Source organism: Ranitomeya variabilis, chromosome 2 (genome assembly GCF_051348905.1).
Source record: "Ranitomeya variabilis isolate aRanVar5 chromosome 2, aRanVar5.hap1, whole genome shotgun sequence".
Lineage (NCBI taxonomy): Eukaryota > Metazoa > Chordata > Amphibia > Anura > Dendrobatidae > Ranitomeya > Ranitomeya variabilis.
The window spans coordinates 933,764,903-933,836,991 of record NC_135233.1 but is presented as its reverse complement, the minus strand read 5'-3'; the positions used below and the strand labels follow the sequence as shown (position 1 = coordinate 933,836,991).

The following is a 72,089-nucleotide window of genomic DNA, read 5'->3' as shown; positions in this document are numbered from 1 at the left end:
GGGGGGAACCACTGTTTGGGCGCATGGCAGAGCTCGGAAGGGAAGGAGCGCCATTTGGAATGCAAACTTAGATGGATTGGTCTGCAGGCTTCACGTTGCATTTACAGAGCCCCTGATGTACCCAAACAGTAGAAACCCCCAAAAGTGACCCCATATTGGAAACTAGACCTCCCAAGGAACTTATCTAGATGTGTTGTGAGAACTTTGAACCCCCAAGTGTTTCACTACAGTTTACAACGCAGAGCCGTGAAAATAAAAAATCTTTTTTTTCCCACAAAAATGATTTTTAGCCCCCCAATTTTTTATTTTCCCAAGGATAACAAGAGAACTTCAACCCCAAAAGTTGTTGTCCAATTTGTCTTGAGTACGCTGATGCCCCATATGTTGGGGTAAACCCCTGTTTGGGCGCACGGGAGAGCTCGGAAGGGAAGGAGCACTGTTTTACTTTTTCAATGCAGAATTGGCTGGAATTGAGATCGGACACCATGTCGCGTTTGGAGCGCCCCTGATGTGCCTAAACAGTGGAAACACCCCAATTCTAACTGAACCCCTAACCCTGACACACCCCTAACTCTAATCCCAACCCTAATCCCAACCGTAAATGTAATCCAAACCCTAACCCTAACTTTAGCCCCAACCCTAACCCTATCTTTAGCCCCAACCCTAACCCTAGCCCTAACCCTAGCCCTAACCCTAGCCCTAACCCTAGCCCTAACCCTAACCCTAGCCCTAACCCTAACCCTAACCCTAGCCCTAACCCTAGCCCTAGTCCCAAACCTAACCCTAGCCCTAAGCTAACCCTAGCCCTAACCCTAGCCCTAGTCCCAACCCTAACCCTAGCCCTAACCCTAACCCTAGCCCTAACCCTAACCCTAGCCCTAACCCTAACCCTAGCCCTAACCCTAGCCCTAACCCTAACCCTAACGGGAAAATGGAAATAAATACATTTTTTTTAATTTTATTATTTTTCCCTAACTAAGGGGGTGATGAAGGGGGGTTTGATTTACTTTTATAGCATTTTTTATAGCAGATTTTTATGATTGGCAGCCGTCACACACTAAAAGACGCTTTTTATAGCAAAAAAGTTTTTGCATCTTCACATTTTGAGACCTATAATTTTTCCATATTTTGGTCCACAGAGTCATGTGAGGTCTTGATTTTTGCAGGACGAGTTGACGTTTTTAATGGTAACATTTTCGGACATGTGACAGTTTTTGATCGCTTTTTATTCCAATTTTTGTGAGGCAGAATGACAAAAAAACAGCTATTCATGAATTTCTTTTGGGGGAGGCTTTTATACCGTTCCACGTTTGGTAAAATTGATAAAGCAGTTTTATTCTTCGGTTCAGTACGATTACAGCGATACCTCATTTATATAATTTTTTTAATGTTTTGGCGCTTTTATACGATAAAAACTATTTTATAGAATAAATAATTATATTGGCATCGCTTTATTCTGAGGACTATACATTTTTATTTTTTCGCTGATGATGCTGTATGGCAGCAGCTCGTTTTTTGCGGGACAAGATGACGTTTTCAGTGGTACCATGGTTATTTATATCCGTCTTTTTGATCGCGTGTTATTCCACTTTTTGTTCGGCGGTATGATGATAAAGCGTTGTTTTTTGCCCCTTTTTTTTTTTTTTCCCCTACGGTGTTCACTGAAGGGGATAACTAGTGATATAGTTTTATAGGTGGGGTCGTTACGGACGCGGCGATACAAAATATGTGTACTTTTATTGTTTGTTTTTTTTATTTAGATAAAGAAATGTATTTATGGGAATAATATATATATATATATATATTTATTTAGGAATTTTTTTTCATTATTTTTTTTTACACAGGTGGAAATTTTTTTTTTACTCTTTTACTTTGTCCCAGGGGGGGACATCACAGATCGGTGATCTGACAGTTTGCGAAGCACTCTGTCAGATCACCGATCTGACTTAGAGCACTGCAGGCTTACCAGCGCCTGCTCTCGGTAAGCCACCTCCCTCCCTGCAGGACCCAGATGCCGCGGCCATCTTGGATCCGGGACCTGCAGCGAGGAAGGAGGTAGGAGACCCTCGGAGCAACGCGATCACATCGCGTTGCTCCGGGGGTCTCAGGGAAGCACGCAGGGAGCCCCCTCCCTGCGCGATGCTTCCCTGTACCGCCGGCACACCGTGATCATGTTTGATCGCGGTGTGCCAGGGGTTAATGTGCCAGGGGCGGTCCGTGACCGCTCCTGGCACATAGTGCCGGATGTCAGCTGCGATAGTCAGCTGACACCCGGCCGAGATCGGCCGCGCTCCCCCCGTGAGCGCCGCCGATCGCGCTGGACGTACTATCCCGTCGGTGGTCATACGGGCCCACCCCACCTCGACGTGATAGTACGTCCATTGTCAGAAAGGGGTTAATGATGGCAGAAACACAGGTGCAACAATACAGATGAAACAACCACTTTCAATCCAGTGTTGGCTGTTTGGTATATTAGTGCACAAAAGATAAAAGATAATAATCTGTATGCGGCGTTATTCACACAGGCAATGCAGAGCATCTGGTTTACAGCCTATTAATAATGCACACTCAGGCAGGCCGCCCAGTGCTACAAAATGCACACTGTGTGAACAGAGGCCACAGTTTACAGAGCCATCTTGGTTCAACGGCACCCTGTAAGATAAAGTGCAAAAAAAATATCAATATATGTAAGCTATTAGTTAATATTGGGGCCACAATAAGCTGACAACCCGCATCAAGGGTCCTTACATTTGCCAGTCCTAACGCTAAACATTAAAACAGAGCTCACCGACACAAATAAAGCATTGAAAATCCTCCAAAAATTTGAAAAAAAAATTAACAAAATCACAGAAAAAAAAGCAAAGATGATTACCTGCTCAGGCCTCCAAACAAATGCACTAACAGGGCCCAGTGGACCCAATTAATGATGGCTAAAACACATTGGAAAAATTCACAGAAAAAGATTATTGCACCTGTGTTTCTGCCATATATTGATATGTTTTTTTGCACTTTATCTTACAGGGTGCAGTTGGACCAAGATGGCTCTATAAACTGTGGCCACTGTTCACACAGTGTGCATTTTGTAGCCCACCTGAGTGTGCGTTATTAATAGGCTGTCATCGGTATTGTTGCACCTGTGTTTCTGCCATCATTAATCGGGTCCTCTGCGCCCTGTTAGTGCATTTGTTTGGAGAACTGAGCAGGTAATCTTCTCTGCTTTTTTTCTGTGATTTCTTTTCAAATTATTGGAGGATTTTCAAGTCCTCTTTTTGGGTCGGTGATAACTATTAACCCTCCTAAAGTCAGGACTTTGTAGAACCTTCTTTTGCAGCAATTACAGCTGCAAGTCAATTTGGATAAGTCTCTATGAATTTTTCACATCTGGCCATTTGGACATTTGCCCATTCTTCAAGGCAAAACTGCTCCAGCTCCTTCAAGTTAGATGATTTCCTCTGGTGAACAGCAATCTTCAAGTCTGACCACAGATTCTCAATTGGACTAAGGCCTGGGCTTTGACTAGGCCACTCCAAAACATGTACACATTTCTCCTTAAACTACTTGAGTTTGCTTTAGCAGTTTGCTTTGGGTCATTATCTTGTTGGAAGGTGAACCTTCATCCCAGTCTCAAATCACTACTGACAGACTCAAACAGATTTTGTTCAAGAACATCCCTGTATTTCGTACCATTCAGCTTCCCCTAAACTAAGACCATTTTCCCTGTCCCTGAAGCTGAAAAACATCCTCACAGCATGATGCTGCCACCACCATGTTTCACTGTGAGGATGGTGTTCTTGGGGTGATGAGCTGTGTTGGTTTGGCACCAGACATAGCATTTACCTTGGTGGCCAAAAAGTAAAATTTTGGTCTCTTCTCACCACAGCACCTTCCTGCATATATTTGTGTAGTCTCCCACATGTATTTTGGCAAACTCAAAATAAGTCTTACAATTTTTGTGTGTAAGTAAAGGCTTTTTCTGCCCAGTCTTCCATAAAGGTCACCTCTATGGAGTGTATGGTTTATTGTGGTTGTATGGACAGATAATCCACTCTCTGCTTGGGAACTCTGCAGCTCCTTTAGGGTTACCTTTGGTCTTTGTGCTGCCTCTCTAATTAATGCCCTCCTTGCCTATGCCTATGCAGCATCTATAGTAAAAGATAGAATGTTTAAAAATAATAAAAAAAAATAAAAAAAATGGTTATACTCACCTGCAGGCGTCCGTTCCTATAGATGCCGGTGTGGTTCAGGACCTTCCATGACGTCGCGGTCACGTGAGCGGTCACGTGACTGGTCTCGATCACAAGACAGTGACGTCATCGCAGGTCCTTCACCGCACACCAGCTATAGAAACCGAAGCGGCAGCATGCAGCGGAGAGGCGGGAAGACATCGAAGGTGAGTATAGGACTATTTTTTATTTTAATTCTTTTTTTTTGACCAATTATATGGTGCCCAGTCCGTGGAGGAGAGTCTCCTCTCCTCCACCCTGGGTACCAACCGCACAAAATCTGCTTACTTCCCGCATGGTGTGCACAGCCCCGTGCGGGAAGTAAGCAGATCAATGGGCTCCTAGGTGTGCGGAATCCCCTGCAATTCCGCATTTTAATGAACATGTTGCTTTTTTTTCCGCGATGCGATTTTTTCGCAGAAAAAAAGGCTACATTTGCACAAAAAATGCGGAATACACTGAAAATAATGGGAGGCATATGTTAGCGTTTTTTTCGCGTTTTTATCACGTTTTTATAGCGAAAAAATGCAAAAAAAACTGAACGTGTGCACATGGCCTTAGAGTGCACACAGGTGGACTTCCTTTCACTAGACATGTGACTTATGAAGGTCATTGTTTGCACTAAAAAAATGTAGGGGCTAATGAAGCAAATGAGCAAAACATTTGCTTTGTATGTTGGCCATTATTTTTCTGATGATGATAAGAAAGGTCGTAGGTCTTTTGATCAATTAATAAAGAAATACAGCTCAAAGCCATATAATAAAACGCGAAATAATGTGGCTAGTAACGGAAAATAATGACAAAATGTAAATATAATTTCAATGAAATGAAAATATTCATAACATAACTAAACTAGCAGACAAGACATTACATATAGCTGTAAGCAAGGACTGAGACAGAGGAAAATTATGTAGATGGATCATGGAGAGGAACCTTTAGGGTATGTGCACACGTAGTTTGGAGTTCTGCGTTTTTTTCCGCAGCATGGGCATTGCGGATTGCGTTTTCCATCATAGGTTTACATTATACTGTAAACGCATGGAAAGCTGCTGCGGACCCGCAGCTGCAGATCCGCTGCGGATCCGCAGCAAAATCTGCAACGTGTGCACATAGCCTGAGGGTATGTGCAGACATTCAGTATTAGGGCTCCGTTCCACTTGCGATAAATACGTCCATGTCTCGCATGTGGAAACCAAGCTCTGGCGCCGCCACTTGGGAGCGGAGCGTGCGGCTGCATAGCAACACATGGAGCCGCACGCTCCTCTCCCAAGTGCCGGCGCCAGAGCTTGGTTTCCACATGCGAGACACGGACGTATTTCTCGCAAGTGGAAAGGAGCCCTTAGGCAGCGCTTTGGAGCAGCACATGTCTGTTGTGTCCAAAGAGCTGCTGGCTATTGAACACAGGTCAATCTGCATGTGTTTATTGAACCGTTCGGAATCACCGCATCCAATACATTGTATGGGTGAAATATATCTTGTGGAGGCGTCTCCGCAAGATAAATAGACATGCTGCAGTCTGGAAAGACGCACCACATGTCCGTCTCCGCGGGTGATCCGTGGGCGTCTGTACACGCCTAGTGGGCATAGGATTTCTTGAAATCCGATCCACTATGTTGCAACATCTGGGCGCTGTGGGTTGAATGCTGCGGATGTATGCAGTGTCCAACTCGCAGCGTTTACTGTTCATGTACACCTACCCTTAGGCAACTTCATATCATACCTTCCCCATCCCTGATCCAGTCATGGTTATATTACATACATTATATTTTTCAGTACTTAATCATAACTTATAATTCCACTGCAGATTTCAGTGATAAGTGCAATCTATCCTTTGATAGAAAAAATTGAAAAATACAGTATCTAGATAAATGGTATAGTCATGCCACATACAGTAAGTCTCTACTGCTCCTAAATATGAGTCACTTGTAAACTATCATGGACTAAACAGCCATTGGCCTTACTTTTGCTCTGCAACAGTGTAAACAAGGTCTTGACTCATACCTGAAATCAGAAGGAAAGGTTAACATACTTGTTTTACAAAGCGAGTCTCTTTATTTAGACTAATACTTTCTGTCTCGTGATTAACAGGTCACAAATCACAGTATTTATAAAAATGTGTTTTTTTACTAAAATGTTATTATTAATATTTCTCCGTATTGTGTATAAGGGTAAGTGATTTTATGAACCTAGTCGCCATTGACATGTACTGTACATCTTTCATGACCCTTGAACTATATCATCTCTTGACGGATTGGCTGTTATTGGCTCAATCCTGCACATTCTGAGTACTAAATAAACAGCGTTAGTATTTATTATTATTATTTATTATTATAGCACCATGTATTCCATGGCGCTTTACATGTGAGGAGGGTACATAATAAAATACAAGTACAATAATCTTAATCAATTCAAGTCACGACTGGTACATAAGGAAAGAGAACCTTGTCCGTGAGGGCTGACAATCTACAAGGGAAGGGTGAGAATACAGTAGGCGAGGGTAGAGCTGGTCATGCAGCGGTTTGGCGGATCAGTGGTTACTTCATGTTGTAGGCTTGTCGGAAGAGGTAAGTCTTCAGGTTCTTTTTGAAGGTTTCCACGGTAGGCGAGAGTCTGATGTGTTAGGGTAGAGCGTTCCAGAGTATGGGGGATGCGCGGGAGAAATCTTGTATGTGATTGTGGGAAGAGGAGATAAGAGGGAAGTATAAAAGGAGATCTTGTGAGGATCGGAGGTTGCGTGCAGGTAAGTACCGGGAGACGAGGTCACAGATGTATGGGGGAGACAGGTTGTGGATGGCTTTGTATGCCATGGTTAGGGGTTTGAACTGGAGTCGTTGGGTAATGGGTAGCCAGTGCAGGGATTGACAGAGAGGAGAGGCTGGGGAATAGCGGGGGACAGATGGATTAGTCGGGCAGCAGAGTTTAGAATAGATTGGAGGGGTGCGAGAGTGTTAGAGGGGAGGCCACAGAGGAGGAGGTTACAGTAGTCAAGGCGGGAGATGATGAGGGCATGGACTAGGGTTTTTGCAGATTCTTGGTTGAGGAATGTACGGATTCGTGAAATATTTTTGAGTTGAAGTCGGCAGGAAGTGGAAAGGGCTTGGATATGTGGTTTGAAGGAGAGATCAGCATCAAGGATTACCCCGAGGCAGCGAGCTTGTGGGACTGGAGAGAGTGGGCAGCCATTTACTGTAATGGATATGTTCGTTGGGGGGGTCGGTGAGATGGGGGAAAGATGATGAATTCTGTTTTGTCCATGTTAAGTTTCAGAAATCTAGCGGAGAAGAAGGATGAAATAGTGGACAGGCATTGAGGGATTCTGGTTAGTAGGGAGGTGATATCTGGTCCAGAGATGTAGATCTGTGTGTCATCAGCATAGAGGTGATACTGAAAGCCATGAGATTCTATGAGCTGTCCCAGGCCAAAGGTGTAAATGGAGAAGAGCAGGGGCACTAGGACTGAACCTTGTGGGACTCTGACAGATAGGGGGCGAGGTGAGGAGGTGGTGTGTGAGTGGGAGACGCTGAGTTAGTCAGTTAGGTATGACGAGATCCAGGATAGGGCCAAGTCTGTGATGCAAAGGGATGAGAGGGTCCGTAATAATAGGGAATGGTCCACTGTATCAAAGGCAGCTGACAGGTCGAGGAGAAGGAGGACAGAGTAGTGTCGCTTGCTCTTGGCGGTTAAGAGGTCATTGGTGACCTTAGTTAGGGCAGTTTCAGTGGAATGGTGTGACCAGAAGCCAGATTGTAAGCGGTCAAAGAGGGAGCAAGGAGAGAGATGGGAGGACAGTTCAAGGTAGACGTGTTGTTCCAGTAGTTTGGAGGCATAGGGGAGAAGTGATATAGGGTGATAGCTAGATACAGAGGATGGGTCAAGAGAGGGCTTTTTGAGGATAGGTGTGATGGAGGCATGTTTAAAGCTTGAGGGGAAAACACCAGTTGTTAGTGATAAGTTAAGGTTTGGGATGAAGTGGGATGGGAGCGGGTCAAGTGCACAGGTGATGAGATGCGATCTTGAGAGTAGAGTGGAGAGTTGATCTTCTGTAATGGTAGAGAAGTTGGTTTTGGAGGTGGAGGGCTAGGAAGTCGGGAGGAAGGGCTCTGGGGGTTGTTGACCAAAACTGTCTCTGATGTTCTCAATCTTCTGCTTGAAAATTGAGGCAAAGTCTTCAGCTGAGATGAGTGGGGAGGGAGGAGGTGCTGGAGGACGGAGGAGAGAGTAGAAGGTGTTGAATAACTGTTTAGGGTTGTGAGACAGGGAGGATATTAGAGATGAGAAGTAGGTTTGTTTAGCTGTGGCGAGTGTGGTCTTGAAAGTAGTGAGGGACTGTTTGAATGCGATGAAGTGCTCGTTGGAGTGGGATCTTTTCCATCTGCGCTCAGCAGCCCTGGAAGCTCGCCTCAGTTCTTTGGTCAGGCTGGTGTGCCAGGGCTGTCTGTTGATTTTGCGAGCTTTGGTATGTGTAAGTGGGGCAGCAGATTCCAAAGCTACAGCTATTGTGGTGTTATATAGAGTGGCAGCGTCATCCACATTATGTAAAGAACTTATATCTGTGAGAGGGAGGAGGGATTCAGAGAATGAATGTAGGTCAAGATGTTTTAGATTTCTGCGAGGGTGTGAAAGTTTGTGGGGTGGGGATTGTAGACATGGAGTGGAGAGGGAAGAGAATGTGAGTAGGTTGTGGTCAGAAAGAGGGAGAGGTGAGTTAAAGAGGCTAGATAGGGAGCAGAGGCGGGTGAAGATGAGGTCCAATGTGTGGCCATCTTTGTGAGTGGCTGCAGAAGACCATTGAGTGAGGCCAAAGGAGGAAGTGAGAGATAGAAGTTTAGTAGCAGCTGAGAGGGAAGTGTCAGTGGGGATGTTGAAGTCACCCAAGATGATAGTGGGGATGTCCATGGAAAGGAAATGAAGTAGCCAGGTGGTGAAGTGGTCAAAGAAGGTGGAGGCTAGCCCGGGGGGGGGGGGGGGGGGGGGTAAATGACAGCCAGTTGGAGGTTGGAGGGGTAATAGATGCGCCTCAAAGGAAGGGAGGGTAATAGAGGGTGGCAGTGGGATTGGAATGAAGGAGCAGTTATCTGACAGGAGAAGACCAACTCCTCCACCATGCTTGCTGCTGGGGCGGGGGTGTGTGGGAAAGGTGGAAGCCACCGTATGAAAGTTCAGCGGGAGAGGCTGTCTCAGAGGGGTGAGCCAGGTTTCAGTGATGGTGAAGCGATGGCCGGGGGACCACCACGGTGCAGGAAGACTACTGTACACAAGATGTGGTGCAAACAACAAAGGGTAGATTTATTGGAAGGCAAGGAATGAAGTGGATGAGGAAGATGCAAACAGGGGTATGCAATGGCAAAAGATAATTTATAAGAGTTATATTCTTTAGCTTGTCAGTAAAATAGCACAGGGCTCCAACTGTTACAGACTCAATATATGTCACACAAGTAAATGCAAACAATAAACAAAGAATGATGGTACTCTACGTATAACCTCCCTGGCCTTTACTAAGCAGGCCTCACGGCTGCCGTGTTCTGACTATAGAAGCCTACACTAGGCCCTGACATGTGCACAAAACAGGAACAAACTCGCGGTGATGTTGGGGACTCAGACCCACGCACGGCTTTCTGCCAGCTCCGTGAAACGTGGTCTTCTCCTTGCTTCGGGGTCCTGGAGGTGCTCCTGGAAACTGTAAATCCCTTTCTCGGTATCTTCGTGACTCCTCGAACTAACACAGGACAGCCACCCTCGCTGCAGCCGGAAAAGTCTGTGAATCCAGGAGGTTTGGCAGAATAAATAAACCGAGTGTGAAGTCAGTTAAGGTCAAAACAGAGGGAATGTCAAGTGGTTAATTCAAAAGGATGGTAGCGGAGAAAGCTGGGTCAGAGCAGAGTATCCAGGGACCCTGAGCAACCCCAGAACCCTGCTGATCAGTTCTCCTAGTTAAACATTTAAACAGACCTTGTGATTGGTCGGGAGCAGCACCAGTAATTCTAGACAGGTGACCAAACACATTCTGAATGCACACCATGCGCACCATAGCATCTCTGCCAGCACTGTTTGTTGGAGAGGATCTTGCTAGAGTTTTGACAGGTAATCTTATTATATATTTCTGGCAAACAAAGCGGTGTGCTCTGTAAATAAACTTACATATATGAATATCCTACACTAATTCCCTTTGCTACTACATCCCCAAAACCAAACGGAAAATCTGCAACTTTTGAACAAGTGCTAAAGACATTTATTTCTCTTTCTGATTTGAGATTAAAATGTATGGCACAGTATGTGCTTTTTTTTTAATAGTGGAAGTTGATATGTTGTGAGGCAGCCCACATGACGTAGACTCTAAAGACTACATTTGACTACTACTATTCAATGAACTGTAGCTAAAAATGACTTTTCCTTGGTAAACACTGCCACCACAAGGCCTTTTCCTCCATCGCAGTGTCACAGTTCTATCACTGGTAGAATTGCAGTACAATGTGCAGGCGCCTGTTGTGCCACTGAAACTCTGCAAGACCTCTGAATGTGCATCATCTGGCAGCAGGACATTAGTAGCATATTCTTTAAGGGAAAATTGTCACCACTTTGGTCAGTTCTAGCGCAACTTTTCAGAAAGTCTGTGCTGCTCTTTCTTCCGCTACACACTATGACACTCATAAAATATGCTATGTGAAAACAGTGCTGCCAGAGCAGGACAGTGTAGAAAGCATTCGACACAGAACAGTAACACCCAGCAGGCAACTCATAAATACTCAAAAAAGAATCCAAGGAACAGCGCAACAAAAAGTTATGGAAAAAGATGCTCCTAAACTATTGGAAAATGCTAGTATTTACTTCATCGGATGTGGCATGAGTGGTGACCAGGTGCATAACTAACGCGGTCGCAGAGGTTGCGACTGACCAAGCCTGTACTGTAGGAGGGCCTACTGGCATCAGTGCATGTTTCACGAGGATGTGCTTACTAGGCACACACATTCAACTGAAACGTATTGCAGTGCAGAAACCCAATGGTTTGCTGCAGTGCGGTACACACTGTCTGACAACCAGAAGCTGCCAGTTGATGCTTATCATGGGCGGCACATGGCAGTGACACAATACACTGCCTGTGGTGGGGACGCTGAAGTCAATGGTGGCCTCTAAACTAGCTATGGAAGGAGACACCATAAATCGTGGGAGAGGAGGAAGGCAAGAGGAATCGTTTATTTTTTTAAGTGTGCTTTTTTTAATGTGTTGGAGAACAGCAGAGAACATTATTACTGGAAACAGCCCAGGATGGGGTACTTTATACTAGGAAGGAGTCCAGAATGGGGGACATTATACTACGAAACAGCCCAGGATGGGGGACATTATACTAGGAAGGGGACCAGGATGGGGGACATTGTTATAGGAAAGGAGATGTTATTAAATAAAGTGCCAGGATGGGGAACATTACTAAATTTTTCTGAGACTGAATGTGAAGTTCTTCCCCTGCATAGGTCATGATTGTGCTATAGAATTTATGCCAGGGTCCAAATTGCCTAAATCATGTCTGTTTAACCTCTCTTCCTGAAAGAGATGCCTTGAAAGAGTACATTCAAAAGAGTCTCTCCTACTGTCACATAATGGCTTCCACTTCACCAAGTTGTCATTACCTCTTATTTCTGATCTGTTTAATCAACTAGCGGGGGCCAAGTGGTTTTGTGAACTGGATCTGAGAGGGGCATATAACCTTATACATGCTCGCCAAGTTGATGAGTGAAAAACTGCCTTTAATACACAAGAGGGTCACTTTGAAAATTTGGTGATGCCATTCGGTTTGACAAATGCTCCCGCAGTGTTTGAGAACTTCATAAATTATATTTTTTCTTTTTTGGTGGGCAGATTTGTGATAATATACTTGGATGACATCTTGATTTACTCAGGTTCTCATGAGGAGCATCAGGAGCATGTTCGACAGGTGCTTGAGGTTCTTTGTGACAATCATTTGTTTGCCAAGGTATACAGTACAGACCAAAAGTTTGGACACACATTCTCATTTAAAGATTTTTCTGCATTTTCATGACTATGAAAATTGTACATTCACACTGAAGGCATTAAAACTATGAATTAACACATGTGGAATTATATACTTAACAAAAAAGTGTGAAACAACTGAAAATATGTCTTATATTCTAGGTTCTTCAAAGTAGCCACCTTTTGCTTTGATGACTGCTTTGCACACTCTTGGCATTCTCTTGATGAGCTTCAAGAGGTAGTCACCGGGAATGGTCTTCCAACAATCTTGAAGGAGTTCTCAGAGAGGCTTAGCGCTTGTTGGCCCTTTTGCCTTCACTCTGCGGTCCAGCTCATCCCAAACCATCTTGATTGGGTTCAGGTCTGGTGACTGTGGAGGCCAGGTCATCTGGCGTAGCACCCCATCACTCTCCCACTTGGTCAAATAGCCCTTACACAGCCTGGAGGTGTGTTTGGGGTCATTGTCCTGTTGAAAAATAAATGATGGTCCAACTAAACGCAAACCCGATGGAATAGCATGCCGCTGCAAGATGCTGTGGTAGCCATGCTGGTTCAGTATGCCTTCAATTTTAAATAAATCCCCAACAATGTCACCAGCAAAGCACCCCCACACCATCACACCTCCTCCATGCTTCACGGTGGGAACCAGGCTTGTAGAGTCCATCTGTTCACCTTTTCTGCGTCGCACAAAGACACGGTGGTTGGAACCAAATATCTCAAATTTGGACTCATCAGTAGAGATGAGCGAATATACTCGTTATTCGAGATTTCCCGAGCACACTCGGGTGTCCTCCGAGTACTTTTCAGTGCTCGGAGTTTTCGTTTTTAGCGCCGCAGCTGAATGATTTACATCTGTTAGCCAGCATAAGTACATGTGGGGATTCCCTAGCAACCAGGCAACCCCCACATGTACTTATGCTTTCGTTCTCCTCAGTTTATCATCCGGAGACAAATGGTCAGACGGAGAGAATGAACAGAGAATTAGAACAATATTTCCATTTCAGATGTTTTATTTCTTCTACTCAAGAGGGCTGAATGGATTTTCTTCCTCTGCCTGAGTTCACTCTCAGTAATCACACCTCTACTTTGCCTTTTCGTTTGTTGATAGTTTTCATCCAGCTTTTGTACATTTTTCTTGTTTGCAGTCTGCGATCCCAGGGGAGGAAAGATATTCTTTTCACTTTATTAAGGTCTGGAGAGAAGTTGAAAAAGATCTGTATATAACTTGTGATTAGAGATGAGCAGTGTTCTAGTTGAACTGTTCGCCAATTTCAAATTCGAGCTGTTTTGGGTGGTGTTCGAGTCGTTCGACGAACCCGAACAATTTGCTTAAAAGTCGGCTGTTCGAGTTTCTGTTCGATAACTGTTCGTTCACCAAAAGCCTAGCTTGATTTGCACAAAAAAAGCTGTTTATCATTGTTACTGGCCTCTTTCAGTGTATTGGGGGGGGAGGCGATCTCCATTTTTTTTTTTTCCCGCATTTACAGAGGGGCGGTGCAGTCTCTCAGCCTATCAGCAGTGCACACACACACAGCAATGTGCATGTGATGCACACAAGCAAGGGCATGTGTCATTGGCTGTGTATGTCACATGTCCTTGCCCTATAAGAACCAGCCATTTGCCCCGTCGCCACCATTTCCTCACTGCTGCAGCTTAGTGTTAGACGGCACCGCTGCTGCTGTGGGCGCTATACAGACTAAGAATGTTTTTTAGGAGCGAATTGTCAGAGAGATAGGTTTAGGGCGTCGGGAGGAGTCGGGACTAGTTGTAATATCAGCCCTTTTCAGGGTAGGTTACAGCAGTTCATAGCACTGTTTGCCAGGCAGGTCTGAGCCAGCGCTGTGCAAGTGTTAGTCACAGTATTTGTTGTAATCTAGCTCAGCCAATCCTTTTGGGCTAGTAGCATTGTCTGATAGTCATCTGAATAGCCCGCCTGTGAAGCTAACCACACCGCCTGTGTATCTCAATTTTTACTGCATCTAACCCAGTAAATCGTTTTGGGGTTTTGGGCTTAGTAGCAGTGTCTGCACGTCAGCAGAGTAGCCCGCCTGTGAAACAAACTATACCGCCTGTGTTTCTCTATTTTCACTGCATCTAATCCAGTTAATAGTTTTGGGCCTAGGAGCAGTGTCTGCACGTCAGCAGAATAGCCCGCCTGTGAAACAAACTATACCGCCTGTGTATCTCAATTTTTACTGCATCTAATCCAGTTAATAGTTTTGGGCCTAGGAGCAGTGTCTGCACGTCAGCAGAGTAGCCCGCCTGTGAAACAAACTACACCGCCTGTGTATCTCAATTTTTACTGCATCTAATCCAGTTAATAGTTTAGGGCCTAGGAGCAGTGTCTGCACGTCAGCAGAGTAGCCCGCCTGTGAAACTAACTACACCGCCTGTGTATCTCTATTTTTACTGCATCTAATCCAGTTAATAGTTTAGGGCCTAGGAGCAGTGTCTGCATGTCAGCAGAGTAGCCAGCCTGTGAAACAAACTATACCGCCTGTGTATCTCAATTTTTACTACATTTAATCCAGTTAATAGTTTTGGGCCGAGGAGCAGTGTCTGCACTGTCTGACGAGCCCTGGTGCAATACGTTATGACGTATAGCCTGGGCCAGGGCCGGACTGGCCATCGGGCACTTCTGGCAAATGCCAGAAGGGCCGGTGCCAGTAGCGGGCCGCTGCATTGTTCCTCCCTTTCCCCCCACCAGTGCCGCCGCCGCATTTAACTATACCGGCGTCTATGACGCCGGTATAGTTCAATGCAATGATGGAGGAGAGAGCGTCTCCTGACGCTCCCTCTCCCGTCATTCCCCGCTCTGCCTCTGACAGTACACTGCGGGTGCGCGATGACGTCATATCATTGCGCACCTGCTGTATCCCGGGCAGACTGCAGCCGCCGAGACAGGAGCAGGGAGCAGCGCGGGCAAAAGGAAAGGTGAGGAGAGTGGTTTTTTTTTTAACTGGACTGTGGGGCCATTATCGGGGTGGGGGGGTTGGTGGGGGAGAGATGAGATGTGGACTGTGCTCTATATATCCCTGTGTGGGCTGTGCTCTATATATCCCTGTGTGGGCTGTGCTCTATATACCCCTGTGTGGGCTGTGCTGTATATACCCCTGTGTGGGCTGTGCTGTATATACCCCTGTGTGGGCTGTGCTGTATATACCCCTGTGTGGCCTGTGCTGTATATAGCACTGTGTGGGCTGTGCTGTATATACCCCTGTGTGGCCTGTGCTGTATATAGCACTGTGTGGGCTGTGCTGTATATACCCTTGTGTGGCCTGTGCTGTATATAGCACTGTGTGGGCTGTGCTGTATATAGCACTGTGTGGGCTGTGCTGTATATAGCACTGTGTGGGCTGTGCTGTATATAGCACTGTGTGGGCTGTGCTGTATATAGCACTGTGTGGGCTGTGCTGTATATAGCACTGTGTGGGCTGTGCTGTATATAGCACTGTGTGGGCTGTGCTGTATATACCCCTGTGTGGGCTGTGCTGTATATACCCCTGTGTGGGCTGTGCTGTATACTACTACGCGGGCTATGCTATATTATGCAGGCTGTGCTATATACTATGCAAGTTGTGCTATATACTATGCGGGCTTTGCTATATACTATAGGGGGTATATTATATTCTATGGGGGAGGCCGTGTTATATACTATGTGGCTGTGTTATATACTATTGCGGGGGTATATTATATTCTGTAGGGGAGGCTGTGTTATATAATATGGGGGTATATTATATTCTATGGGGGAGGCTCTTATATACTATGGGGGGGCTGCATTATATTCTATGGGGGGCTACATTATATATTATGGGGAAGTGGGCTGTATTATATTCTATGGGGGGCTGTATTAGATTTTATGAGGGAGGATTGCATCATACTCTGATGGGGCTGCATTATATTCTATGGGGAGGTGGGCTGTATTCTATTCTATTTGGGGCTTCATTAAATTCTATGGGGGGCTGTATTATATTTATATTCTTTGAGGGGTGATTTCATCATACTCTATGGGGGGGCTGCATTATATTCTATGGGGGGTTACATTATACTCTGGGGTGGCTGCATTATACTCTGTAGGGTGGTGGCTGCATTATACTGTATGTGGGCTGCATTATACTGTATCGAGGACTATGGGGAATACGTTATACTATATGAAGAACTTTGGGGTGCATTATACTATGGGAAGTGAATTGTACTACATGGATGACTATAGCGGTGCATTATACTATATGGAGCACTATGAGGAGTGTATTATGCTCTGTGGAGGACTGAGCAGTGTATTTTAATATATGGAGGACTATAGGGAGTGTATTATACTATATGGAGGACTGTGCTGTGCATTATAATATATGGAGGACTATGGGGTGTATTTTACTAAACAAGTAAAATGCTCAGTGGCGTATCTAGGGGGGGGGCAGCCGGGGCATGTGCCCCGGGCGCAGGCGGCAGGGGGACGCAGTCGGGCCGCCTAATTCGGCGGTCCGCAGTGTCTCCCCCGGTGGCTGCATTCTGCCGCCCCCGGTCTGGGAGTCAGCTGTTCTCTGTGCCGACTGTCAAGCTGACAGCTGGCACAGAGAAGCTGCAGAGTGCCGGCTCCCAATGTGTGCAGAGGTGGAGGGGGGCCCCTGCAGAGTGGCTGCGGCGGGCAGGGAGAAATCCCTGCAGCTCCGCTGCCCAGCGATCTGTCTTCCTGCTTCCTCTCACACAGACGCGCTGCTGGATGACGTCATCATTCAGCGGCCGGCTGTGTCAGAGGAAGGCAATGGAGATGCTGCGGCAGAGCGCGAGGAGAGGTGAGAGGTGTGAGTGAATGTGTATGTATGCGTGTATGTATGTGTGTGTGTATGTGTGTGTGTGTGTGTGAGTGTGTGTGTGTGTGTGTGAGTGTGTGTGTGTGTATGTGTGTGGCTCAGTATTGGGTGTGTGTGTATCGCGCTGCAGGGGAATGTGCAGAGAAGTGAATGGTGTGTGTGGGGGGAGGAGAGGGCAAAGATGGGGCTGACAGGGAGAGAGCAATGATGGGGATGGTGGAGGAGGAGAGGGCAATGATGGGGCTGACGGGGGGCATATGTCCTTGGGGGGGGGGGGCGCCAAAATGAATTCTTGCCCCGGGTGCCAGAAAAGCTAGATACACCTCTGAAAATGCTGCATATTCAGATTGTTTTTGCCGGAACAAAAATCGTTGCTCTCAGCAGCACATCGCCAGCGTAAACTGTAGATGTGCTGCTGATAACATGATACTGTATGGTGATCTGTTAGTGATCGTTCTGTCCCATCATTCTGTCTCAGACGGTGGAAAGAGGCCAGGAAACAAGCATTGAACAACTTCAGTATTGTCGATCAAACTCATTTAGTGGCCTGAACTCAGCGCATGTAAATACAACCGAAATGCTTTTGTGTAATGTGCAATATGTTAGCATTTGGGGCCCCATTTTAAACTTTGCCTAGGCGTAGGGCCCCACTTTGCCTAAAACCGGCCCTGCATACAAGTGTACAAAGATATTATACAGTCACCATGTGACAAGTGGGCCTGTGTAACTTCAAATGCCAGGGCTGAATTTTAGTCCCAGTCCGGCCCTGGCCTGGGCCAACAAGCTCAAGAGGTGGGGCAAATCACGCTGCAGGAGTGGTCTCAGATCAGGGACCTATGCACCCTTCTGCACAGTTTTTAAATAGCAACGAAGATATTTAGTGCTGATGATGCCATTATCAGCATGACCATTCCGGTGATTTACATGCTGGAGCACACCTTACACAGTGTTCGGAGTCAGGTGGTGGAACAAGAGGAGGAGGAGGAACAGGAGGAGTCGTATGCGGAAGGGATCATATCTCCAAGGTCAAGAAGGTAGGCAGCACCAAGGCGGCTGGCATTGGAGGCTGGGGGAGAGGGATTACCGAGGGCGCATGGTAGCAGCCAAACTGTTGAGGAAGGTGCAGTAGGCGAGGAAGAAGTGGAGGACGAACTGGCGCTGGGCATGGAAGACTCATCAGATGAGGGAGACCAAGATCAAATTTCTGTTGTGCGAGGTTGGGGGGAGAGGACAGACGAAGGAAGCATGATTCTCACCTCGCCACCACCAAGACAACAAGGACTTGGTCCTCCTGGATGTGCAAGACGCGAGTGACTTCTTGCTGCACTACCTGCAACATGACCCTCGGATTGTCAGAATCTGAAGTAATGCCGACTTCTGGGTTGCCACACTCTTAGATCCCCGGTACAAAAGCAAATTTGGCGAAATAATTCCTGCCATAGAAAGGAATTCACGCATGCAGGAGTATCAGCAGAGACTGTTACAGAATCTAACATCTGCTTTTCCATAAAACACCAGCGGTGCACGTAGTCAATCTCTGAGTTCTAACTTGCCAACCGTGGGACTATCAAGTCATCACTCTAACCGTAACCGTAACAGTAACATCGTATCTGCTGGTAACAGCAATTTTTTCCAATCGTTTCAAGATTTTTTTAGACCATCCTTTGCAAGGCCACAGGAGACAAGAAGTCGGACGCACAGCCAATGCCTAGAGAGGATGGTACAAGAGTATCTCCAAGTTAACATCGATGCCATGACTGTGGAACTGGACCGTTGCTCATTTTGGGCTTCCAATCTTGAAAAATGGCCTGAGCTCGCCACTCACGCCTTGGAGATCTTGTCGTGCCCTGCAGCCAGCGTTCTCTTTGAACGTGTGTTCAGCGCTGCTGGTGGTGTGCTGACAGATAAGCGCACGCAGCTGTCCAGTGACAATGTAGACAGACTAACATTCATCAAGATGAACAAATCCTGGATCCGCAAGGACTTTTCTACCCCTGTGTCATCTTGGGGAGACTAAAAGCTTGATGATTTTTGAAAATCACCTCACCAACCATTTTAAAAAACGCAGGCGAAATTGATGCCACTTAAGTGGTGTCTGTGGCCGAATTTTTGTGAAAAAATGGACTCTTTTATTTAGTCCCCTTGCTGAGTTTTACATGACGTTGCCGTCGTCAATTCCAGGTGGGTGGGGTCGTCTGCAGAGTAGTTTACTCATACTATGGCCTGGGATTCAGAGGTCTGCTCCAAAGCTTCAGTGTCTGCTACTCAGCACAGTACCCCACCCATGAAGCAAGCTACATCGCCTGTTTACCTAAGTACTATTTTTTAACGGCATCTGGTCCAGGAAATCCTTTTGGGCCTAGTAGAATTTGGTGCTACTCAGCAGCGTACCCCACCCATGAAGCAAGCTACACCGCCTGTTTACCTAAGTACTATTTTTAACGGCATCTGGCCCAGGAAATCCTTTTGGGCCTAGTAGAATTTGGTGCTACTCAGCAGCGTACCCCACCCGTGAAGCAAGCTACACCGCCTGTTGATCTAATTACTAATTTTTAACTGCATCTAGCCCAGGAAATCGTTTTGTGTCTAATACCATTTTGTGTTACTCAGCACAGTACGCCACCCATGAAGCAAGCTACACCGCCTGTTTACCTAAGTACTATTTTTAACGGCATCTGGCCCAGGAAATCCTTTTGGGCCTAGTAGAATTTGGTGCTACTCAGCAGCGTACCCCACCCGTGAAGCAAGCTACACCGCCTGTTGATCTAATTACTAATTTTTAACTGCATCTAGCCCAGGAAATCGTTTTGTGTCTAATAGCATTTTGTGCTACTCAGCACAGTACCCCACCCATGAAGCAAGCTACACCGCCTGTTTACCTAAGTACTATTTTTTAATGGCATCTGGCCCAGGAAATCCTTTGGGGGCTAGTAGAATTTAGCGCTGCTCAGCAGCGTACCCCACCCATGAAGCAAGCTACACCGCCTGTTGATCTAATTACTAATTTTTAACTGCATCTAGCGCAGGGAATCGTTTTGCACCCAATAGCATTTGGTGCTACTCAGCAGCGTACCCCACCCATGAAGCAAGCTGCATCGCCTGTTTACCCAAGTTCTATTTTTTAACGGCATCTGGTCCAGGAAATCCTTTTGGGCCTAGTAGAATTTGGTGCTACTCAGCAGCGTACCCCACCCATGAAGCAAGCTACACCGCCTGTTGATCTAATTACTAATTTTTAACTGCATCTAGCCCAGGAAATCGTTTTGTGTCTAATAGCATTTTGTGCTACTCAGCACAGTACCCCACCCATGAAGCAAGCTACACCGCCTGGTTACCTAAGTACTATTTTTTAACGGCATCTAGCCCAGGAAATCCTTTTGGGCCTAGTAGAATTTAGTGCTACTCAGCAGCGTACCCCACCCATGAAGCAAGCTACACCGCCTGTTTACTTATCTACTATTTTGTAACGGCATCTGGCCCAGGAAATCCTTCTGGGCCTAGTAGCAATTTCTGCTACTCAGCAGAGTATCCCACCCATGAAGCAAGCTGCACCGCCTTCTTTCTTTCTCAATCTAATCCCTCGGCTCTGGGGTGTCCACTCTCCCTCCAGCTCTCTCTTTCTCACAGGTGGACTACCACGTGTTTTCACACTGTGGCGAATCTTTTGGGCCCAGGCAAAAGAAGTCGTCGAGGTAATGGATATTATGTGCCGCCTTACAAACGTCCATGACGACACATTCGAGGAAGCAACTAAACGCCTCAAATAGTGAGCAGGATATGGAGCACCCCATGGGCAAACAGCGATCTATGTAGTATGCTTCTTCATAGAAGCAGCCCAATGGGAGGACACTATTCGGAGGCACAGGTAGTAACCGGAACACCCCCTCAATGTCTGTTTTGGCCATTAGGGTGCCCCTGACCAACTTCTTGACTCGCCTGATTGTACTATACCTCCTTTGACGAGGCATAGTACTGTACTTGGTTCCGCGTCGATATTGTCGTTTATTGACCTGCCCCTTGGATATGACAAATGGTGGATTAGTCTGAATGTATTGGGTTCATTTTTTGGCACAACTCCCAACGGGGGTACCACTACGTCTTCTAAGGAAAGCGTTCTGAATGGACCCGCCGCCATTCTACCTAAAGATATTTCTTTATTTTTTTTGTCAAGACGTCTGGGTGTTGGTAGAGTGAGTTTAGATTTTTACTCCAGCCTTTCTTGATTTTAGAAGGGCATGACATGCCTATATCTGTGTCTCCTCCTCCTTTTACTCCTCCACCTCTTTTCTTTTCGCATGACTATATGTAGTTGTGACTTTTCCATGAGTTTGTTGTGCCTTTTGAGCAGTTTGTTATCTTGTTAAATGGGAGGAAAATTCCTGGGTTCATGCAGAAGATTTGTATGCCTATCACCTAGTAAGGGAGTTCTGTCAGCAGCATCAGCGGATAGGGATCTTAGTGGGTCCTCTAAGAAGGATGGCTACTGTCATGCATCCTATTTCAAATCCTTGAGCCTGTGGCTTTGTGGTTGGTGTCTCTATCCTTCGAGCCACAGAAGATACAGCCTTTCTCTGGATGTTTATCTTCTGTTATCCTTGCTTACGGTCTCTCATTTCTCTGCCCTATCACCTTTCAGGTGCAGCTTTACATATGTTCCCGCTTGCTGGTATTTCCTGCTGGCGAGTCACGTGGATACCCAACCATACTGCTGTATAGAAATGAGTGAACCCAAATAGTAACATTCGAGGTCCATACTGAACACCTAGTGTTTAGGCATGTACGTCTTCAGGAAGTCTGTGTTACCGTTCGAGTTTGGCAGCCCGAACATTGGGTGTTTCCAGTGACTGCTCTCCCAGGCAGCTGGAACACACCGACAGGAGCGTAATCACTCCTGCGGTATCTAGCGCTGAGCTACCGTTTATATTTCAGATAAAATAATCTATGGCTTTCTTTCAATTAAAGGACTTTATTCAGGCTGTGTCTTTTTTACAGTCCAGCTACAGAGTTAGAAATCGGGGTGTCTATAGACACCTCTCCATTACTAACCTGTGGGCTTGATGTCAGTGGCCATAAAACAGCTGACATCAACCCCACAACCATTACCCCACTTGCCACCGCACAAGGGCAAGTGAGAAAAGTCAAATTGACAGAACTGTCGCATCTTTTCTGGGGTGGCTTTGAGCTGCTATTTATAGGTGTGGGGGGGGGGGGGGGGCAATATCCATGGCCCCTTACCAGTCTGAGAACACCAGCCCCCCCAGCTGTCTGCTTTAACTTGGCTGGTTAAAAAAATAAATAAAAAGTTGGGGGACACCTCTGTTCTTGAAAGCCAGCAATGATAAAGCTGACACCTGAGAGTTTCCATCTGCAGCTGTTAGTTTTGCCTGTACTGGTTATCAAAACTAGAAGAGGCACCACACAATTTTTTTTTTATTATTTATTTAAATTCACAGGCGTCAGCTGATTACTACTGCCATCAGCGGCGTTTGCTCTCACTTATCAGCGACAGCAGGTGTAGGCTGATAGGAATAGCACTCATCAGCTGACACCTGTATCCAGCGTGGTTGGGAGACATTACTGAGGGGACCCAGGATGGGGGAAATTATACAGGAACAGACCCAAGATGGTCAACATTATACGGGAAGGGGCCCAGGATAGAAGACCTTGTTTTAAGGTAGAGCCCAGGATGGGAACATTATTACAAGCAGCCCAAGATGGGGGACATTATTTAAAAAAATGGTTCATGATGGAGGACATTATTATAGGAAGGGGCCCAGGTTGAGGGAAGTTATTACTGGAAGGGGCAGAGGGACTTTATACTATTCTTAAACTTAGAATATATAGGCATATTTCAGACAGTGACAAAAGATCTTAAGGGTGTTTCAGCAGTTCGCCGGCATTTTGCCCTTGTTCACAGATGTCAGTAGCATGGAAGCTACAGGAATTGAAAGGGTTAACCCCTTCATGACCCAGCCTATTTTGACATTAATGACCTGGCCATTTTTTGCAATTCTGACCAGTGTCCCTTTATGAGGTAATAACTCAGCAACGCTTCAACGGATCCTAGCGATTCTGAGATTGTTTTTTCGTGACATATTGGGCTTCATGTTAGGGGTAAATTTAGGTCGATAATTTCTGCGTTTATTTGTGAAAAAACGGAAATGTGGCAAAAATTTAGCAATTTTCACATTTTGAATTTTTATTTTGTTAAACTAGAGAGTTATGTGACACAAAATAGTTAATAAATAACATTTCCCACATGTGTACTTTACATCAGCACAATTTTGGAAACAAATTTTTTTTTTGCTAGGATGTTATAAGGGTTAAAATTTGACCAGTGATTTCTCATTTTTACAACAAAATTTACAAAAGAGGGATTTTTGGTACTTACCGTAAAATCTCTTTCTTGGAGCCTTCATTGGGGGACAAAGGACAACCATGGGTGTATGCTGCTGCTGCTAGGAGGCTGACACTATGCAAAAAAGGAAAAAGGCGCAGCTCCTCCCCGGCAGTATACACCCACCGACAGGCACCAAGCACCTCAGTTAGTGCAAAAAGCAGTAGGAGAAGCGACAGAACTCATAACAGTAAAAGTACGAACTCAACTAGGGTCTCCAGGCCCCAAACACGGTACCAGAACAAACCAGTAGGGAGGGTGCTGTGTCCCCCAATGAAGGCTCCAAGAAAGAGATTTTACGGTAAGTACCAAAAATCCCTCTTTCTTTATCGCTTCATTGGGGGACACAGGACAACCATGGGACGTCCAAAAACAGTCCCAGAAAAGGGTGGGTAGAAAGGAAAAGAGAAAAGGTCTCAGGTCGGTCGGTGTGCGACCGCCGCCTGCAGTACCTTCCTACCAAGACCTGCATCGGACGAGGCTTGGGTATGAATCCGATAGAACCTCGTAAACGTGTGCAAAGACGACCAGGTTGCGGCCTTGCAAACTTGTAAGGCGGAGGCCTGGTGGCGAACAGCCCAAGAAGCTCCGACAGCTCTGGTGGAGTGAGCTCGCACCCCCGGGGGAGGACGTGCCTCATGAACATGGTACGATTCTGAAATTGCCGAGCGAATCCAGTGTGAAATGGTGGATTTAGACGCTTGAAAGCCCTTCCGACGACCTTCAGAAACGACAAGGAGAGAATCGGATTGACGGAAGGGAGCGGTTCTAGAAAGATAGACCCGAATGGCCCTGACCACGTCAAGCTTGTGAAGAGACTTCTCCAAAGGATGAGCCGGAGAAGGGCAAAATGATGGAAGGACAATGTCTTCGTTGATGTGGAAAGCCGAGACCACCTTGGGAAGGAATTCTGGAACCGGTCGAAGAACGACCTTATCCTGATGAAGAATCAGGAAAGGGGAACGACATGACAGGGCTGCCAACTCGGAGACCCTCCTGATGGATGTAATGGCAACGAGGAAGGCGACCTTCCAAGAGAGAAGGGAAAAGGGCACGTCATGAAGAGGCTCAAAGGGAGCAGCCTGAAGAGCGCCAAGGACCAGGTTAAGGTCCAAAGGTTCCAAGGGAGGACGGAAAGGAGGGGCGATATGCGCAACTCCCTGTAGAAAAGTCCGAACCTGGTGAATGGAGGAAAGGTCACTCTGGAAGAGAATCGACAGAGCGGACACTTGTCCCTTGAGTGTGCTGAGGGATAAGCCCGAATCGAGACCAGACTGGAGGAAACCGAGAAGATCCGGAAGAGAAAAGGACATTGGAAAAACTTCATTGGTTTTGCACCAGCGAAAGAACGCTTTCCAGTACCTATGGTAGATGCGGGAAGAAGCCGGTTTTCTGTCTCTGATCATGGTCTGTATGACCTGGGAAGAGCGACCAGAGTTTTTCAAGACTGCGGCCTCAACGGCCATGCCATTAAACTCAGCGACTGAGAACTCTGGTGGTAGAGAGGTCCCTGCGAGAGGAGATCTGGCCGATCCGGGAGTCTCCAAGGAGTGTCCGCGAGCATGTTTACGAGCTCGGCGTACCACGGCCGCCTTGGCCAGTCCGGCACTATCAGTATGACTGGAATCCCTTCCAACTTGATCTTCTTTACCACCCTTGGAATCAAGGGGAGGGGTGGGAACAGGTAGGGAAACTGAAACTGGGACCATGGAATTACCAGGGCGTCGTGGCCGACGGCAAGAGGATCCCGGGACCTGGCGACAAACTGAGGGACCTTGTGGTTCATCCGGGACACCATAAGATCGACGTCTGGCGTACCCCAGCGGAGGCAAATTTGATTGAAGACTGCGGGGTGGAGAGACCACTCGCCTGCTGCTAGGCCCTGGCGACTGAGAAAGTCGGCTGCCCAGTTTTCGACCCCGGGGATATGAATGGCTGATATGGCCGGAACGTGGCGTTCCGCCCACCGAAGAATCTTTGCCACTTCTGCCATTACTTGGCCGCTGCGAGTCCCGCCCTGGTGGTTTAAGTACGCCACGGCCGTGGCGTTGTCCGACTGGATGCGGACCGGAAGATTCGACAGAAGAGACTGCAAGGTGACATTAACCCTTCATTACCCCATATCCCACTGCTACACGGGAGTGGGAAGAGAGTGGCCAAGTGCCAGAATAGGCGCATCTTCCAGATGTGCCTTTTCTGGGGTGGCTGGGGGCAGATGTTTGTAGCCAGGGGGGGCCAATAACCATGGACCCTCTCTAGGCTATTAATATCTGCCCTCAGTCACTGGCTTTACCACTCTGGCGGAGAAAATTGCGCGGGAGCCCACGCCAATTTTTTCCGCCATTTAACCCTTTATTTTAGCAGCTGCGGCGCCCAAATTTTGCACATACACACTACTAACGTTAGTAGTGTGGAATATGCAAAAAAAAAGGGGATATGAGATGGTTTACTGTATGTAAACCATGTCTCATATCCTGTCGGGTTTGGGAAGGAGAAATGAAAAGCCGGCAATTGAATTACCGGCTTTTCACATATATCGCGCTGAATTAGATATAAATACAGAATATATATGTGTCTCAATGATATATATATATATATATATATATATATATATATACACATATATACACACACATACATACATACTGTATATATGTTTTAACGAACATTTGAGCACATAAATCCATTAGATGTCGGTTTTGCAAGCCTGCGAGAAAATATCGGTGTGGATGCCATACGGATTACATACGGAGGATGCCATGCGCAAAATACGCTGACACACCCTGCCTACGTATGACATACGGACCTCTATTTTGGGGACTTTTCTGCATATTACGGCCGTAAAAAACGGACCGTATTTACATACGCTGAGTGTGAGCCCGGCCTTAAAGGGAACAGGAATCCTGGAGGGAAACCTCGTCTTGTTTTAGTTTGAGGGTTAGCGATATAGCCGAAATAAGAATATCTACGACAGCCTGCATGCTAGAAGTCTGGTCTGAATCGGAGTCAGAACCGGACTGGGAATCCACATCAGACCCAATGTCCTCCTCCGAAGAGGGGAATTGGGAGGAGGAGAGCAGCTTGAGCGCTGCGGAGGGACCTGGAGAACCAGACAAAGAGCCAGAGTCCTCTTTCTAGAGCGGCTGGCTGATTTGTCTCCCTGTGTTTCAGGGTCAGGTGCGGCCGACTCGCCATGGAAGACGGTCGGAGCGCTGGTGGCTGAAGGCTGTGGAAGACGTTCAAGCGCCTGGACCCGGGACTGAGATACCTTAGTCAAATCAGAGACCGACTGCGAGATAGCAACGGCCCACTCAGGGGGAGGGGAAGCGCCCCCATCCCGAGATTCGGAAGCTTCCTGCGGGGCAGACATGGCAGGAGGACTGCAGGACTGGCAGAGAGGCGACGATTGGCCTACAGACCACTTCATCTTACAACGAGCACAGGCGTAGTGAGTTATGGTAGGTTTGGTAAGGGAGGCTACAGAAGAGTTGGACATAAGGATATTCTGCAGCACTATACTACAGAAAAGGCTAAAGGGCCTACAGTGGTATGGATAAGACCAGGGAGGGGCCAATATAGCGTCGCAATCCTACCGCACCGCAGAGTTGTCTGTGTCCCCCACGATGTCTCCTGTGCACGGAGCTGCTGAAGCAGGAAATGCCAGCAGAGAAGAAGGGGCGGTGCTGTACTGAGAGGAATAAGCCAAGGCTGCTGATAGGGCCGCACTGAAAGGGAAGGGTGTGCCCGGGATGTAAAAACCCCTCTGAGTGGAAGAGAAAAACTACATCACCCACCAGGCGGACGCGCTTCCACACAACTCCACCAGAGCTGCCCTATGGGAACTCGGCTCTTTCTCCTCTCCTCTACCTCTTTGGCACAAGTGAGGTTTTGATAAAGACCCGCTGGGGTCGAAACGTTACCCGAATTGAATAGTCCGCCACCCATTTACCTCCTAAAAAAGCACCTGGTGATGTTTATTGTATATGTTAATAAAGAAACTACACAGTTTGCTGAACTTTCAACCAATTGAGTGCGGCTGATTTTTCCTATACTTGGAAGAGAAAAAGAGCGCCGAAAAAGGAGGGGGCGTGGCCTATCGGAGAGGGCGTGGCCAGCCGCAGCGGTGAAAGTTAAAAAAACAAACAAAAAAAACCCCGGCCGTGACTGTGTGAAAGCACTGTACATTTAGACAGGGAAATACTGCTGCGGGGGAGCAGCTGCTGAAGCGCTGGTACCTGCATGTTCCGGTTCCACAGGTAGAGGGAGAGAGGATCGACCAGGGGCCCGATGAGAGAGGGGTCACTGGAACAGAATCCTTCGTCCAGAAGACTGCCTCGACCCCAAAACAAGGGGGAGGGTCACCGCTGGTGACCACCGTCTTCCTCTCAGCCCTCTCCGAGCAGAGGGGTGAGGGGGACTGTTTGGCAAGGACCGCCACCATAAAGACCCTGGAGCACCTGGGAGGGTGACAGGGGATAATGTCCTGCCGGCGGTCTGAGAGCTGCAATGCGGACGACACCACACTGCTCGCTCAGCCGCCCTCCTGGGGAGGCAGGGTGAAAGATTGCACCCTGAATCCCTGAATGCTGTATCTGAAAAAGAAAAGCCAAAATGTTAATAAAAACAACAAAGCCTGTAAAGGAATCAAGATTAGCAGCGGATCTGAAGATCCAGGTCCGCCTCCTACAGACACTAAGCACAAACTGAGGTGCTTGGTGCCTGTCGGTGGGTGTATACTGCCGGGGAGGAGCTATGCCTTTTTCCGTTTTTGCATAGTGTCAGCCTCCTAGCAGCAGCAGCATACACCCATGGTTGTCCTGTGTCCCCCAATGAAGCGATAAAGAAACCATTTTTTTTAGGGACCACCTCACATTTGAAGTCAGTTTCAGGGTTCTATATGGCTGAAAATACCCAAAAGTGACACCATTCTAAAAACTGCACCACTCAAGGTGCTCAAAACCATATTCAAGAAGTTTATTAACCCTTCAGGTGCTTCACAGCAGCAGAATCAACATGGAAGGAAAAAATGAACATTTAACTTTTTAGTCACAAAAATGATCTTTTAGCAACAATTTTGTTATTTTTCCAAGGGCAAAAGGAGAAACTGGACCACGAAAGTTGTTGTCCAATTTATCCTGAGTACGCTGATAACTCATATGTGGGGGTAAACCACTGATTGGGCGCACGGCAGGGCTCGGAAGGGAAGGAGCGCCATTTGACTTTTTGAATGAAAAATTGGCTCCAGTCATTAGCGGACACCATGTCGCGTTTGGAGAGCCCCCGTGTGCCTAAACATTGGAGCTCCCACACAAGTGACCCCATTTTGGAAACTACACGCCCCAATGAACTTATCTAAATGCATAGTGAGCACTTTAAACCCCCAGGTGCTTCACAAATTGATCCGTAAAAATGAAAAAGTACTTTTTTTTTTTTTTTTTTCACAAAAAAATTCTTTTAGCCTCAATTTTCTGATTTTCACATGGGCAACAGGATAAAATGGATCCTAAAATTTGTTGGGCAATTTCTCCTGAGTACACCGATACCTCACATGTGGGGGTAAACCACTGTTTGGGCACATGGTAAGGCTCGGAAGGGAAAGAGCGCCATTTAACTTTTTGAATGGAAAATTAGCTCCAATCGTTAGCGGACACCATGTCGCGTTTGGAGAGCCCCTGTGTGCCTAAACATTGGAGCTCCCCCACAAGTGACCCCATTTTGGAAACTAGACCTCCCAAGGAACTAATCTAGATGTGTGGTGAGCACTTTGAACCCCCAACTGCTTCACAGAAGTTTATAACGCAGAGCCGTGAAAATAATAAATACGTTTTCTTTTCTCAAAAATGATTTTTTAGCCCGCGATTTTTTATTTTCCCAAGGGTAACAGGAGAAATTTGACCCCAAACGCTGTTGTCCAGTTTGTCCTGAGTACGCTGACACCCCATATGTGGGGGTAAACCACTGTTTGGGCACATTCCGGGGCTCGGAAGTGAAGTAGTGACGTTTTGAAATGCAGACTTTGATGGAATGCTCTGCGGGCGTCACGTTGCGTTTGCAGAGCCCTTGATGTGCCTAAACAGTAGAAACCCCCTACAAGTGACCCCATTTTGGAAACTAGACCCCGAAGGAACTAATCTAGATGTCTGGTGAGCACTTTGAACCCCCAAGTGCTTCACAGAAGTTTATAACGCAGAGCCGTGAAAATAATAAATACGTTTTCTTTCCTCAAAAATAATTTTTTAGCCCAGAATGTTTTAATTTTCCCAAGGGCAACAGGAGAAATTGGACCCCAAAAGTTGTTGTCCAGTTTCTCCTGAGTACGCTGGTACCCCATATGGGGGGGTAAACCACTGTTTGGGCACACGTCCGGGCTCGGAAGGGAGAGAGACTTTTTCAACGCAAGATGGGCTGGAATCAATGGTGGCGCCATGTCGTGTTTGGAGACCCCCTGATGTGCCTAAACTGTGGAAACCCCTCAATTCTAACTCAAACACTAACCCCAACACACCCCTAACCCTAACCCCAACACACCCCTAACCCCAACCCTAACTCTAATTCCAACCCTAACCCTAAGGCTATGTGCCCACATTGCGGATTTGTGCGCGGATTATTCGGCACCGTTTTTGAAAAATCTGCAGGTAAAAACGCACTGCGCTTTACCTACGGATTTACGCCGGATTTTAGTGTTTTTTGTGTGGATTTCACCTGCGGATTCCTATCATGGAGCAGGTGTAAAACGCTGCGGCATCCACACAAAGAATTGACATGCTGCGGAAAATACAACGCAGCATTTCCGCGCTGTATTTTCCGCACCATGGGCACAGCGGATTCGGTTTTCCATAGGTTTACGTGGTACTGTAAACGTGATGGAAAACTGCTACGAATCCGCAGCGACCAATCTGCTGCGGATCCGCAGCCAAATCCGCACCGTGTGCACATAGCCTAATTCTAACCCTAATTCCAACCCTAGCCCTAATTCTAACCCAAGCCCTAAGTGCAACCCAAGCCCTAAGTGCAACCCTAGCTCTAAGTGCAACCCTAGCTCTAAGTGCAACCCTAGCTCTAAGTGCAACCCTAGCTCTAAGTGCAACCCTAGCTCTAAGTGCAACCCTAGCCCTAAGTGCAACCCTAGCCCTAAGTGCAACCCTAGCCCTAAGTGCAACCCTAGCCCTAAGTGCAACCCTAGCCCTAAGTGCAACCCTAGCCCTAAGTGCAACCCTAGCCCTAAGTGCAACCCTAGCCCTAAGTGCAACCCTAACCCTACCCCTAATGGAATAACAAAAATAAATATATTTTCTGTACTTTATTAACCACCTAATGGGGGTGATAAAGGGGGAGTTTATTTACTATTTTTTATTTTGATCGCTGTGATAGAACTTATCACAGCGATCAAAATGTACAGGGAACGAATCTGCAGGCCGGCAGATTCGGCGGGCGCACTGCGCCCGCCACTTTCCAAGATGGCGGCGCCCATGCGAGAAGACCGAGGACACCGGGACTAGGTAAGTATGGGGGGGTGCGATCGGACAACGGGGGGGGCGCGGAGGGAAGGACAGGGGAGGGGAGAGGAAGGCGCTTAGGACAGGGCGGAGGGGTAGGGAACACTGACGGCAGCTGCATATCGCCGCCGTCAGTCGGTGGGGGGGCCAGATCGGGGTCTCCAGCCATGGCCGATGCTATTGCAGCATTGGCCATGGCTGGATTGTAGTATTTCACCAATTTTCATAAGTGAAATATTACAGATTGCTCTGATTGGCTGTTTAAAGTGAAACAGCCAATCAGAGCGATCGTAGCCACGGGGGGGGGGGGGGCGAAGCCACCCCCCCTGGGCTGTAGTACCACTCCCCCTGTCCCTGCATGTCGGGTGAAATTGGAGTTAACCCTTTCACCCGGCCTGCAGGGACGCGATCCGACCATGACGCATATGCTGCTTCACAGGTCGGATTGGCACTGGTTTTCATGATGCATACGCTGCGTCAAAGGTCGGGAAGGGGTTAAAATGGATGTCAAAGGAGATCATAGGATTTGGCTATTAAACAGAGAAGCCCACTGGAAATTTGTTTTACAGTATTGGCGGCCTAATGGATTAAACTTAGGACAGGGTCTTATTTAATATTTTTGAGGAGTTGATTCAGGCATTTGTTTTGGTTGATGTTTTCGTGTTTTCTGTCCAGGGCTGTGGAGTCTGTAAGCCAAACCTCCAACTTCTCAATTTCCTGACTCCAACTCCACAGCACTGGTCACTACTGAGCATGTACATAAAGTGAAGCACAGATTCATCTCAATTAAAAGCAGAGATCCTTAGATCAGGAACAGAACAGACATTTCATAACTTTCCCAAATTCTTTTGAAAACATTTACAGCACATCATGCATAGAACTACTGTACCCAATTTATTATATTTTAGGAGTTGGAGTTAGTCCATTTTAGACCGATTGACGCCACCCAAAATGTACACCGACTCCACTCGATCTGTATTTTGAGTTTGTGGTTTATACATATAGGTTATCATTTCCACGTGGAGAATGCACACCTATTAATTAACTGACCCGATTTGAGAAATCTTAAAGGGGAAGGGGTGCGATATCTTTTTTAATGGTGATAGTGACATGTATTGAACAACTAGGATTAAGCAATTTTATTGTGAAGCGCACAAGATTCTTCTTGTTCTGAATTGTTTTTTTTTTTGTTTGTTTTTTAACATTGTCTGCACATGATTTTTTGAATAAAGAACAGGAGTTCATCCTTGCAGCATGAGTGTCGACTTTCTCTTCAGTTACATTTATCTTCATGCCTGCTCAGGCTGAGAGCACCGGGAATGTCAATTACACAGTTGCGGTGAGCTGTTCTGTTTGCCTGTGAACTGTGCAGTGACTTACAAGATGGGAAACTGTATGCATTATGGAAATTACACCACGATTTCTGGTTATACACAAAGCCTGGGACGGGGACTAAACCATTCAGGGTACAGTAAGGGCGGGACTTGGCATCATTTGTTATACCGATAGTCGTGTGTGCCCAGCTAATGGCCAAGTCTTCATTGAAGTAAGGTGATGTATCATATGAGGTACAACATTTCAAAGGTCAAAACTGAATACCAGTTACTGATATTGGCAGTGTAGCACCCTGTTCAGGGTATTACTTTTCCTCAGTAAATGCAGTGTTCACCCATTTATTAGAGTTGCTCTTCCTAGTTACGACTTCTGGGAAAAATGCAAACCCCTATGTGTAATATGCCAAGTTTTGACAACTTTTATTACAGAATACAAAGAAAGAAGGCAATCCCATTGACTATTAATAAAGTTGGTGTAATTAATCCAACTTGGCATTTACAATAAGTATTAGTTGGCTTACTTTGTGCAAGATATTAGTACCAACATTCTGGAAATTTGGGTGCAAGTTAGACTATGACCCTTTTTGGCAATGTGTCTCCTTGGTGGACAAGGTGTAAATTATGTCTTTTAGACACTTTCTATGGTGCAAGCCATGACCAATTGGCATAAAAAGCGCCTGAGCTCTGCCATATGGCAGAATATATAGTCTGATAACATGCCTTATATATAGCCCAATATATACAGCTGGACAAATTTGCCTCATTTTGTTACCGTATTTTTCGGACTATAAGACGCACCCCAAATTTTCAGAAGAAATATAAGGCAAAAAAAATGAATGCGTCAAATGAGAGTCCGTCTTCTAGTCCGAATTATTCAGCTTGGGGTGGGGGGTTAGGGTGTGATTGGAAGCGCTGGTGGAGCAGGGTCAGAGGCGGCGTTTGGTGGTCTGGCAATGATCTGACTCATCCCAGGCTGGTGCAGGTTTGGTGGCTCGCCATTTTGTGAAAGCCCTCACATCCATCCCAGGCTGGTGGGCGGCAGGATTCGCAGATGCTCGGTGGTGCGGAGGCTCCACCGACATTGTGAACTCACGGAGCTCCCGCACTTCCATTGCTGTAATGCTGTGGTCTCCAGGAAAACGGCACCGGAGGCGGCGCAAGCACAGAATGTGATCTCGGTGCCAAGATCTCAAATCGACACATGTGCCGCCTCCGGCAGCCATTTTCCTGGAGACCACAGCATTACAGCAATGGAAGTGCGGGAGCTCCGTGAGTTCACAAAATGTTGGTGGAGCCCCCGCACCACTGAGCATTTCCAAAACTGCCACGCACCAGTCTGGGATGGATGTGTGGGGGCTCTGGGATTCCACAAAATGTTGGCGAAGCCCCCACACCACCGAGCATCTGCAAAACTACCGCGCATCAGCCTCGGATAAGACTCCTGGTAAGTACATCCGGACAATAAGACGCACCACCATTTTCCTCCAAATTTTTTGGTGAAAAAAAAAAGTGTGTCTTATAGTCCGAAAACTACAATTTGTTTTCCCAACATGCAGTTGGGGTATAAGACCGCATTAATGGTGAGAAAACCATTAGCAATTAAAATATATTTATTTTGTATGAAAAATATTCCATGACTAATATCGAAAAAGAAATCCGCAAACGTACTATGTACATACGTACGTAGCAGGGAATATTACACACAATTCATACAAGTAGTGCAGCACAGATTTGACTTTTCTAATTTATTTCCTAATAAAATTCCATTTGTATACATGCAGACTAAAACCAATATGAAAGATTTCACACGTCTTTAAATAATCTTTAAATATACCAGTGTCTGCAGTCAGTTTATATATATATATAAAAAAAAAAGAAAAAAAAAAAAGACCTTTACAGCAAACCATTCACATAAGCTGGGTTCATACAACTCAAGATCAATGTCTTCCGACTATGGTTCTTTAATGTCATACTGTGAAGGTATAATGTGCAAAAAAGATAATACACTTAAAGAAAACCAAAAATATTTGATGGATGTCCATTTTTTGCAGTCAAATGCTTTACAGTTACAAAAGCCTACTTACAGAGTCCTTACAAAACACATTTTCCTTTGGATCGTGGCATTCAGCGCCTGTGCCTGCCATGTCCAGAGTGACCACTACCATGATGTTTACTTTTGTGTGACCTTTCAAATGAACGAGACCTCTCCCTCCTATCCCTGTGGTGGCCACGGTCATGTCTGTGCTTTTTGGAAGGATCACTGTGTTCCCTGGATTTGCCTGGGGTGGGCGAATGTGACTTTTTTCGTTTGTGGGCATGTCTGTTTGAGCCCCGCAAATCTTCCCCACGATGCTTTAGTTTGAGGTGTGGAGATGAATGATTGTGATGTCTTCTTGGGCTTTCACTGTGACTACGAGATCTGCTTCTTGATCTTGAGCTGAAAGTTCCAGATCGACTCCGTCTATTGTTATAGCTAAAAGGGGATTAGAGAGGGAAAAAAAAAATAAATTAGAAACGTTAGCAAAAACCCTACATCAATAACTTATGACTGCATACAGTACTGGCAAAGTTCACAAGACTGCAGCATTACCCGAAGTATTGTGGTCTTATAACTGGGATGCCATCTTTACACATTAGGGCACTCCTATTCTTAGAGCTTTAAAGGGAATGTGTCAATTTTAGTTAAATATTTTGAATGTAACATTATTAATAGGTGTATTAGGTGTATAACTTTTTTTTTTTTTTTTTACAAACTCAGCCACAGGGGGCTGACATTTATATTTGGTGGTGTGGAAATAAGCACACGATAAGTACAGTAAAGTGCTGCGGAATATGTTGGCGCTATAGAAACAAATTTATTATTATTACAGTAACCTCCTACACTACACGCTGTGGTGCCTTAAATGTTAACTGTGCACATCCCCTGGGCTGCCCAAACTACAGCTGTAGGAGCAGCTCAGCATTTAAACCCTGTCACCTATAATCACTGATCTGAGCAGAGCCATCATGTCATTGGAGTGTCTCAGATAACAATAATTACCGGTACGCACAAGTCTAGGCACCACCATTACATTATGAAGAGCATTTCATCCACAGATGACTAATCATTGCTGGATGAACCCACTGCCATGGGCCTGATGTTCAGGTAACTGTAATTTCTGCCATCTGAATATGACGGGACCACTCAGATCCTAGTAATTGTCCACTGAGCCGTATATGTAATCCAATCATTTGATACAGTCCGCTGAGCCATGTATCTAATCCTATCAGATATTACAAATATCTAAAGGGATGTCAGTGTAGAGGAATCATCATTATTCTCATTTGCACATGGAAACGTAAAATAAAAAAAGTAAAAAACTATATACTCAGCCTGCATCACAGTTAGTAGCAAATCACATGTAATTACTCACTGTCTTCTTGGAGAGCGGGATCTTGATTTCGTTCGTGACCTTGATCTGCTTCCACTTCGACTTCTTTTGTTTTCTTTTCGCAAGCTAAAACGAAAAAAATATATGATATTTGACACATTACACAGGTCTGCGACTAAAAAGCTGTTTGATTACTTTCATCTAATTTCCATGTATTTTGGTGTGCTGAAAACGAAAAAAATATTGAAAAAAAATCCTGGACGTCAGGATTTGCCACAAAATGCAAAATTCTCTTCAGATTTAGTATATTTTTCTCAATTTTTGGTATTTTTTTTTTTATCTTCGGGTTCTGAAAGTCAAAATTACTATTACCGTATTTTTCCGACCATAAGATGCACTTTTTTTCCTCCAAATTTGGGAGGAAAGTGTGGGTGCGTCTTATGGTAGGGATGTGGCATGTGGGGAGGGGGGCAGCAGCGAATGGGATCGCACGGTTATCCCACTTCAGGAGGCAGAAAAATGTCCCCGCTGCCCAGAATCAGCGCTGGGGAAACCATGTGGTCCTGATGATTAAGTGCAGTGAATATTCATTAGCTGCTTCCCCGCCCACCTATCAGCTGAGCAGTGAGCCCAGAGCAGCAAATGAATACTGCACTTAAAGCAGGGACACACATGGTTTCCTCAGCGCTGGATTCCTGCAGCAGCTGGGGAGATCTGTGTGTCCGGGGGAGGAGGAGGCAGCAGCAGCAGGGGCCAGAGGAGAGGAGATCGCTGCATACCTGCCTGGGCTGGACGCTGAGTGCTGTGCACATCAAGGACCTGTGTGATGTCAGAAGTGGGCGGGCTGGAGCATCACATGGCAGCTCAGAGCCCTCCCTCTTGACATCATCACAGGTCCTTCAGACTCCGCACTAGAATCTGCAGGATTCCTCTTATAACCTGTGCTGTGCTGTGGAAAGGCAACAAGAGGGAGGGTTCTGTGTGTGCAGTCATGGGATGCTTTTACCTCACCACAGTGGCTGGCTGGCTGCCACAATTAAGAGGTTAGTCTTTACAAAAGACAATAAAGCACTCTGCCACTCCTTTGGTGAACTATAACTCCCAGCATGTCATAGGATCTGCAGGACATGCTGGGAGTTATAGTTCTCCCATGGAATTTTAAAGCAGCACTCCAGTGTTATTTTGCAGTGCTGGAGCGGTGCTTTCAATATAAGCCCTATGCCCCATTCTTATACTCGCCCTCCAGCGTCTTCATATAGGGTCATTCCATGTCAAGTGGACCAGTGGTCCCCACTCGACCTTCTCCGATTTTGCTGAAAATTTATAAGGATGTACATGTATGTTTGAAAAGAGGTTCTGTAAATTTTTAGGGCCAGATCTCAAATACATTGGGCACTGTTGACCTTTCACTGGAGGTTCCACCAAGCCTGCGGCTTCAGCTAAGAGGATTTTGCAAACTTTGGCACATAGCCATTAGAGTTCTATACTGGCTATGATGCTGAAATTTGGCATACTAGCTCAACTTTTGCTGCTAAACATGATAAAATTATTACCGGCTATGACAAAACAATATTTCGGCCGCAATTTTGTGTCAAAGTAGCTTGAAAAACGCGTTGCATAAAATTTATGCCAAACTTTGCCCATATATAACTCAAGACCAAAAAACAATTGTAACTGGTGCTTTGCCCTGTACACCAAACATCTACATGACTTTGCATTGCTGCAATATCATGGTCAAAGCATATGTATTTGTGGAAATATAAACACCCACATATGATGAAAAACTTAAAAAATGAATTTTACCTATTTTTAGGTCAAATTTCTCAAAAAGGGTACCCCTAAAATATATTAATTCTGATATCATTAGAAAGAGCACATTTTTCTCTACAAGGATCATTGTTTTTTTTTTTGGGAGTCTCTCAGTTTAAGAAATGAAAAATGCCACTGAACCTGGTGTTATTTATTAATACGCAATGAATGGTAACTGCACTATTCAAACCCTTGCGTTGGTCCATGGTGGTTATACCACAACCAATTCCCTAAGAATTGGTATTATAATCCTATTAAGAATTGTAATAATGCTGTCTTTCGAGAATTGGCAGCCCCATCGCCTAGGAACTATGGCCGATAGCCGTGCAAGGCGAGCCTCGGGCGGTCTCTTTATCGCAGGTTCCGAAGCCTGAGGGTGGGTGTCTTTGCCTAGGATCCCAAGCCTAATATTGGGTATCTTTTGTTGGTTCCCAAGCCATAATGTTCAGTCTAAGTGGTCTGGAAGTGTTGCTGAATTTGCAACATAATCGGTTCAGAGAAGCTGTATTGTCGGCCCATTGCTGTTGCAGCTGGTGCTGGAATTATTGCAATGATTGACTGCTCGGGAATCCAGCATGTATCATTTCTCACAGGCCAGTGAAAGAAGCTAGCTGGTCCATGAGGATGCATAAAATTTGTTAATGCATCATGCTCGTCGACTGAAATTTCAGAAATATTTCCAATCCACCAGTTCCTATCGTAAATGCAGGCAATGTATTGCCCTGGCTGGAGGTTTGCAATTGGCACAAAAGGCATTTCTGATCTGACAGATCTATCTACATGGGCAATGAAAGATGATGGGTCATTTGACACCCTTGAAATGCAAATCTTTTTGTCATCAATTGGCACAAACTGGTGATTTTCTCTTGTTCCAGCAATTGTATGTCCATCTTTGAACCTTTCCTCTTGAACTACCCGTATTTCGTCAATTTTTTCTTTTGGAACAAAAAAAAACTTGATTCCATGCAGTTACTCGTTGCAAAAGTTGAATAAATCCACCGGGGTCAGTATTTGGTTTTCAGTTGGGCGTTGAAGACTGGCACGAGCTGCCAACCTCTTTGCTGTCCCTCCAATCCCATCACAGGGCGACTTTCCATGACTGGTACCAAAAAAATTCCATTCAGCGCTGATATTGAAATCAGCATTGTGGTGGCACAAGTAGAGAAAATTTTTGAAATTTTTGTACTGGGCTGCAGATCCATCGCTGAAGTAGTGGATATGACGAATCCCATAGATGAGAGTCTTGAGATACTCCACAATTACTGTTAAGAAAGTGTGGACTGCAACTGTGTCATGTCGTGAGCAATCACTGATTATGCACAAGCTGATGTTCTGCGCAGCTTCACCATTTAACTCCTTGAAGTAAATTACAAATGGGTGTACTGTAGCTTGACTATTTTCCCAGTGGAAACCTTGAATGGCAACTTGAACAATAAATGAGTAATTTTCAGCAAAGTCCATAAGGATCACAAGCTCTCCAGGTCTCAGATTTTCCTTCAACGATTTCAGATATCAACTTTGATGCTTGGCGAAGTAGTAGTGATGGCTACAAAGTTTAGAAATTTTCAAAACCAATTCTTCAATGAAATCTTCTATAGTCAGTTGTTTCGTATCAAGCGTGTCTCGATCAGTGTGAATCCATTGTTTGAGCGCAATAATATCTTCAGGGTCACTGTTGACAAACACATTGACTAGAAATTCTTTTAAAACTTCAGGACCCGGGCATTTATCACAACGGCCAAGCATACAGTCCTTGGATTCAATTCCACAGATCATTTTGCATATGAGCTCTTTGTAGTCATCATTGATTGGGCATGCTGCAAGCATTAGTTTGACATTTTGGTGAATGGTACACACACAAACGGAATGTGTTCCAGCAGATCCAACGGTTACGCACCACTTTGGCCGAAGCTCACAAAACTTGGAAAATCCAATTTCAGGGCCATTCCGATCCCGATAGGCAACAAACATTTCCCTCATATTGCTCAGTAATAGTTGCTTTTGCATCTGCTTTTTTTCTCTTGCTATTCGCACTGATACATAGTCTTTTACCAGGGCACATTCGACTGAATTCATCATCCTCAAAAAATGCCTGCACCTTTTTCTTCACTTCCTCAGAAACTTTCTTGCCACACTTGATTCTGGGTAAGGCTAAGATCCCATGTTCATTTAGGCCATGATCACACTTTGCGGTTTTTCCGCGGATCCGCGGCGATTTTGATGCTGCGGGTCCGCAGCAGTTTCCATTGCGTTTACATTAACATGTAAACCCTATGGAAACCGCAAACCGCAGTGCACATGCTGCGGGAAAAAAACGCGCAGAAACGCAGCGATTTACAACCCGCAGCATGTCACTTCTTTGTGCAGAATCGCTGCGATTCTGCACCCATAGGAATGCATTGATCCGATTACTTCCCGCATGGGGCTGTGCCCACGTTGCAGGAAGTAAGCGGATAATGTGTGGGTGGTACCCGGGGTGGAGGAGAGGAGACTCTCCTCCAGGCCCTGGGAACCATATTTGGGGTAAAAAAAAGAATTAAAATAAAAAATCATGTTATACTCACCTCTCAGAGCTGCACGCGGCCGGCCGGCCAGAGTTGCTGTGCGAACAGGACCTGCGGTGACGTCGCGGTCACATGACCGTGACGTCACAAAGGGTCCTTCTCGCACATCATCTTTGGAACCGGAGCGCCGGGTGCAGCGCCGAGGAGGAGATCGAGACGTCAGAGGGTGAGTATATAAACTTTTTTATTTTATTTTAACATTACTATTGATGCTGCATATTGCTGCATATGCAGCATCAATAGTATAGGCGGAAACCGCGGAACAAACCGCGATAAATCTGCAGGGATAACCGCAGCGGTTTTGCCCTGCAGATTTATCAAATCCGCTGCGGGAGAACCCGCAGAGGTCACCCGCAAAGTGTGAACATGGCCTTAAGCTTTCGAGCTTGTTTGACCATTCGTTCAGAGACACCGAATTCGTCTGATATAGCCTTAATGGACCAACTTTTAGGTGCCAATGTCAAGATTTGGACCTTTTTGGACAGCAATGGGCCGACAATACAGCTTCTCTGAACCGATTATGTTGCAAGTTCAGCAACAATTCCAGACCACTTAGACTGAACATTATGGCTTGGGAACCAACAAAAGATACCCAATATTAGGCTTGGGATCCTAGGCAAAGACACCCACCCTCAGGCTTCGGAACCTGCGATAAAGAGACCGCCCGAGGCGTGCCTTGCACGGCTATCGGCCATGGCTCCTAGGCGATGGGGCTGCCAATTCTCGAAAGACAGCATTATTACAATTCTTAATAGGATTATAATACCAATTCTTAGGGAATTGGTTGTGGTATAACCACCATGGACCAACGCAAGGGTTTGAATAGTGCAGTTACCATTCATTGCATATTAATAAATAACACCAGGTTCAGTGGCATTTTTCATTTCTTAAACTGAGAGACTACAAAAAAAAACCCAATGATCCTTGTAGAGAAAAATGTGCTCTTTCTAATGATATCAGAATTAATATATTTTAGGGGTACCCTTTTTGAGAAATTTGACCTAAAAATAGGTAAAATTCGTTTTTTTTAAAGTTTTTTTATCATATGTGGGTGTGAATTTTTCCACAAATACATATGCTTTGACCGTGATATTGCAGCAATGCAAAGTCATGTAGATGTTTGGTGTACAGGGCAAAGCACCAGTTACAATTGTTTTTTGGTCTTGAGTTATATATGGGCAAAGTTTGGCATAAATTTTATGCAACGCGTTTTTCAAGCTACTTTGACACAAAATTGTGGCCAAAATATTGTTTTGTCATAGCCGGTAATAATTTTATCGTGTTTAGCAGCAAAAGTTGAGCTAGTATGCCAAATTTCAGCATCATAGCCAGTATAGAACTCTAATGGCTATGTGCCAAAGTTTGCAAAATCCTCTTAGCTGAATCCGCAGGCTTGGTGGAACCTCCAGTGAAAGGTCAACAGTGCCCAATGTATTTGAGATCTGGCCCTAAAAATTTACAGAACCTCTTTTCAAACATACATGTACATCCTTATAAATTTTCAGCAAAATCGGAGAAGGTCGAGTGGGGACGATTTTTAAAACTGGTCCACTTGATGTGGAATGACCCTATAGTGCTTTACAGACACCACACTGGTCCCGCAGCTTCCAACATAATAACATACTATTATATATAATAACACCACATATAATAGTATGTTATTTATATTATTAAATATTTTACCACATTTTTTTGCTTCAAGTATTTTTTTCCCTATTTTTCACCTCTAAAACCTGGGTGCGCCTTATAGTCCGGTGCGTCTTATAGTCCGAAAAATACGGTAATTAATTCACATCAATGCATTGAAGATATACAAGACCCTGACTACAAAAAAAATCGTCAGATGAATGCTGAAAGCATTTCAAGCTTTAGGCTGCCTGATGAGTTTGAAAGTGCATTTCCTCCATTCCCACCTTGACAACTTTCCTGAAAATTTGGGAGCTGTGAGTGAAAAGCAAGGTGAACGATTCCACCAGGACATTAAAGAGATGGAAAGAAGATACCAGGGAAGATGGAGCATTACAATAATGGCAGACTACTGTTGGACGCTTCAGAGAGACATTCCAGATGCGACTCACAAGCGTAAATGTACCAAGAGAAGCCTCACAGGGAAGAAGAATCGATTTTAGTGTGTGTTAGTGAGCTCATTGCAGTTAAAAAATGATTTTCATGAAACATTTGTAATAAAAAATTAATTTTGAGTATTTTCATTTATTTTGAGGTATTGTCTTATTTAACATAGTTACTTAAATTGTCAGAAAACGTGATGTCCTATGACAAAACGGAGGTCATTTTCGGATTCAGCGCACTTAAAAACAAAGATTATGTGGAATAACCAAAACAGCTCTTGAAAAATTTTTTTTTTTTTGCAGACCTGTGTTATTTGCCTTGGTAAAAGCTACCCACAGTTGTTGCTGCAGAAAACCCTGTGTCATATCATTTACACAAAGGATGGCCTTCAGTTCATCCATAGGCTCTGCAAAATGGAGCTAATAAACCCTTCAGCATATAGCAGTGGATAAATCATGAGTCTATGAGCAATAATTAATTAGATCCCATGACTACTGGATTGCCAAAAGAAAGGATGGACTCTCCTTTGTGCAATACTAATTGTTTATTGTGTACACTGGTGAAAAGCCAAGGCAAGGTTTACTAACATGATGCAATAGTGCTATTAAGGACAACTGTAGGGAGAGCAAAATCAAGCTGGACTGCACTGGTACATAGATGCCACTGCTGCCCTGCTCCAGAGCATCTGCTGGATGCCATAACAGATAAATATCACAAGGCTGAATCTTTGTTACAGCAACTTAAGGATAAACCTATACTTATAATGTCATTCACTTAATTCTTTAAATTAAAAAAATAAATAAAACATATGTATTGTGGACATTGAACAGTGCATAAAAAAGAAAAAGTAGCCCAATGGCAGCTGCACACCAATGAGTACATGCTAATAACCCAAAACTACTTACCCATTATAAGGACTCTTCAATGTCTGCTTTTCCTCTGGTTCGCGCTTGATCTTTGTAGGTACTGGGGATTTCTCCTCTGCTTTTACTTCTCTTGGAGATGCTGTACAAATAATGTCACTTATTACATTGCTGAAAAATATATTTTGTACAGAAATAGTCTCAATTAACTAGCTTATGAAAAACTTGCAGAATACGCTTCATATTGTAATTTCTAATCTTGACTAGTAAGAAATTCAGCTTAAAAAAAGATCACAAAATACTTTTTTCTCCAACAAAACGGTAAAGCCTTCAATAAGGTGCAATACAGACCAGTAATGGAAAACATACATGGTTTTGATCCTGGAGAGAAACCACCCATTGTAGAAAGGGCAGGGGTTCCATCAGGATTCAGCCCCTTTGCTTTAAGTTTTGCTTCCTGCAGGGCAACTTTCCTTTTTTCTACTTCTTTATCCAAAAAGTCATAGTTTGGCTGTCAAAAGTCATGAGAATTAATTTTAAACTAATTATATCGACCGAGAAAAAATAATTGAAAGAAACAATATTACCCCCCTCAAATCCTAAACAAAGATTTTTTTTTTTCTCCTATTAAGAACCAGATGATATAAAGGAGCAATGAAATAACGACTTGGACAATACAACTTGCCTTCTTTCGGCTATAGAGCCTCAGCGTTGAGACACAGATTTCTTGAATGCTTTCTTCAGTAGCTCCAAAAAGTAAAAACCAGTGTGGTTTATTCGGTAACGGAATCTAAAGAGAAATAGGAGGGGTTCAGTCAAGGTCAGACCCTACAGCCTGGGAAATTGGACGTCAACACTAGATCTTTGGGAAAACCTTGCATCAAGGAGTACACAAGGAAATCCATTTGTTTGGTTAGGCTGGGTACCTGAGGATGCCTAATTAACCGATGCTGCAGAATATTAGGTATCACAATCATCACAGCTTTTAGTGTAAATATCTATGCAGTATTCCCATCATAACCAGTTTTATGATGGGAATACCGCATAGATCTGTACATTAAAAATGGAAAAAATAGAGTAAAAGTTGCCCATCCTGATGGCCAAGTCAACTATGCCCTGTTCTACTTGCCATTAGATTAAATGTTTAATTACTGTGACCAGCAGGTGGCAGCATTACACAGAGAAATGGGTTTTTATCTATGTCTGGAATCTCCAGGAGACTATTCAGAGGCAAATCCTGACAGACATGTGACAATGCATGTAATATGTATGTACATGCCCCACATTATACTCAGCTATTTGGTAAACCCCAAGAGAGGAAAAGTAGGAAAAGAAAAAAAAAAAAAAAAATCCTAAACTTTCACCTGTAAAGCTCTAGCAGCGAGATAAATACAAGCACACGCAATAGTTTCTGCTTCAAATCTGACAAACACGTTGGTTCGAAGGCAATCATTCATGTAGTTCCTAAAAAATATAATTATGACACATTACTTTGCAATCAACAGATGGTTATACAAAAAACAAGGGACAAACAATATTAAGGAAACTTTGGAGACTCAGTATACTTTGTTTTTTCTTCTCATTTTGGTTATATTTAAAATCATGTAAAATTAAGGGCAAAGAAAAATGTGTCAGTTATAACATTAGATTTTTCTTTGACATAGCTAAAGAAAAAACCTAGAAAGGTGTAAGAACACAGGGCAGATCTGTAGCAGACATTTGTGACTGCCCCTTCATGTAATGGATCTAGTTGTAGTAAGTAGAATATTCAGGCGCTGAAATTTCTGCCACAAATCTATCACATGTGAACTTGTCCTGAGTGCTTAATGGTAAGGATTTCTTGTATCAATACTTTCTGCAATTCTTATTCCTACAATGTCCACTAAATTATTTACCCTATATAAAGACTGGGACATTTTTTAAGTGCCCATGGTGGACTTCATTCTACAATCAGTAAGACATAGTACAGAATGATGGAGATACAATCACTGCATAACTATAGTAATGTATGACCGCTTAACCCCAGGTCTGAAGCACAGTACATATCTGTTGCATTCAGCTCTCCTCTCCATTTAATTGAGTGGATATAGAAAAATCAGCTGAACTCTTAATAAACCTCACAAACTAAAAGGGTTTTCCGCTTGTACATAAAAGCCAAACAGTTGAATAACGAAAAGTGAAAACTTTTGAATATAATTTTATAAGTTTCAAAATCTTGGCTTGCTGACAGTGAATGAAAGAATTTTGCATCTTGACATCCTTCTGCTTCGAATACCGCAGCAGCTTTTCACAAGATAGACTATGAGCTGTGCACATGTTATTTGGACGTGACCAGGACAGACTTTGTCTCTAAAAATATATATATTTTTTTATTTAATAAGTGCTATTGCTACATACTCCTGAAGAAGCTGGACATATGGTGAAATAACGGGAGATATATGTATGCATATATATTATCTGTAGCATACAGTTTAAACAATATACCATATATACTCGTGTATAAGCTGGAGTTTTTCAGCACATTTTTTTTAATGCTGAAAATGCCCCCCTCGGCTTATACATGAGTCATTGTCCCAGAAGACTGCGGGGAGGGGGAGCGGCTGCAGCCTGTGCCCTCTGCTAAAGAAATGAATATTGATTTCTCTTATAGAGTGCACAGTTACAGCCACCGGCTTCCAGCAGCTACCGGTATACCACACGTGCCCGCTCATAAAGGTAATGAATATTCACCTCTCTCCACTCCCATAGGTGCAGAGGTGAATATTCATTCGCTTAATGAGCGGGGACACGTGATTGCGGAGCCGCAGGAGCTGCTGGCACTGGAACGAGATGCTGCGAGGGTGTGAAGGGACGGTAAGTAGGATTTTTTTTTTATGCTTTTCTCATGGGGGCCAGGAAGGTAAGGATAGGGAGGAGGAACCATGTATACAAGGATAGGGATAAGGTGCCACGCAGACAAGGAGTCATGCAGACAAGAATGGGAAAAAGGAGCCGCGCAGACAAAGATGGGGAAAAATGGAGCCACACAGACAAGGATGGGAAAAAGGAGCCGCGCAGGCAAGGATAGGGATAAGAAGCCGCATAGACAAGGATTGGGAATAAGGAGCCATGACAAGGATGGGGATGAGGAGCCGCGCAGACAAGGATTGGGAATAAGGAGCCATGACAAGGATGGGGATGAGGAGCCACACAGACAACGATTGGGAATAAGTAGCCAAGACAAGAATGGGGATGAGGAGTCATGCACACAAGGATGGGGATGAGGGGACAATGCATACCCGGCTTATGCTTGAGTCAGTAAGTTTCCCAGTTTTTAGTGGCAAAATTAAATGCCTCGGCTTATACACGATTATATACAGTGCAAGCCCAAGCTAAAGACAAAATCCTGTATCGTCATAGGAAAATTATCTTATGTAGCAAACATAAGGGTAGGTTCCCACGATCAGGAACAGTAGCGTGTTGGATGCAGTGTATTTTAGCTGCATCCAAAACCCTGCGTTTTACATTACAAGCAGAGTGAATGAGATTTATAGACATCCCACTGTGCTTTTTAAAGCTGTGTAAACTGACCTGTGGTGCAGATTTTTGCGCCGAAGCATGTAAATTTCAGTGGCGGAGACGATTGTCTCCTCTGCGTACTTTCCCTGAATAAACTGTCATTAGATGCGGTAAATCCACATAGTGCTTTAAAAGACAAGTGCGGAATGTAGAAAGCAGGGTTTTTTCTATGCAGAGAAAATATGCTGCATCCAAAACGTTACTATTCCTGATCGTGGGCACGTACTTTAAGTGTTAAACAACTTCCAGGACAACATAAAACTTGTGACCAAGCTGGTTGGCTAAACATCTCAAAAATTTGTTAGTCCCATGATAATCATTTAGCAATTTACATGAATTACAGACTAAAACTAGGCAGCATTTACCCTTATGTTTCCCTTATGTTGTGGTTACAGTAGTATTTTTTAGAGTATATATTCAGAGATAAAATGATATATAGTATTGTAATATATTTACAGTACCACCAATCACAGGTCCACATTTATTCATGTATAGTTTTCATTTACTCACAGCAAGCGGAGATCTTGTTAATTGTTGAGAAATCAATCATCAAAGTACAGTATAATAGAGAGTTGCAAAACATTACACAATGTTCAAGCTACATAAAGTTCCATTAAAACTATCATTGGTAAGTTGCATCATTACTGGCTTATAACTCACCTTACAATTTAAAATAGCAGCATTACCTCCAATTCATACCAACAATTATACATTACAGAACTGTAAGGACAGCAACTGTTGTAAACATAACATTTCCCTTTCGTGAACAGCACATTACAAAAAGATTTCTGAAAGCAAATATACAAATCCTTTGGACACCAGCACAGAACTAGAAGATGCGACCAGATGGATATGGACCACTTCAGTGAATCACGGATGAGAGCTCGCACTTAATTGGCTGAAGAGAAGGGCAGCCAATCAGGCCATCCGGAGGTTGGTGTGGTGCAGAGGGCAGAGTTCTATGACTTACCATCATGGACTACCCTTTAACCAAAGAGTAGAAAAAAGAACAAAGTTAAACAGAGATCTCCAATTAATTTTTTGCTCATGCCATGAAAACAGTAAGCAGAAAATCATGTATGTGTACATGTGTTAAAATGATTTACAATCTAAGTCTCCGGCTATGCCACTAACATATTTCTGCTGCCACTAACTGGTTAGCGAGAAAAATAAACAAAACAACCTTTGAATACAAAAAAAAAAACAACAAAAAAAAAAAAAACTTACCAGGCGGTCTGAACGAGTGTCTGATTCCTTTCACATTCTAGGACCTGGAGGTACATAACTATGATCTAAAAGACATAAAACAAAAACAGTGAAATCCTAAAACCAGTAAGACCAAACAAAGGCATCATAACAGCTGGGGTCTATGAAACCAAAGCCCAGTTCACACTCACTTTGAGCCTGCCATTGGGGATATACATTAGGTACGGAAAGTATTTAGACCCCTTTACATTTTTCACTCTGTTTCATTGCAGTCATTTGGTAAATTCAAAAAAAGCTTCTTTTTTTTTCACATTAATGTACACTCTGAACCCATCTTAACTGAAAAAAAAAAAAAAAAATGTAATAAAAGAAACCTGAAATATCACATGGTCATACAAATTCAGACCCTTTGCTCAGACACTCATATTTAAGTCACATGCTGTCCATTTCCTTGTGATCCCCCTTGAGATGGTTCTACTCCTTCATTAGAGTCCAGCTGGCAAGGCACACATCTGGTCAAGGTTACGAAAGGAACCTTAGTACTGCAGAAATTCTAAGAGCACAGTGGCCTCCATAATACTTAAATGGAAGAAGTTTGGGACCACCAGAGGTCTTCCTAGACCTGGCCGCCCAGCCAAACTGAGCAATCGTGGGTGAAGAGCCTTGGGGAGAGAGGTAAAGAAGAACCCCAAGATCACTGTGGCTGAGCTCCGGAGATGCAGTAGGGAGATGGGAGAAAGTTCCACAAAGTCAACTATCACTGCAGCCCTCCACCAGTCAGGCCTTTATGGCAGAGTGGCCCAATGGAAGCCTCTCCTCAGTGCAAGACATACGAAAGCCAGCATAGAGTTTACTAAAAAAAAAAAATAAAACACAGGAAGGACTCCCAGACTATGAGAAATAAGATTCTCTGGTCTGATGAGACGAAGATAGACCTTTTTGGTGATAATTCTAATCAGTATGTGTGAGAAAACCAGGCACTGCTCATCACCTGCTAATACAATCCCAACAGTGAAACTTGGTGGTGGCAGCATCATGCTATGGGGGTGTTTTTCAGCTTGAGGGACAGGACAACTGGTTGTACTTGAAGGAAACATGAATTTGGCCAAGTACAGAGATATCCTACGTGCAAACCTCTTCCAGAGTGCTCTGGACCTCAGACTTTGCAGAAGGTTCACCTTCCAACAAGACAATGACCCTAAGCACACAGCTAAAATAAAGTAGTGGCTTCAGACCTAAACCCAATTTGAGCATCTCTGGTGAGACCTGAAAATGGCTGTCTACCAACGTTCACCATCCAGCCTGATGAAACTGGAGAGGATTTGCAAGGAAGAATGGCAGAGGATCCCCAAATCCAGGTGTGAAAAAGTTGTTGCATCATTCCCAAGAAGACTCATGGCTGTACTAGGTCAAAAGGGTGATTCTACTCAATACTGAGCAAAGGGTCTGCATACCTATGACCATGTGATATTTCAGTTTTTCTTTAATAAATTTGCAAAAATTACTACATTTGTTGTATTTATTTTCAGTCAAGATGGAGTGCAGTGTACACTAATGAGAAAAAAGATTTTTTTTTTTAAATTTACCAAATGGCTGCAATGAAACAGAGTGAAAAATTTAAAGGGGTATCAATACTTTCCGCACCCACTGTACACCGGGTGGGCCCGCAACATATACATCCAACAGAAAACTAATACATATTATCCTGTATAGCTATAGAGTACTACTAAAACCCCACACATATGCATTTGCGATAGAATGATAGTTTCATGAATGATTGTTGGTAGGATCTTCATTAAATTCTGAATGTTTCAACAGGTCGTTCAACTGAGATTAGAAGACTTGTAAAGACTCTTATATGGGAGCTAGAATAAGGCTCCATACATTTTGGAAGTATATGAATGAGCCCTTAAACAGATGCAAGATCATCCTCCACAATAGAAAGTGGTCAAGTCAGTTGAAAAAGCAGTGAAGTAACATGTACACGATATGGTATTGAAAACATTCAATTTTAAAGACCTACAGTATATCTAGTTAGTAATACATTTAAAAAATATATACGGTATATTTTTTCAATCTTCACTATAAACACTAGACAAGGGAAAAAAATGTTATGTGCACATAGGGCAGACAGAATCAGCAGTACCATGGATGACAAATCTATGCTGTGGATTTTCCATTTCCTCTGTGTTGCAAAGGGTGAAAAGGTGTAACCAAACCTTCAAAATCCTAATCATTAGTTGGTAAGAATTTTGCAGCAATAGATTTCATGATGGAAAATCCCATGTGGACAAAGAAACAATACAGTGCTGAAATGAAAGCCAATTAGTGCACTTTCTAATTTTACACTAGCATGAATCAGATGACGTTCCCACTATTATTTTTTTCCTATGCCTCCAGTGTGATATAGGCTTAAAGAATTTGTTTAGCCCATGATTCTGATTCTCCATAATGCACCTGCTCACCTTATGAGGATGTTTCACGTGAACACAAAATCCAAGCTCTTTTAACACTCTTCTTTCTGCTTTGATTACTTGATTTTTGGTGTTTATGTAGCTTTGATCAAGTATCAGAGGACTTGGGCTCCTAATTTATGGGAAATAAAAAATCAATATTGCTTTGAAAACAGAAAAACGTTTTGAAGGTTTTTTTCCCCCTTTCAACTGACTAAACGGCAACAGAAACCAAAGTTTTGGCTTCCTGCAGGCATGTCCAAGACTTTAACCTTGTGCTGTCCAAGTTTAATTTAAGTGACTCTTGGTGGATGTACGCTAGGATACAGCAGCATCTACTGTGGATCAAGTGGTCGCTACTACTAAAGGTACCTTCACACTAAACGACTTTGCAACGATAACGATAGCGATCCGTGACGTTGCAGCGTCCTGGATAGCGATATCGTTGTGTTTGACACGCAGCAGCGATCTGGATCCCGCTGTGATATCGCTGGACGTTGCTGAATGTGCAGAACTTTATTTGGTCGTCAGATCGGCGTGTATCGTCGTGTTTGACAGCAAAAGCAACCATGCCAGCAATGTTTTACAATGGTAACCAGGGTAAATATTGGGTTACTAAGCGCAGGGCCGCGCTTAGTAACCCGATATTTACTCTGGTTACCATTGTAAAACTAAAAAAAAAAACACTACATACTCACCTTCTGATGTCTGTCACGTCCCCCGGCGTCCGCGCTGCTGCTCAGAGCTTCCTGCACTGACTGTCAGTGCCGGCCGTAAAGCAAAGCACAGCGGTGACGTCACCGCTGTGCTTAGGGCCGGCGCTTACACAGTGCAGGGAAGCTGAAGGCGAGGGACGCGACAGACACAGCAATGTAAGTATGTAGTGTTTGGGGTTTTTTTACATTTACACTGGTAACCGAGGTAAACATCGGGTTACTAAGCGCGGCCCTGCGCTTAGTAACCCGATGTTTACCCTGGTTACCCGGGGACTTCGGCATCGTTGGTCGCTGGAGAGCTGTCTGTGTGACAGCTCTCCAGAGACCACACAGCGACGCTGCAGCGATCGGCATCGTTGATATCGCTGCAGCGTCGCTTAATGTGACGGTACCTTTAGTGTCAAAATAAGTAAAATCACGCACCAATACATTGGAAAAGTGACAAACACGTAATTGCTTAAATGTGTATAGTGAATGTCCACACATCAACAGAACAAAAAGATCAGGAAGCACTAAGCAATGTCTACAAGAGTGGTTATCCCCTGCGGTAACCATACTGTCAGGCTAGTTCAGCTCACAGCTGTTCCTTCCAATCCCACAGTTTGGTATGCATTCTCAATGGGAAGAGGATAAAGTCATTGCCAGAGAGACATCTCATGAGAACTGAAGGATGTGATGTGTTGAAAGCTAACATGTCTAACCATTTTTCTCTGCCTCTGACATCAGGACAGATACGGCAAATTAAACACATTAGATGGTCTGCCAACAGTCATTCACTTTGTATCACCATGTCTCCTGTGACAATGAATCAGCAGTGCAGTCTTATTCATCATAAAATACTTTAGCTCTACAAATAAATCTAATGTGCATTACATAAAAAAGAGACTTTCATTTAAACAGACATCGGGAGCCATTATCACATGACGTAATGACTGCTTTATTTACATCCTAGTGGCAGCCATTATTTTAGCACTACAAATAGGATTGATTCAGGCAGCTATTTGCAAGAAAACTTTGAGGGTGGTTAGGATTTTTTTTTTTTTTTTTTTTACAGCGTAGATGACTAGAAAAAAAAATATTGAATTACAAAAACAGATCTATGGGTGTGGATCGTTGGGACTTCATCTGACAACATGAAGGGTATGTGCACTTAGCTTAAACACTCAATTTATGGATTTAAAGGGAACCTGTCACCCCCAAAATGGAAGATGAGCTAAGCCCACCGGCATCAGGGGCTTATCTACAGCATTCTGTAGTGCTGTAGATAACCGCCAATGTATCCTGAAAGATGAGAAAAAGAGGTTAGATTATACTCACCCAGGGGCGGTCCTGCTGCGGTCTGGTGGGTGTCGCGATCCAGGGGCTCCCATCTTCATAGGATGATGTCCTCTTCTTGTCTTCACCCTGCGGCTCCGGCATACTTTGTCTTCCCTGTTGAGGACAGAGCAAAGTACTGCAGTGCGCAGGCGCTGGGCCTCTCTGACCTTTCCCAGCGCACTGCAGTACTTTGCTCTGCAGACAAAGTACGCCTGCGCCAGAGCCGCAGCGTGAAGACAAGAAGAGGACATCATCGTAAGAAGATGGGAGGCCCCGGACCGCAACGCCCACCGAAGCGGGACTGCCCCTGGGTGAGTATACACTAACCTCTTTTTCTGATCTTTCAGGTTACATTGGGGGCTTATCTACAGCATTCCAGAATGCTGAAGATAAGCCCCTGATGCCGGTGGGCTTAGCTCAACTTCCATTTTGGGGGTGACTGGTTCCCTTTAAGAAAAAAAAAAAAAAGACGACAACAGTCCATACAAAAGGTGAAGGTCCCCTTGCTTTAGGCAACAGTCACTTGGTCATCATATATTTTTGAGATTCACTTAGGCTACTTTTACACTAGCGTCGGGAAAGACCCGTCGCTGTGCGTCGGGCCGACGTTCCCGACGCTAGCGTGGTCTCCGCCGCACAACGGGGGCAGCGGATGTATTTTTCCAACGCATCCGCTGCCCCATTGTGAGGTGCGGGGAAGTGCGGGGAGGTGGGGGCGGAGTTCCGGCCGCGCATGCGCGGTCGGAAAAAGCGGACCGTCGTGAGCAAAAAACGTTACATGTAACGTTTTTTTCTCCCGACGGTCCGCTACCACACGCCCAAGCGTCACAAAACGGACGCGACGTTTGGCAATGCGTCGCTAATGTTAGTCTATGACGAAAAAACTTATCCAGCAAGAACTTTTGCTGGATGCGTATTTTCGGCAAAACGACGCATTTGCGACGTATTGCAGTTAACGCTAGTGTGAAAGTAGCCTTAGTGCTTAACAAAAAGGACAGTAGCTTAATAGAGGGGAGCAAAAAAAAAAAACAAAACAAAAAAAACCCCAAAAAAGGTCCATTAGAGCATGATGAGCTACATGTAGCTTTACTCTATATGACCTGATCTCAGCATTAAGTACAATTCTTGCAGGAAAATGTATGAGGCCCAATACACTTGCATACTACAGAAGTCTAAAAAGGTGTAGGTAACTTGTCACCACATGTTTTATTAAAGCACAAAGTGTAAAGCCCTGTTGGTTCTATCAGACAAACAGATTACTGCGTGTGGCAGTTTGCACTGAAGGGTTTGCTGACTGTTCCAGCTGGTACCACCAGCAACAAGGAGTAGTGGGTTGATCAGTCTTTTCAGAAACAAAATTGGTGTGCAGGATTTCCGGAGATCAGTAGACAAGACCATGTGGATTCTCATAACTGTACACAATATAACGTGAGGCATCTGTAGGAAAGGACTTCTAGTGAACCGCTAAATATGACCAGATGCAGGAGATAAAATTGCCTTCCAGTTTAGCACCAGTGGAAAGAGCTATTGTAATCACTTTCTTGTGCATAGGTTAGTTTCAGACAGCCGGCCATACTTAAAGGGGTATTCCCATCTCCAAGATCCTATCTCAATATGCAGATGTAATAACATTATCGAATACCTCCAATTAGAAATGTAGTATAGTTCTTCTAATTAGGCATGCCTCTTGACTCGTGCAGAGCATTGCAGGACCTTAGGTATCCATGGCTATGACCACTGGTCGTAACCATGGATACCTAAGGTCCTGCAATACTTCCATATCAGGAAAGACATAAGGAATTAGAAGAAAAAACTATATATTTCTAATTGGAGGTACTTGATAATATTTCATCTACTACATATTGGGGTAACATCTAGGAGAATAAAGGGGATACCCTATCAAGTGTAATTATTACAGGCACAAGACCCAGTTTTCTTTGGTCAAATGAAACAGACCAAATGTAAATGTAAATTATCAAAGTTCTATAGTGATCAGCAGAGTTGAACCCACAGAAGTCTGTTTTCGCTTTGTCCACACTGGCAGGTGATAGGAAAACCTCCTTATGAGAATTGTCTGGTATCCCGCAGTAAAAGGTTTCCACAATTTTCAATAACTATCCATGTTCCATAATTTAGCACGGACACTCAAATATGTTGCCAATTTGTCATCAACATTCAACCTTAAGGCTATGTGCACACGTTGCGGATTTGGATGCGGACCCGCAGCAGTTTTCCATCAGGTTTACAGTACCATGTAAACCAAATCCGCTGTGCCTATGGTGCGTAAAATACCGTGTGGAAACACTGCGTTGCATTTTCCGCAGCATGTCAATTCTTTTTGTGGATTTCGCAGCGTTTTACACCTGCTCCTCAATAGGAATTCGCAGGTGATATCCGCACAAAAAAACCCCGCAGGATATCCACGGTAAATTCGCAGGTAAAATGCAGTGCGTTTTACCTGTGGATTTTTAAAAAAAATAAAATGGTGCGGAAAAAAACGCACACGAATAAGCAACGTGGGCACATATAGCCTTAAACGTCTTGTTAGAATTTACTATGAAACTCACGTCTCGATTTTTTATATATTTATATATATTTTTTTTACACCAATTTAAACAGGAAAGTGAAACAGGTTTTTTTTTACGTCCTGCACTTGATTACAGGAGCATCCACTTGACTATCAATGATATTGATATTAAGGGATCGTTCACTTTTTGGTCTGAGTGCTGTCCCGAGTAAAAGACAGACCACACTCGGCCCAGTAATTCAATGGGGAAATGCAAATAAAAAATTTTTTGGGCCCTGTATTATCCATGAGAGAGAGTTCTATTTCATTGAAATCCAGGACAAAAAAAATAAAAAATCCACTTAGGCTTCTTTCACACTTGCGTCGTTTGGCCTCCGTCTCAATGCGTCGTTCTGTGCAAAAAACACATCCTGCAAAGTTGCCCGCAGGATGCGTTTTTTGCCCATAGACTTGTAATGACGACGGATCGCGACGTATGGCCATACGTCGCGTCCGTCGTGCACTGTATGCGTCGTGTTTTGGCGGACCGTCGTATAAAAAAAAAAAACATTCAAGGGAACGTTTTTTCGTACGTCGGATCCTGCATTACCTACCACGCATGCGCGGCCGGAACTCCGCCCCCTCCTCCCTGGGACTTTACAATGGGCAGCGGATGCGTTGAAAAACTGCATCCGCTGCCCACGTTTTGCGATGGCCCCGTACCGACGGAAGTGTGAAAGAAGTCTTAATATACAGCTCAGTGGCCAGTTTGAAAACTGCAAAATATCAGGATATTAATTTTTAATAGTAATATGAAAAATTATAAAGATGAAAAATTATAAAGAAAAAAAACAAAAACGAAAGATTACATTTTCTGATGGCACATTTCCTATTATCAGATTGTTAAGTTATCACACATGGGGGCCATTAAGCCTCCATACCATATAACATTGTGGTGTGATCTATAAAAGCCATAAAATAATTAAAAGTTAGTATTTCAAGTGCTTCAGAAAAATGATGTTCCGGCAGGGTTGTGAAGTTGGGAGTTGAGGAGTTACTTGGGGGATGGGGGGCTTCTATAAAATTGTATAGGATTGTGGACAAGTTTAGAATTGTTAATATAAATACATTTTCTGTACTATCAATCTAAACCTCATATTCATGAAAAACACAATGTTACCATTTCACAACAGTAAATTTGTTCTAATTATTGGCCATTTATGAAGGTGGCAGACAGTCGGATTGTGGAAAGATACAGGAATCTGTATCCTGGCTCAGAGTCCACAGCCCTTTGTTCAGGTGGATCATTATTAGAAAACCTACATAAAAGCTATGAAAACTCTTCATGATGGCTGGTCAACGGTTTTAGTCACAATCTAGCTCCCGATTCCTGTATTAAGTTGTCAGTATCACAAGTTTCTATGTACAAGAAACAAGTGTCTGGCAGAGCCTAAAATAGCTGAAGGTTGTTCCTAAAGACAGTAAGAGAAATCTGTGCATGAAAATTAAAACAGTGTGTACAACTAAATGGCACAGTTTATCTTTGTAACTAGACAAGCATACTTGATCCTAATACTTGACCATTTATATAAGAGAAGCACCCCCCCCCCCCCCCCCCATCACTAACAGTTTATTTTCTTTTTCATCTTAAGGGGCTCTCCAATAAGCCACATTGTAACACTGCAGGACCAGGATGTTACGCAAAAGCAATTTCATCTCCATTGTGAACTTGATTCCTCGGTTACTTGGTTGCACATTGAAGAAGGATTTTCTGAAGCTCGGCTCAGGATATACAATTACCCATAATCCATTTCTCTGATGTTTACAGACGTGCAGTTCATAATCACTGTATGTCCATCTGTTGCCTTCCTAGAAGGCTTATGCTCATACAGAGCAGCGGATCTGCTCACTCGGATCTATTGTGGGTGGGGAGTTTGTTCTGTATTAGGCTGCAATCAGCTGGGCACTCCGTAATAGACTCCTCTCTAGGTTTATCTCCCAGAGAACTAAAAGTATCAGCTGTCAGAAACCCATAGTGCCAGGACCTTCTCTCCCGAGACACCATCTATCAGGGTTCGGTCAGGAGGACCTCATGCACAGACTGTTGGCCAATTCTGTTCAGTTGACCATAGTCTAATGTGTATGGGGCCTTCTAAGGAAGCCATCAGAAAATGAGCTATTGCTTAAAGGGAACCTGTCACCCCCAAAATGGAAGGTGAGCTAAGCCCACCGGCATCAGGGGCTTATCTACAGCATTCTGTAATGCTGTAGATAAGCCCGATGTATACTGAAAGATGAGAAAAAGAGGTTAGATTATACTCACCCAGGGGCGGTCCTGCTGCGGTGGGTGTCACGGTCCGGTCTGGGGCCTCCCATCTTCATACGATGACATCATCTTCTTGTAGTCACGCTGCGACTCCGGCGCAGGCATACTTTGTCTGCTCTGTTGAGGGCAGAGCAAAGTACTGCAGTGCGCAGGCACCGGGCCTCTCTGACCTTTCCCTGCGCACTGCAGTACTCTGCTCTGCCCTCAACAGGGCACACAAAGTACGCCTGCGCCGGAGCCGCAGCGGGACTACAAGAAGAGGACGTCATCGTATGAAGATGGGAGGCCCCGGACCGCGACGCCTATCGGACTGGACCGCAGCGGGATCTCCCCTGGGTGAGTATAATCTAACCTCTTTTTCTCATCTTTCAGGATACAGGGGGGGCTTATCTACAGCATTACAGAATACTGTAGGTAAGCCATTGATGCTGGCGGGCTTAGCTCACCTTCGATTTTGGGGGTGACAGGTTCCCTTTAAATCAGGTTTGTGTGTGAAATGTTTGTTTTCCCATATATCAATGCATATTAAAAATAAAAACTTGCATTTTCCACATTAGACACTATTTAACTTTCTGTTTCAGGAAATGTACAATAGCCACCATGGACAGACTGCAGCTCTGACTTTTGGATTAAAACATCTAGTGAGCATGTGCAAAAGATGACTGAAGTAAGGGAAAGCATGGTCAGCTGAGACATGGCATATTGGGATTGCTCGATGTTAGCTGTGTATAGAGGCGATGTTTGTTATTGCATTCCTGTCATTAGTGATTAGGATCCTTGCTGTAAACTCTTCATAAAAGGACAGCAGGTACGAGTCCGAAAAAGGCCCAGTGGCTATTGTAGAAATTTTAAGATTACCTTCTACACTCCCACCAACTCTGGAACAGTGTCTTTTTCACGTGCCCCTCCAAACCAAATAGTTGCAAATTTTACTCAACCAACTGGGTGTATACCACTAAACTTCTGTGGGCATTTTCTTTCTCAGCCCAGATTGCAAATTTAAAGGGAACCTGTCACCAGTTTTGTCCTGTGTTAACTAAAACTATGACCTTAATCAGCCCATGCGCTTCAGTCCATCAATGGTTATGTAACCCCCTGACTGCCCCTGTATACCTCCCCAAAAAAACCTTTTAAAGTTCTCCCGCGCTGTATGTTAATCCTGTCGGTCCGATGGGCACGGTTTCTGTGGTCTCTATCCCACCCCCGGCTGATAGCTGTACTCCAGCTGTAATTGAAGTGGATGACGCAGGAGGCATCATCCACATAGCCGGGCAAAATTTTGCGCCAGCTCGCTATGACCAGCCCTATTGTGGGCAGAACCAAAAACAAACGCGCAGTTATGATTTAGGCTCTGCCTGCAGTAGGGCAGAGCATAGAGCAAAGACCGGCAATTTGTATGCACTAGCGCATGATTGCGCCTGGCTATGTGGATGACGCAGGAGTACAGCTATCAGCAGCTGGGAGGAGGGATAGAGAATGCAGAAACCATGCCCATCGGGCCGACAGCTTAACGGGAAAAGTTTTTTTGGGAGGTATACAGGGGCAGTCAGGGGGTCACAACCATTAATGGACTGAAGCGCATGGGCTGATTAAGGTCATAGTTTTAGTTGACACATGATAAAACTGGTGACAGGTTCCCGTTAAACATGGCCACTCCAACAGAGTTCTGCGGTACACCCCCAAAGGTTGAAGGAAAAAATTAAGAAAAAAAAAAAACTCTAAATACTGTTGCAGAATCAATGCAGCAATTGGAAAAATTTAAGTAGGAAAATTCAGAGAAATGAAGACTGATAACAAATGGAAGAAAAAAACCAAAAAATAAAAAAACACATTTAATACAAAACCAATTATTTTCGCAACGAAAAGTTAAAAAAAATTAAAAAAAAATAAATTGCGTTTTTATAGCGGATTTTTTGAATTTTTTTTCCCCCGGAGCTTCCCAATGCAATATAGCTGAAAAAACGCAAAAAAAATCCGCAAAAATTAATGACCATGCCGCATTTTTTTTACCACGATGTGGGGTTGTTTTTTTTCGCATGTGCACAAAAATTGCGGAATGCATTGAAAATAATGGGATGCTTATGTATGCTTTTTTAGCGTTTTTTTTCCGCGGAAAATGGCCGAAAAAACGCGAAAAATCCTGAACGTGTGAACATAACCTTAAAGTTAAAAAAAATTGTTATTTAAATAGTTACTATTTCTCCATGTAGTATCCCAATCCCAATGCAAACTAGTAAAGCAATGGTTTGGTATCAAGCTTTAAACAGTTTTTGTCATATAAAAACGGACATGACAGACAACCATCAGTTGAGGCTATGTGAACACAGACTAGCAGTGATAGAGAACACTGAATTCACATTTCCATTTGCAAAGTTTAATTCCAGGGGGAAGCTGATCTTTCACCTGATGTGAGCGCTCACCTTTAGGGTATGTGCACATGCTGCGGATCCGCAGCATTTTCCCATGCATTTACAGTACCATGTAAAGCTATGGGAAATGAAATCCGCAGTGCACATGCTGCGGAAAAAACCGCGCGGAAACGTAGCGGTTTATTTTCCGCAGCATGACAATTCTTTGTGCGGAATCCGCAGCGGTTTTGCACCTGCTCAAATAGGAAACTGCAGGTGAAAACCCGCAGTGGAAACTGCAATAAAAACCGCGATAAATCAGCAGTAAAAACCGCAGCGGTTTTGCACTGCGGATCAAAACCGCTGCGGAAAATTCCGCAATGGAAACCACAGCGTGTGCACATGGCCTCAATAGTACTGAACTTGTATCAGACATGGAAACTCAAGTGAAAAACATTGTAAGATCTCTAGTACAGAATATATAGGCAAATCAAGTCATTGGTATCAGTTTACAATGTAGCTAGAGGCAGATGAACACGATAAAGCAGCTGAGAAGCATTCATGTTCCTCATTTATAACTTAACTTTATAGATACAATATCATACAGAAATGTTACACAATCACTGATATCAGCCTACAATATTTTATATACTCTATAGGTATGTATGTCCTAGTGCATGACTGTTTTAACCGTGATGCACCTAAATGGTTTCACTTCAGGCAATGCTTCTGAGGTTAGATTCACATTTGTATGTCACTTTCACAAAGAACTAAATAGCCTCCGTCTGCCAAGTTTGGCTCAGGAGACTTGTGGAAGCTCAAGGCAACGTGGTTCTGAGGTAAATGCCTCTGCTGGAACATGCTGCTAATTTTCGTGAGGAATACAACAGAGAAAAATCTATGTAAACCACTGCATGAAATGTATATAGTAGGAGTCCCAAGCATCTCTAGGGCAGAAATATTATGGCTCTCTATACACAACTAAGTATTACGTGGGACAAGTCTTGGCCTCACTTATAATGGAAAAAAATTCCACTTAACAGCAAGCTCAAATCTACACAGGTGATTTGTACATATAAATGGGCAATCACTTATATTGCATTATATTGCAGATTTTCTCAGTGGAATTCCACATTCAGGCTGTGTGCACACGTCGCAGATTTTTCGCGGTTTTTCGCTATAAAACCGCGAAAAAAAACGCTCACATTAAGCATCCGATTTAATAGAATGCAATCCGCATTTTTTGTGCACATGCTGCATTTTTTTCCTGAGCGGAATCGCATTGCAGAAAAAAACGCAGCATGTTCATTAAATTTGCGGAATCGCGGGGATTCCGCACACCTAGGAATGCATTGATCTGCTTACTTCCCGCATGGGGCTATGCCCACCATGCGGGAAGTAAGCAGATCATGTGCGGTTGGTACCCAGGGTGGAGGAGACTCTCCTCCATGAACTGGGCACCATATAATTGTTAAAAAAAAAAAAAAGAATGAAAATAAAAAATTGTGATATACTCACCCTCTGATGTCCCCGGATTCCTCCCGCCTCTCAGCGGTGCAAGTGGCCGCTTCCGTTTCTATAGATGGTGTGTGTGAAGGACCTGCGATGACGTCATCGAAGGTACTGCGCACACACCATCTATAGGAACGGAAGCCGCTGAGGAGATCGGCTGTTTGCAGAAGGTGAGTATAACTATTTTTTTTAAATTATGTTTAACATTCTATCTTTTACTATTGATGCGGCATAGGCTGCATCAATAGTAAAAAGTTGGTCACACTTGTCAAACACTATGTTTGACAAGTGTGACCAACCTGTCAATCAGTTTTCCAAGCGATGCTACAGATCGCTTGGAAAACGCTAGCATTCTGCAAGCTAATTATGCTTGCAAAAGGCTAGTTTTCTGCGGGAATATGCATGCCAATTCCGCATGCGATATACCCGTGGCAGGAGCTGCAGAATTGCCGCGAAAATTTCCGCGGCAATTCTGCAACGTGTGCACTTAGCCTCACAGTCCTCAAATGTGCCATCTGCAACCTGCAAACAAAACATTCAGGAAGGTGTTCAAGAGACTGGGGACTGAGTTCAGGGAAATATTACATTGTTTCCTTCGTTATATTACATAGTGGACTCAATCAAGTTACCGATTGATTCAATGTACATGAATAAACATGAAACATTTTTTCTTTTTGTTAGTGTTGGGCTACGTGCTGCGGATTTTGTCTAAGACTAAATAAAATCAGGATTTGCTGAATTAGTCACAGAGTCTAAATATTGTTTTGGAAACATTGTAAATATTAACAGTTAAATCAAACTTGGACAGCAAAGAAAAAGGCTTAACATGATACAGGAGTTTGTCTGAATGGTTCACCAGTGGCCAACCTGTGAGTCCCCGATTCCAGTGACCTATTCTCAGAGCACTGGCTTCTCCATGGGGATTTTCGACACTTCACTCACTGTTGCCAAGACGACAGCTTCATCTCTATGTACCACTCCACATCACCCAGGCATTGGTAAATGTAGCTGGTTGCTGTATAGTCGGTTGCAAGGGGAAAAAAATGTAAAGTCAATACAGGCATCTAACAAACAGAAGGCAACATGTTCAGGTATTGATTCACTTATGTAAAGGGGGGGCCTAAGTAAGGATTTGTACAAAAGCACATTGAATCAAAGTATTTATGAATTCACATAGTACATGCTAAAATTAATAGGTAAAACATCTTCTAATAGCGATTACACAATAATTTCATAGATCAGCTACTACCCCCCCCTCCCCCCCCCACACACACACACACACGTCAATGAAGATGCACATTTAGCCATGTTTCACCGTGGGTGCACTGCTCATCTCAGGAAAAACAAGAAGTCTGGACGGATCAGGAAGAAGTATACCATGCCACAAGGGCAGTCTACAGAGTACAGGCTGCCAAAAGCCCAGGACTGTTTGTGAACACTGGTAAAATGAACAGACTTCACCAAAATCTGACCAGATTTGTTTTTTTTTTTAAATTATTTTATGTTTGGGCTGGTTTCACATTTCTGCAAATCATGGTGCAAGTACAGACTGGCCATGGGTCTCTTGGAATATATGAAGCTGCGAGTTAGGGTCTGGAGACCGTGGGCCAATCCACACCTACACCGTGATCTGCAGATGTGTGAAACCAGCCTAAATTGAAGCAAAACTTGGGAGTCTCAAAGACCTATCCGGACAGTTTAAGAAAGCATGACACTGGTATAAATACTACATACTTCTTTCCTACTTGTCTGTAGTACAAAATTATAGCAGCCGTGTGGTCAGACGTGTGATCAGAAGATCCTAGACCACTCCTGACTCGTCTTCAGGAGACCCTTGTTTCCCCATAAATACAAATCTGAAGCACCTTGTGTTAGAAATCAGCATTGTGCCATCCCTGTGTTACTCCTCCTGTAAATGTGGATAAACTGACAGCTGGGCCCTTACCTTCCCCACTGTCAATGCTTCGGGTCCCTACAATATTTGACTAAACACAGTGGGTAAATCGTGACAATCCACAATAACAGGAAGAACAGTAACACCCAGTTAGTTTATAAATCGGTGATCGCACAATGCAGAATGTATAAGATACTGAAGGCTTGCTTTATGTGGAATACAAGAACTTCCCAAAGCCAACATGTCAGGAGTGGTGACAGGTACCCCAAGTTAGGCCACGTCCAAGAACACACCAATGACGTGTATAGCAGACTACATATACAAAATAGACCCTATATCGGATTCTGTTCTTGAGATACAGCATATATTGATGTGATCACTTAATGCTGTCCTCTTACCTCTGAATGCAAATATCTCAGGTAACTACACAGGATTAAAACTAAGTTTATGACCTCCCTATAGCACAAGTGGTAGTTGGCCTGTGTTGCCACATGACGATGCTGAATACATTACTCCGGGCTATGAATGCTGTATCAGTAAGGGTATGTGTCCACGTTCAGGAAACGCTGAGTTTTTGACGCAGCGTTGAGCAGCATGCATAAAAAACGCAGCGTCCAGATGTTACAGCATAGTGGAGGGGATTTCATGAAATCCTGTCTCCACTATGCAGTAAAAGACGCATGCGGCACACCCGACAAAACTCACATGCGGCGCGTCTTTTAAGAACGCAGCATGTCCTTACATTGCAGAAAAAACTCAAGGACAACGCAGGTGACCTGCCAGTGACCTCAGGTGCAGATTTGGTCAGGATTTTACCTGCATAAAATCCTGACCAAATCCTGAAGCAATCCTGAACGTGGACACATACCCTAATACATCTATGAACCAGAGTACGTACAATACTCTTGACATTTTTAATGCAGCTTCTAATTATGCAAACTGGCAACTGATGTTCAGAAGCTGAACCTATGCCTCAAGGGGTCAATTAGAAAGTAATTCTAAAATTGAGAAATATATCATCTAAATTAGATGTAATTAAGAGAATGCACTAAAAAGAAAAAAGTTATCATACAAAAGGACACTTTTCCCAGCTAGGACCCCTCATCACTAAATGAGTGGAGAATGAGCCTGCTATTCCTCTTCACTACCTGACCACAAGAAAAAAAAAAAAGAAAAAAAAAAAAAGGAGTATAGCGGTGATATGAGCACCGAAAATTCACTCACAGCTGTTTTCATCGGCCCTACAGATTAGTGATGAGTAGGTCAGCCTTACATGCAATGTCACCGTGTGGTCCTTAGCCCCATTACTTCTATGGTGTTGCAATGTGACCTACTGCAATGCAGAGTCACAAATATTTCCAAAGATGATAGATTTTGTGGTGCAAGTGACTCACTTACCATAGACTTCTATGAAAGTTACAAGTGTTTGCAACTTGCATGCTGCTTGGAAGTGATTTGACTTTTTGACAACAAAAATCACAACTCTAAAATTGTTGCAAGCTGCACAGATGTTTTGGTCACATAACTTGTCTAAGAATTGCTGTTGGATGACACATATCACAAGCCTTACAGACATTAAATCGGGTAGTAGAGGGCATAAGACCACTGCCCCTTCGAATCCCCGCTTTATGAAGCTTGTGCAGTGAGAGTAGCTGGGTCAATTAGCGCTCAAATGGCCAGCTAAGGGCCCAAACAGGTCTTTAAAAAAAAAAAAAAAAAAAAGGGGATCTGTTCACACTAGTGCTCAGAGCTTCCACTAGAGTTTCTGTAACCCTTTATGGATTTTTTTTTTGTGTGTAAACAAATGTATGTTATTGTTGCTTTAAAAAAAAAACAAAACAAAAAACAAAAAACACACAAAAAAAAAACAGACCACAGTTCTAAAGGTACCTTCACACTGAACGATATCGCTAGCGATCCGTGACGTTGCAGCGTCCTGGATAGCGATATCGTTGTGTTTGACACCCAGCAGCGATCAGGATCCTGCTGTGACATCGTTGGTCGGAGCTAGAAGGCCAGCACCTTATTTCGCTGCTGGATCTCCCGCTGACATCGTTGAATCGGCGTGTGTGACGCGGATTCAGCGATGTCTTCACTGGTAACCAGGGTAAACATCGGGTTACTAAGCGCAGGGCCGCGCTTAGTAACCCGATGTTTACCCTGGTTACCAGTGTAAATGTAAAAAAAACCAAACACTACGTACTTACATTCCAATGTCTGTCGCGTCCCCCGGCGTTCTGCTTCCCTGCACTGTGTCAGCGCCGGCTGGCCGTAAAGCAGAGAACAGCGGTGACGTCACCACTCTGCTTTAGGGCCGGCGCTTACAATGCAGGGAAGCAGAACGCCGGGGAACGCGACAGACACTGGAATGTAAGTATGTAGTGTTTGTTTTTTTTTACATTTACACTGGTAACCAGGGTAAACATCGGGTTACTAAGCGCGGCCCTGCGCTTAGTAACCCGATGTTTACCCTGGTTACCCGGGGACTTCGGCATCGTTGGTCGCTGGAGAGCTGTCTGTGTGACAGCTCTCCAGCGACCACACAGCGACGCTGCAGCGATCGGCATCGTTGTCTAGATCGCTGCAGCGTCGCTAAATGTGACGGTACCTTAAGTGATTTGAAGGACTTTGTATTCATTTGACAATGGATTCACCACCCCACTATCCAAATTCTACTTTGACACATGAGGCCCAATGAGCAATGCATAAGCATTAAAATCAAAAAGCATCAAAATCAAAGTGTGCCCGGGAGGGTTGGTTATAGTTATAATACACGGTCTAATGATCAAAGTACTGTAAAACTATTTGTCAGATATTCTCTAATGCTTCTGAACAATGTATGTACCCTTTGTTTATTGTTCCAATAAAGATGGTTTTATAAAAAAAATTTAAAAAAATCAAGTAAAAGGACAAAATTAGCAAAACTCTACTTGTACAGCTATTTTTACCCATTGCATGGCCACATACTACAACATTACACTGGCTAAAGATTTCAGAAGCCGTCTGATGTATTTTATATTGGACAATGTGGTAACCCAGCAACGATGCACAAAGAACGCAGGAAATATGGAAGAGGCAATAGCAAAACAAGAGCACCAAGATGTAGTGTCATCGATAACTCTTGCATGACCGATGGTAATGAAAATATCATCATGGCACAAGAAATATACTTTTCTAATACAAGCTCTTCACAAGTAATAATCCTGCACCAGGGTAAGAAAAAAAAAGCAGTAAAAGAATGGTCCCTTGTGCACCACTTTTGTAAGTTAAAACTCTCCATCCACCAATAAATGGGAACATCACAATCTGCAGAATTGAAGGAATTGCTCAGACAAGCCACATATAGAAACATACCGTTTTGCTCTCAACTGGCGCAGGTGATGAAAGACATTTATCACATCTCTAATTCGTCTGGGAGATTCTTCGATTTTGGAAGCGAGATTGATACAAGCCATCGCAACTATCTGAAAAGAAGCCAATTTGATGAGAGTACCATATATCAATGTCTGACAGCACAAGTCTATGAAAAGCTGTACAGGAAAACATGGTCAACCCGCTGTACTCAAGAGCTGGAAACATGCTGGATAATCACACATAATAAATAACAGTCATTACTTTCTCAGGAAATCCCATACATCTGTATATGACGTAAGCTATGAAAGGGAATTGGTCAGTAAAATCAAGCCCCAAACCGCCTACATGGACATGCTGGTCTTCGAAATAAATCCATTGACAAATTTATATCTTCTAATGCCTCAAAATCACGTAATTAGTGTTTTCATTTGTATGCAAATGAGGCACTAAGTGCCCCACATGTGACTGATCTCTCAGTGTGTGTGGCATCAGTCAAGGAAATTAGACAGTGAGCCATCAAATACACTAAGGAGGCAGGTGCTGGGCAGGGAACCAACCTGAGAAAACAAAAGGAAGAGCTCACTCACACCCAGAGCACTGGACACATCATTTGCATGTGACAAAAAAAATGCCAACTGCTCAGGAATGAAGCAACAGAGAGAAGATACAGTTGCAGACAGCTTTACATTTCAAAGACCAGCATGCCTATACAGGTGCCTGCCAGAACAAGTGCACAGCCAGCAGTTATGGTGCGCTACTGTCCAAGTCATTAGAATAAGACACATGTGCCCGGAGATCCGGCAATAAGACACATGTGCCTGGAGATCGGGACACCTTAAAAATACAAGTATGTTAGCAAGATCCATATTTATCTACTCATCTAAACATTTTTTAACTGGACAACCCATCTAACTTTTATAGTATGTGCAACATATTAAATAGTCTCACTGCTGGTGATAAAACAGTCCTAGACTGTAGATGTATAGTTGTGATTAGCTGGAGCACCCCTATATCATGATAGTGAGCTTATGGCAATGTACCAATGCCTCATCCTCTATTTAGGATCTACACAGGACCCTAAAGGGTAGTGCTAGAAGTCATCGTGCTATATAAAAATAAAGATTATTATTATCACCTATTCACTGGGCAGGTGATAACTTCTAGATTGGGAGAGTATGATCGCCGAGATGCCAACTGATCACCGGGATGGGGGAGTTCTGTACTAAATCTGGCACAGTAGTTACCCCCAATGAAATCATTCTAAAAGGCATCGCTCACACTTGTATCCGGATAGTGCACCTATTCTGAGAAACAGACATCGCACACTGGTTATCTGGATTCTGTTATGTATCAGGTTTTAGAACAGAAGAAAAACTTCGGCATGATAAGTCTGTTTTTAGAAATGAGGGGAAAAAAAAAAAAAAAAGGACATCATGCATAACTTTTTCTTCCATTCTAAAACGGACATAATGTAACCAAGATGGACCACGTAAAATCAACGAGATCCTTCTTAGGTTTGAACAATTCTATGTCTGTTCAGACATGAAGAATGGACAAATAGAATTGAAGGGGTGGCCTGGTTAAAAGGATTTATCACAGGATAGGTGGTAACTTGCTGATCAGTGGGGGTCTGACCATGAGAATGGAGAAGTCTTATCCCTGCTACATAATAGCGAGGCAGGTTAGACGTCTGACCATCCCTCCATTTATTTTTTAAGAATTGACAGAAAAGGCCTTGGCAGCCCCATAGGAAATAGATTGCACAAAGGCCAGGCAGGCAGGGAAGCAGAGGCCGCTTTATTCTAATGAGGATGTAAAGTTCCCTGCTCTGCTGATCATACTGATTAGTAAGTTATTGCCTATCCTGAGGATAGCTGATAACATCAGACAACCCCCTTAATGCACAACTGACAAGCGTGAAAGTTGCATTAGACCTCTGTGTTCTGCAGTTTCCCCTGAAGATAAGGCAATAGCTGCTCCTGCAGTCTGATCCCCTCCAATAGTCTGGTAACACTACATTTCGGTTTCTTAAGCTAGGTTCACATTGCGCCCATAGACTTCCATTATCCTAACGCATGTCAAAAACCGGCATGAATTAGCGATGATGCGTTACTTTGTGACGTACCCTCGAATGCGGTCTACCGTGTTTTCGGGTACATTAGGTCTAACACACAGTGGATGGATGTGTTCGCGGTGCATAAACCTCAATTGCGAACGCATGACGATGCAATGCTACCATGCGTTAGCGCAATTGTAGAAAGATATTTTGTGCATTGTTAGCGCATGTGTTTAACAGATGGCACTAGCGCGATGTGAACCTAGCCTTACATTTACAGAACGGCACAAACATCTATAAATACAAGCTCCGGCCTTGCTGCTTGGTGGGACACAGGGATATCTGCTCTAAATGATCACCTGTCCGCATAATAGCGGTTAGATAAGGGGGCTCCAGTTGTGGGACCCCCAGTCGTCAGACTTGTGCCTTGTATGGCGCTGACAACAGCCGAGAGCAGCGCTCTGCGACCTCCCAGGACACAGCACAAGCCCAGAATGCGGAGGTCGGTCTCCGAGTTTAGGTCCAGGCCGTCCAGCATGGAGGGTGTGGGCGACAGCCGCTCCTCGGGGATAATGGAGTTATCAATGGTGAGGGAGACTTTGGAGTACAGCCGGTCGCCGATGAGAATGCCATCGTTAGGGCGAGAGGGGGCGGCGGGAGCGGAGATGTGGGGAACAGCCGCCATTACTGTGACGAGGGAACGTATCTGCAACGAACAAGTCAGGCGCGAGCCAACGCAGCGTGCAGATCCTTCCGCCAGTGTCAGGACGCGAAATAGTGCGCAGCGGCCGGTGTGTGAGGAGACTGGGAGCTAGTGTGATGGATAGTGACATACTGGGAGCATCGTACTGGTGTACTGGGAGCTGCAGATGATACTGGTGTACGGGAAGCAGTGTGTACTGGGAACTGCTTATACTGATGTACTGGGAGCGGACGGTATATACTGGTGTACGGGAAGCGGTGTGTACTGGGAGCTGCATCTCATACTGGTGTACTAGGAGCTGTGTATTATACTGGGAGAGGTGTATCTTCAGGGAGCTGTATGTTATACTGGGAGCCGCATATACTTGTGTACAGAAAGCAGTGTGTACTGGGAGCTGCATATACTGATGTGCTGGGAACGTTATATACTGGTAGCTGTATCTCAAACCTGGTATACTGGGAACAGTGTATGCTGGGAGTGGTATATTATACTTGTGTACTGGGAGTAGTATATCCTGAAAGCAGCGCTGCATATCATACTGGTGTGCTGGGAGCAGTATATACTGGCAGTGGTATTATACTGGTGTATTACACTGGTGTGCTGGGAGCAGTATATACTGGCAGTGGTATTATACTGGTGTATTACACTGGTGTGCTGGGAGCAGTATATACTGGCAGTGGTATTATACTGGTGTATTACACTGGTGTGCTGGGAGCAAGCAGTATATACTGGCAGTGGTATATTATACTGGTGTATTACACTGGTGTGCTGGGAGCAGTATATACTGGCAGTGGTATATCATACTGGTGTATTACACTGGTGTGCTGGGAGCAGTATATACTGGCAGTGGTATTATACTGGTGTATTACACTGGTGTGCTGGGAGCAGTATATACTGGCAGTGGTATATCATACTGGTGTATTACACTGGTGTGCTGGGAGCAGTATATACTGGCAGTGGTATATCATACTGGTGTATTACACTGGTGTGCTGGGAGCAGTATATCCTGGCAGTGGTATTATACTGGTGTATTACAGTGGTGTGTTGGGAGCAGTATATACTGGCAGTGGTATTATACTGGTGTATTACACTGGTGTGCTGAGAGCAGTATATACTGGCAGTGGTATTATACTGGTGCATTACACTGGTGTGCTGGGAGCAGTATATACTGGCAGTGGTATACTGGTGCATTACACTGGTGTGCTGGGAGCAGTATATACTGGCAGTGGTATATTATACTGGTGTATTACAGTGGTGTGCTGGGAGCAGTATATACTGGCAGTGGTATTTTATACTGGTGCATTACACTGGTGTGCTGGGAGCTACATATAATACTGGAGTAGGGAGAGTGGGGCATGGTACGGGGAGCAGCATTAGGAGGGCTGTCATACAAGACCACACACCCCACATGCTTATGGTCACCTATACTTTTGCAATATTGCATGTAAGGCTACGTTCTCATTTGCGTTGTGCGCCGCAGCGTCGGCGACGCAACGCACAACGCAACCAAAACATAACAAAACGCACGCTAAAACGCTGCGTTTTGCGACGCATGCGTCCTTTTTTGCTAAAAGTTGGACGCAAAAAAAATGCAACTTGTTGCGTTATCTGGGCCCAACGCTTGCGGCCAAAAAAACGCATGCGTCGCAAAACGCAGCACAACGCATGTCCATGCGCCCCCATGTTAAATATAGGGGCGCATGACGCATGCGGCGACGCTGCGGCGCCGAACGCTAATGTGAACGTAGACTAACATGTCGCTTCACACTATGTTTACACTTCATGTCGTGCCTGTGAAACAGATTAAAACAGGTTTTTCTCTAGTCACCTTCCACGACGGCATATGGAGGTTGTCTCTTTGCCCTAATGGGGAACAGGAAACACAAGAGAGGTTAAAAGCACCTCCCACCTCCCATTCACCAGTGTCTTTCCTGTTCCCCATGGGACAGGGAGAGGTTCCATATGCTGTAGTGGCCGGTGGCTACAGTCATTTTACAGGTCTTACCTGTATTTCAGCCGGGCAGCTGGGGTCGCCTTGTGCCTCTCCGTGGGCTGCTCCCGTCGTCCTGCTTGCCAGGTACCTCGGGACCCTTCCCGGCCTTCCTGCGCCCCCGTGAGGGTAAAGCAGGCCGGGATCCCCAGCCGGGATCCTCTCCGTAGCTTCCCGGCTTCCTCCCTCCATGCTGCCTGGTCGGCGTTCCGGAAGTGACGTCGGCGGTCGCGCGCGCGTCACTTCCGGTTTTCATATCACCCTGAAGCTGGCTCTTCCGGGTTCCGCCGGCGGCGGTGTCGGTGCAATGGCGTCCCACACGTGGATCCTGGAGGAGGGGAAATTCTACCGCTGGGACAGGTGCTAGGAGAGTTACTCCATAAAAGCCTGCTGAACCACCACTGAGGTAAGACTATAATCTCTTCAGTATGGACGGTTCTTTATGCCCTGCAACTGCAGAGCCCAGCACTGCCCCTGCTACTGTGAGTATGCAGGGTCTGGATCCGGGAGGTAGTTTTTATCTTAGGGGTAGCTCCTCATTCTTCTCTCCCTCTCTGTTTCAGGGAGAAAAATCTGCCCCTAGAGCTACTATTAGGAAGAAGTGTCCGGTCTGTTCTGCAAAGCTCCCTCATATTCCGCCGCCACATTCCCCAGCTAAGAAGAGGAAGATTCAGGTCATAGAATCGGATTCGGATTCTGACCACTCTTTTTCTTCATCTGCTGGCTGGGAAGATCCAGCATCCTAGGGCTGAGGTCAGGAAATACCTCTTCTCTTCGGATTATATTGAGGACCTGGTGTCTGCTGTTCGTAACACCATGGGGCTTGAAGAGGAACCTGTACCACAGTCCATACAGGATCATATGTTTGGTGGGCTTAAATCGGAGAAAAAGGCAGGGTTCCCTGTTCATGCAAATGTGCTTAATATGATTGAGCAAGAGTGGGTTCTCCCTGAGAAGCGCCTTAATATGTCTTCCGAGATGAAACATAGATTTCCTCTAGAAGGCGACCTTGTTAAACTTGACATTCCCAAGGTGGATGTGCAGGTGGCCAGAGTCGCCAAAAGAACAGCACTCCCCTTTGAGGATGCGTTGCAGTTAAAAGACCCTATGGACAGGAAGATTGAGAGTCTCCTGAAGAAATCCTGGGAGTCGTCTTCTTCTGTTCTCAAGGCTAATATTGCCTCTACATGTGTTGCGAGGACCCTTTCCTGCTGGCTGGAGAAATTAGA

The 72,089-nt window shown here is 44.4% G+C and overlaps 1 protein-coding gene across 4 annotated transcripts; it reads right to left on the bottom strand.

Moving 5' to 3' along the window:
* Positions 1–34,185: 34,185 nt before the first annotated feature.
* On the bottom strand, positions 34,186–68,964 carry CCNL1 (cyclin L1). Of its 4 annotated transcripts, XM_077290693.1 has the most exons (11): positions 68,648–68,859; positions 66,112–66,337; positions 61,806–61,878; positions 50,151–50,271; positions 47,707–47,771; positions 44,286–44,385; positions 43,607–43,711; positions 43,291–43,432; positions 42,964–43,063; positions 35,658–35,741; positions 34,186–34,717 (listed from the first exon to the last, which is right to left on the bottom strand). In XM_077290693.1, exons 3-11 carry the CDS (start codon positions 61,826–61,828, stop codon positions 34,369–34,371), a joined length of 1,089 nt encoding a protein of 362 aa, XP_077146808.1. In that variant the 5' UTR covers positions 61,829–61,878; positions 66,112–66,337; positions 68,648–68,859; the 3' UTR covers positions 34,186–34,368. The 4 variants fall into 4 exon arrangements, with proteins under 4 accessions (XP_077146808.1, XP_077146806.1, XP_077146807.1 ...); XM_077290691.1 differs by lacking the exon at positions 61,806–61,878 and having other exon boundaries at positions 68,648–68,964; XM_077290692.1 differs by lacking the exons at positions 61,806–61,878; positions 68,648–68,859 and adding an exon at positions 68,527–68,646 and having other exon boundaries at positions 66,112–66,221.
* Positions 68,965–72,089: the final 3,125 nt, after the last annotated feature.

What these genes read in the sequence shown, in the direction of transcription:
- CCNL1 (XM_077290691.1), bottom strand. Translation starts at nt 66,212, where the DNA reads ATGGCTTGTATCAATCTCGCTTCCAAAATCGAAGAATCTCCCAGACGA. An exon ending in ACGTGAAACATCCTCATAAG is followed by an intron (nt 47,772 to 50,150) that starts GTGAGCAGGTGC and finishes TATGTCTTTTAG; the next exon opens with ATCATAGTTATGTACCTCCA. An exon ending in CTCTCCAGGATCAAAACCAT is followed by an intron (nt 43,064 to 43,290) that starts GTATGTTTTCCA and finishes TTATTTGTACAG; the next exon opens with CATCTCCAAGAGAAGTAAAA.